Here is a 62345-nt window from a genome sequence, read left to right as displayed (position 1 = left end):
CCGACGATAGATTCACATCGTACTCGAAACGCGAAGCCGAATGTGAATGCCCCCCTTGTTGGTCGTCGTCGGCGAGGGCAAGTAACAAGGTCGCATTTCGATCTTCTTCCTCCTACGAAAATTATACAACTAAGTAAAAATACTAACACAAAAATAAAACACATAGACACATAGATGTTGAAAAATGAAATTATGAATTTAATAAAAATGAATTAACAAAAAATTAAAACATATTATAACTTACTTGAGCTCGAAGAGCGGCTAGCCTTCCCACCTCCTTCGCAACTTGTGCTCTAGAAGGGGCACGTCGACGACGAGTATCACTTTGACTTTGATCTTGGGCAATTCCCTTGCCCCGATCACCACCACGACGAGATGAAGACATGATATAAATATTTATGGAAATTGAAAGTGAAGAATAGAGAGTAGTGTGATTGTGTGAAGATGATAACGTGAACAACGTGAGAGTAAAGTATGAGCGCAAATAACGTAAACAACTTGAGAGAATGAGGATGGAGAATAGAGAAATTGAGATTGAGAGAGAAATTCTTATTAACACAAGGATGAGGTGAGTAGAAACGAAAAGGAGGGGAGTATTTATAGGGGAAAATTGTGATTAAAAAAAAATTAATATTTGAAAAAAACGGCCGAACCGCCGGTTTTCGGTTGGAACCGGCGGTTTTTCGTCAAATTCAAAATTCAAATTTTTAAAAAAGCCGTTGGAACCGCCGGTTTACCGCCGGAACCGGCGGTTTCCGTCAACGGTTTCGGAACCGCCGGTTACGGTTCTTCAAATTCTGCAAACCTGAACCGGCCCGGCGGTTAGGCGGTTCCGGTTCCGGTCCCGGTTCGAACCGCCGCCGACGGTTCCGGTTCCGGGCAGGTTCGTCCGGTTCGGTTCGGTTTGGAGACCTCTACCAAGGATGGCTCCACAAAATATCTTTCGGGGACGACTGGCTGACTATACCACATCTTCATTTTACAATAGGGATGCATTTTCTCCAAGATTAAGCAATTTGAGGGGCAATGTACTTCAAAGTCTACCTTCTACCTCGAACGTTCACCCCTTTGGTGGACTATCACAAAGTGAATATGCTGGGATTAGTGCAAGAATAAGTGGGGATTTGGTTCAGCAGCAACTGCATCCCCACATCAAACACTGGGGCTAATGCTAGCACATCGCCATTTCAATTTACAGAGGTGAGTACTGGGCCATTTTTTTAGTTGAAAACAAGGGTTAGGATGACTCGAAAACATTTTAAGAACATAACGTGCTATTCCAGAAGCACACAATGGTTTTACTCATCTTAATCGATGTTTTTCTATAGCTGTATACCTACTGTCTGTTTTTGAATGTATTATGTTGAGTTTCCAAAGAGTGTAGAAGCTTTACTTACTCTATCAAAATTGATTTATACAGAAAATTCTTGCCTAGATTTGATATTTAAATTTTCTCTTAAGACTTTAACCATTAAGTCATGACTTGAACCTTTTTGTATTGCTTTTTCAGGACTCGTCTCAAAATTCTTAGATGGGTGACTTGGCCTCCCTTTTTAGTAGTAGGATTTACTTGATTTTGTCCACGCAATATTTGCTGACTTATGTAGAATAGATTGTTGCTCACATTTGTTATTTGTATATGGAGCCACGAACAGGCCTTTGTACACCGCGTTATTCATTGACTTGTATTTTTCAACGCATTTTTCCGAATTTATCCAACATTGGAATTGAATGATATTTGGTCCCACGTCCCAACTCCTAATCCTATTTTGGTTTTGCCTTAATTATAAAAATTCAAAACAATAATGTTTAATCAATAAAAACTCTAAAAAGTACTCCATATTTAATAAATTATTATAGGGCTAAAACTGTCGCAATAAATCTTAATTATGGGTTGCCATCTTTTACTAATAAGTCTGAACCTCGTAAAAACAAAAGCAAAATCAATAATAATGCAAATCATCAGATAATAATGCGAGAAGTACATCATCTCCTTCACCAAAGCATGAACCAGAAACCACAAGAAAAATACATGATAAATCTTCAAGACCTACAAACTAACCTCTACATAACATACATTACATTTATTGCTACAAACTTATTTCACTTTCCATTTTCCATGCCAATGCATTTATAGTCGCCACAAATTGGCGGCCCCGTCTTCCAGCCGACTCCAACACAACTGCAGTCGCCTATGACTTAGGAATTATCATCGAACATCACCGACAGCAGCAGCCCTTGGACAAAGTCGCTTCTCTTTGTTTTCTCCTCCTGATCTTTGACCGACATTGGAAGCTTTCTGCGTAACAGTAGAGATTAAGAACCATAGACTCGAACATGCAACAAGATTAAGACGCAGTTGATTTCCCAAGCCCAGAAGTGAGGTAGAGAAGTAAGAGGTGTTGCATAACATGCGAGATATCAATATAAGCTTGATTTTGAACCAAAGTCCAGCAATTTATCCTGTCAATGCCCCATGGGTTTGTAGAAAAACAAGACTATGTTTTTTAAATTTAAGGGCATATAAACAAACAGAAAAGAGCAGCCTCGGGGAATCCAAGTCCTTGTTTTTGATCATCTTTTTCATGAAACTCAATCTTTTACTTCTTGTTTTCCATGCTTCTGACAGGTTACAGTAAAACGGGAACCCTTCCTCTCAATGTATGACTCATGTCTTTAACTTTTCAATGCAAGTTTAATCCAATGATCATTTTGGTCCAGACAAATATATGTTACTGCCACTAATCCGGCACCACTTAGATTCCAGAACAGCCTATAGAATCTCTAGTACTGAAAGCCTAACTTCATTAGTTTTGTCAGAATTTTCTCGTTGCTAATTAGGTTGCTCTGGTTCCTGCATTAAGTACGAGGAGTACTAGGTATAGATTAAGTAATCTATGGCAATCTAATTGCTTGACCCTCTGAGACCCTCCCTCCCTCCAAGACCCCATATGCACTATTTATCTTAATAAATTATCAGTTAGTAACAGAATGGAGACAACGACAGGGAACAAGGAAAAAGTAGAGGTTAGCTTCTCAAACAACGGGGAACAGTTTCTTTGCACAGTTCTAGTTCATGATAGTTTATGATCTCCAAAACAACTAATACAATGTAAACGTTAAGCCATTGTTTAGGTTTCTACAAAACCTCCTAACACTTGAAATATCCGGAGGGCCACAAAATTATAAATAGTGCATCATACAAACTCATATGCTTAACAGGAAGACCCTACAGGGATTTCATATTATCAAACACACTCAATAATCTAGGCTATAGACCTAAAGAACTTGAGAGAAAATATTACTCCTCTAAGGATGAAAACCATGGTCTGACCTTATTTCTAGTAAGAAATCCATCAAAGAATCTTTATATATTCAATCACAGAGATGACTTTGAAAAAAGGATCCGAATCATATTAAAAAATAATCATAACCTTCCCAGAATTTTAGTTTGCAGTAATGTTTAAATAGGCCCATTCTATAGGTAATCAGATTTTCTTGCAAATTCTCAGTCACGGTTTCAAAGTCAGTAGCACCAAAAATACACATATTGATGAGTGTTACTTAATCCTTCTTTTGGGTCCACATACTTTAGCAATAAAATACACTAATGCAATGCAAGTATCAGAAACAAGGGTATAGCCGTATAAGGGATCTTTTGCAATGCTAACCAGAGCAAATACTGCTATGACTTAAAAACAACTAACCTCTCCGAAGTGCTTTCAGTTGTGCTTTTCTTGGCTGTTGTCGTCTCAGCTGAAGAGTGTGATGGCACGCTTTCATAATCTTCAACCATTGGCAAAATAAATGAGGACAAAAGCGGGTCAGGGGCTGCATTGCTTGAAGAAACTATGCAGGAAGATCCTCCAAAAAGGGACTGCAAGTTCCCTTCTCTTAGCTCTCGCCTCAACAAAGAAAGAGTAGAATGTGAACCAGATTTACGGGATTTTCTCTTGCGCTGCATGTAATACATAGTCAAGGAATCCAAAGTAGTTGGTCACTTAAGGAATATAGCATGCAATCATCTGTTATAGGAAGAAATAAAACAGCCATTTGACTATTTTAGCAATAACATCTGCACAATGCTACTTTTATTACTTAAAAATCCAATTTTATGTCTTGCAGCATTAATGTCTAGTATAAAATGTGTGCCTGATTATTAAGAATAAGGAAGGAGATTAGCAGATGTTGGACTAATAAACTGCAAGTAATGGCTTCGCGAGAGAATAAAATAGTTGAAAATGATAACTATTCTGAGAAGGATATCTTAAAAATATTCCCGTGTTGCAGTGTTATATGAGCTACCATATCAACACCTACCCTCATCGAACAAATTGGACATACCTGCAAGAATAGAGTCATTAATAGTTTTTCTAACAGTGAAGAGAAAATGTGAATAGACATCATGAATACACTTTGAAACAAAGAACCTACTAGTATACCAAACTCCTAAGAGAATATAATCAATGATAAATTCTTACTAGTAATAGCCAGGTATTAGATCGATCACGAGGACATAATTAGTGATGTGGAAAGAACTGACATGTTGTATATATAATCTCCTAAGCCATCCGGAGGATACTAAGTCCTGCCAAGATTACTGAATTCAAAATTGACTCATCCCACCAAATGCTATCCCAAAACACATGTAAAGTATCAGTGCTAAATACGTATAATATTGGTGTTCGCAAAAAAACGAATCAAATCATAAGAAAGTCATCAATGAACATTTAGTGAGATAAGCCTCAGCTTAGCAAGTCTCGGAGTTCTTGCAGAGTGGAACCATGCTGTACCAGACACGAGATAGATCCTCCGAATTTTCAAATAATGCCTAAGTTTTTACCCGTAACTGTACAATGATATGATAGGACTCACCCCATTCTTGGCTTCTATAGGATGCTCATCATCAATGTGGCAGCAGAGTCCCACAATATCAAAATAGTCCGAACAGAAAGGGCATGGATATTCCTCTCTTATATCATCATCCATGTCAATCTCCTCAAAGCCCATGAGCATTTCTGCATCAAAGCCATCCCATTTCAATCCTATAGATAATACAAAAGCAACCAGAAACCCCAAAAGTTAAAGAATATAACACACAAATGCAGATGTGAGATTTTTAGCAAGTCATAAAAAAATTCACTTTACAAACACACACATAAATAAAATCATCCATCATTCAACTTTAAATCGAAATCCCAAAGCAACTCATTCCTTGACAAATGCGACACCCACATAGAAAACAAACACAGTCAGCATATGCATCTACAGTCAAATTCATAGCAACAACATCAAATGAAATCTTTGGAGAAATTACAAAGATTAGCCAATTAAACAAACCCTAGATTAAAAACGCAATCTTTGAAATGAAAATCACCCCCACCAACAATGATGAGGCCCATCACAACGCAGAATGTAACGAAGACTACATCATGTAAGCATCTAACAAGAACCCCAGATTAAGATAATAAATAGTAAAGTTTTTTTAAGAAGAAAAAAAAAGGCAAACAAGACATGAAGGATTTACCAGATCGAGATTGAAGAGCAGATTGATAGCGCTTGGAGGCAGAAGACAAACGAGTAGCCCAAGAATTAGCATCCATGGCTTCTTAATTTCTTATCAACCCCAAATTTAAAAAAATCTTATTTGCAAATCCCGAGCTGTCTTCTTCTCAAGAGCCTGTGAAAGCGTGCTCCTGATGAAATAATTGCCCAGAGATTTCCTTAATTTGTTGGGAGAAAGATGATGATGATGATGGCGGTGAGATGAATGGAAGAGAGAGAAATGGATGAGAGTGGGTTGCCTTTGGAAGGTGATATGAAAATCCACCAAAAGGGAGCCGAGAGTTGTCTTCCACACACCTTTTATATTCTTCTTTTTTCTAATTTTATTTCTTTGCGTCCTGACAGCTTGTCGTTGTCTGAATATAATTACTCTGAAATCTATGATCAGTTTTTTAGCATAATTACTTCGGACAGTGTTTGGGTGAAAATTAATGCCGATTACATCCTGTTTTGACAGATGTCAACCGATCAAACATTTTTACCTGCTTTGGTGAATAGCTATTAAATCAATTAAATATTTACTTTTTCTTTCTAAAATTGGTTTATATCCACTTTTTGATAATTTAATTAAGTTGGTTAAGAGTATTTCAATTGATATTACCCACAGTTTGTATGGATTGTTAACTGGCTGTTCCGATTCGAATTATAACCGGCTTATTTTATCCTTTCTAAATTTTAAATTGTGATTTGAATATAAAAATAAACAATAGCAGAATGTGTAAATTAAATTAAGGGTAGATGGGTAATGATAAGAAAGAGAACTTGCAATTATATTAATTTGATTTATTAATGAGAATATTTTACAATTTTGAGTAGAAGATATAAACTTTTTAGTTCTAATAATCTAATCTAATTTATATAGAATAAATAAACTATAAAACTAAAAGTCACAAACTTACAATTTATGGTTTGCAAGTATTTCAAATTTAAAACATTATACTAGTATGGAGTAGTACTTATTTTACAATGAAATAAAATGGTTTAAGTTCAACTTAAATTTTCAACTTAGGCATGTGTCCTCTTATCTTAATCAAGGGTTTGTAGTCATCTAGTATCACTTAATTTTGTTTGAACGTCTAAAATACGCACATACATCTCATAAATCTTCAAAATCAATTATTTAATGTTTGGACATGATATGGAATATACACAGACAGATTAACATTAACAGTTACCTGATAAGATATCCATTAAGATAGGATCAATATATAAATTAAAAATGATCAAATATAGCTATTATTACTAGTATTTTATTCCGTAATTCTGAACTACCTTAGGTTTAATCCTAATCAACAAAATATACGCGCCGTTGCATCTTTTCTTCTCTTCTTCTTCATCCACAATCTGTCTACATTAATGGGGCGGCGTGATTTCTTCACAAATTTACCATCAGATATTACGATCGACATCCTCTCACGACTCCCTCTCGGAAGCATTTCAATCAGCAAATGCGTTTGCAAATCATGGCTCAATCTGCTCAATTCCGACGATTTCAAAATAAAAACCCCACCCGCCCTAGTTTGCTTGGAGTCGGTGGGGACGAACCAAACTCGGTGCACGATTTTTGAAATTTTAGACGAAGAAGAAGCTGATTTGGAGAGCCACGATTTTCACTACATTACGCTCACAGATTTCGATACCCCTCACACAATGAAAGCAACAATAGGTGGCGCTGCTAATGGATTGCTTCTTCTATACCCAAAAGCAGATGATCCTGAAACTTCTGTTTACATATGCAATCCGATCACTCGAGAATATATCAGCCTCTGCCCTCCTAAGAATTACAATTGTTGGTCGTGTTTCCAATTTTGTGCGAGCAAAGTAAGTGGGCAATATAAGGTGGTCTATCTCGGTGGAACCCTTGAATCCGACTCTTTTCAAGTATACACCCTCGAATAGGAATATGGAGGCCCATTGAAACCGGCGCTGCTTCTAGTTTCAAATTCAATTCCGATGAACATGCTGTATGTAATGGCAACCTCCAATGGATAGTAGATGGTTTGGATCAACTCTCTATTCGAATTTGTGGTTTTGATGCTGAAACGGAATGTTTTCGCATCTTCTCTGCCCCTCCAGGCTTTCCTATGGATCTAGATGTGGAATCGAATGTCAAGTTGTCTAATTTTAGGGACTGTCTTTGTGTTTGTTACACACAAAACTACTCTGAAATTGTCATTTGGTTGATGAAAGAATACCATGTTGAGGAATCTTGGACCATAGAATACAAGTTGAGCATTGATTTTGATGTGGATTGGTGGGGTTAATATGTCTGTATATCCTATCAAGGTTTTCAGAGATGGCGGCGTTTTGATGTTAATGAACGGACATCAACTCATCTACTACTCTAACAAGACGAGAACAACTCAACAAGTAGGTATGTTTAGTGATGCGAGTGCATGGTATTACTTTACCTTTGCCATGATTTTCACTCCTAGCCTTTTCCCACTCAAGAGTTTCATATTTGAAAATGTGATCTCCTTCTAACTAATGTTAGTCTACATTTGTGTTTTATTATTATCTGGTTGTGTTCGTGTAGAAGGTTCTTTATTGAGTAGTTTTCGGGGTTAGCCGTATTGTCGCCTCCCCCACACTATCTGCTAGGCCTAGCTAGTATTATATATATATATATATATATATATATATATATATATATATATATATATAGGAGCCTTATTCTCCTATTCATCCCTTAGATCCAATATTCTTCTAAATATGGATCGTTAGATCTGATTCATCAACGATCCGGATGGATGCTTGATTTTTAAACCCGCGTTGCATTATAAGGCAGATTGTGTGTATTATAAGGGTAATTTAGTAAAGAAATGAAAATTGAAACCGCCAGAATATGGAAGGTCCGAAATTTAAGCAAACTGATGAATTCAACCCTTCCATCAACTAATTCTCTCTCATTCAACACGCTCTAACTTCCTCTCCACTCTTCCGCCTTTCCCTCTCCCATCTTCCGATAATCATCAAACCCTAGCCGCCATTTTTATCACACAGTAGCCGTTTTCTCAGTCGGAAGCCGACACAAAATTTGACACCACTCTTCTAGATCCCGTCACCCACCCTCCACCAGTGCAAACATCGAACCCTAACCGCCAACGCCGGTGCTGTGTATTCACTAAGTCGACAAGGTATGTGTGAAAAGGCCGACTAGAAGTCGAATTCATCAATTTTTAGACACGAAAAGCAATGATTTCAACATCGACTAGGTTGCGACTTTTTAATTCAAAAATTAGTAGTCGTTTTGGTTCGGGTTTTATCTATATCCGAAGCGCAGACATTGTTTAGGGTTTAAAATAATGGATTCGGGTATCTTATTTCTTTTTGTTATGACAGATTCACAATGTCTAAACGAGGTCGTCCGTCGCGCTCTCAACCTACACAAGCTGCAGGTATAATTGCGTGTATAATTGCGTCAGTTGATTGAGTGTAAAAAATGAGTGTATAATTACTTCAGTTGTTCAGCATGAATTAGGCTTGCATTGTGCGCATTAGTTAATGGTTGGAAGGGTAATTGCTGGAAGGGTAATTGCATGACAGTTTTGTGCGCATTAGTTAATCTAAAATTTACATTACTGATGTGTTGGGATGCATTATTTGTTAAATATTTTGCATTATGTACCCGGTTACTTGTTGTTGTGGGAAAATTGGTTATTGGAAGATACATATGTGCATTATGTAGCAGTTAGTTGTCATTATTTGCAGTATATTATGCATTATGAGAGGTATTGTGTACATGGGTTAATCAACTCAGTGAAGATTATATATGTGCATTATTTGGTTTAGGTAGTGCATTATGTAGCAGGTAAGTGTCATTATTTGTAGTATATTATGCATTATGAAAGGTATTGTATATATGGGTTAATCAACTCAGTGAAGATTACATATGTGCATTGTTTGGTTTAGGCAGTGCATTATGTAGCAGGTAATTGTCATTATTTGCAGTATATTAGGCATTATGTGAGGTATTGTGTATATTGGTTAATCAACTCAGTGAAGATTCAAAGTGCGCATTTGTTGTTTAAAATGTTCCACTATTGAAGTTTTGGGATGCATTATTTGCCCATTATTTTGCATTATGTGTCTGCTTACTGGAGGTTGTGGGAAAAGTGTTGAATGGAAATTACCTATGTGTATTATTATTTGCCCAGTGCTGTGCATTATATACCAAATAAGTGTCATTATTTGCAATATATTATGCATTATGAGAATTGTTGATTATTAGTATATCAAAAATCTTACATTATTTTGGAAGTATTGTACATTATTTTCCTGCGTGCTGGGTGGTGTGGGAAAATTATTGAATGCAATATAAATATGTGCATTATATGATTTGTCTTGCGAATTATGGGTCAAGTTTTGGTCATTCTTTACAGAATAGTAGTCATTATGAAGAGTATTGTGTATATATGTGAATTAATTCAGTGAACATCAAATGTCGCATTATTTGAATTCATAAGTGCATGCATGCTGTCGTTAGTATTATTCATTATAAAGCTCATATCATGTTGTATTATGTTTTAATGCTAATTTTTTGATGTTTTATGTTGTTGGGTCCATATCAGAGAAACAGCTCCGACTCGACATCGACGAAGCAGTCGACGATGTAATTGTCAAGTATTTTGCATTATGTACCTGGTTACTTGCTGGTGTAGGAAAATAGGTGAATGGAAGATACATATGTGCATTATTTGATTGAGGCTGTGCATTATGTAGCAAGTAATTGTCATTATTTGCAGTATATTATGCAGTATGAGATGTATTGTGCTTATGGGTGAATTAACTCAGTGAAGATTCAAAGTGCGCATTTGTTAATTAAAAAGATACATTATTGAAGTTTTGGGATGCATTATTTGCCAAGTATTTTGCATTATACCTATGTGCATTATTTGCCCGATGTTGTGCATTATATAACAAATAAATGTCATTATTTTGCAAAATATTATGCATTATGAGAATTGTTGTTTATTAGTTTATCAAAAAATTTACATTATTTATGTTCTGTGCTGCATTATTTGCAAGTATTGTGCATTATTTGCCTGCGTGTTGGGTGGTGTGGGAAAATTATTGAATGGAATATAAATATGTGCATTATTTGATTTATGTTGCGCATTATGTATCAAGTTGTTGTCATTATTTGCAGTATAGTATGCATTAAGAAGAGTATTGTGTATATGGGTGAATTAACTCAGTGAAGCTTCAAAGTGCGCATTATTTTAATGAATAAGTGCATGTTGTCATTATTATTATGCATTATAAAGCTCATTTCATGCTTTATTCTGTTTTTAATAATAAATTTCTAATGTTTTATGTGGTGACAGTGCCATGGAGGAACAACGTAGTAACAATGGAGACGGGGGTGTACGTCATGCGCCATATGGAGACGTACTTCGGGGAGAAAGAGAAGGATTAGGATTGCGGGCTGAGCGCAAAAGGGACAAAAAGCTTAGAGATGTTTAGAATCAAGTTTGCAAATTTACTTGTGCGCACAAACCAGTCTAAAGCCACGAGGTATTGGAGAGAGAGACCGGCCAAGGTCAACTTCGAGCAGTGGGTCGTGAATTATGGGCTGGAGTGAGTGAGAGTTTCGGCTTGGGTGATGGAGGTTGATGGGTTAATTAATAGCTGGAGTGATTATTTAAACTGTACGTTTTTGGTAGACACATGATGGAAAGTGAACGCAGCCACCTTGTGGCGTGGTATATTTTTAACAACTTGTTATGTGCGTTTTTCTATAAGAAACTGATTTTGGGACTATGCATTATGAATCAAGTATTTGCCATTATTCTGCAATATAGTATGTGCATTATTTGTTTGAGGCTGTGTATCATGTATAAAGCAGTTGTCATTATTTGCAATATAGTATGCATTATGATAATTATTGTGTATATGTGTGAATTGCTGCTTTTGTCATTATCAGGCGTGTGCGCATTAGTTGATTGCGGTTGTGTATTAAGTATCCAGTAGTTGTCATTACTTGCAATGTATTATGCATTATTAGAATTATTGTGTGTATGGGTGAGTTGTTGTTTTTGTCATTATCAATAGTGTGGTTTTAGTTTTTTAAGTTCTTTTTTACATTAGAAATTAACTCAGTTAAGTATCAATGTGCGCATCAGTCAATTAAAAATTTACATTATTTATGTTCTGGGATGCATTGTTTGTCAAGTATTTTGCATTATTATGTATATACTACACCCTAGCCCCTATACTTGCTAAACCCTTAGGGAAAACAAGAAACGTGCGCCAAACATCGAAACACGACACAACTTAAATTAAACGGGTCAGGATAAATGTTCATTACATATCACAAATAATGCATTACAGAAACTAAACTACTCAATATACTATACAATATGTACATTATGTATATCAGTTAACAAAAAATACCTAGGCGCTTTGCATGTGCAACCCCAGATGAATTACCGCAGCTCGTGTATTTGGACAATGTTTTTTAGACTTAGAACATACTACACCCTAGCTCCTAGGCTTGCTAAACCCTTAGGGAAAACAAGAAACGTGCGCCAAACATCGAAACACGACACAACTTAAATTAAACGGGTCAGGATAAATGTTCATTACATATCACAAATAATGCATTACAGAAACTAAACTACGCATTATACTATACAATATGTACATTATGTATATCAGTTAACAAAAAATACCTACGCGCTATGCATGTGCAACCCCAGATGAATTACATCAGCTCGTGTATTTGGACAACGTTTTTAGACTTTGAACATACTACACCCTAGCCCCTAGGCTTGCTAAACCTTTAGGGAAAACAAGAAACGTGCGCCAAACATCAAAACACGACCAACTTAAATTAAACGGGTCAGGATAAATGTTCATTACATATCACAAATAATGCATTACAGAAACTAAACTATGCATTATACTATACAATATGTACATTATGTATATCAGATAACAAAAAATACCTACGCGCTATGCATGTGCAACCCCAGATGAATTACCGCAGCTCGTGTATTTGGACAACGTTTTTTAGACTTAGAACATACTACACCGTAGCCCCTAGGCTTGCTAAACCCTTAGGGAAAACAAGAAACGTGCGCCAAATATCGAAACATGGCACAACTTAAATTAAACGGGTTAGGATAAATTTTCATTACATATCACAAATAATGCATTACAGAAACTAAACTACGCATTATAATATACAATATGTACATTATGTATATCAGTTAACAAAAAATACCTACGCGCTATGCATGTGCAACCCCAGATGAATTACCGCAGCTCGTGTATTTGGACAACGTTTTTTAGACTTAGAACATACTACACCCTAGCCCCTAGGCTTGCTAAACCCTTAGGGAAAATAAGAAACGTGCGCCAAACATCGAAACACAGCACAACTTAAATTAAATGGGATAGGATAAATTTTCATTACATATCACAAATAATGCATTACAAAAACTAAACTACGCATTATACTATACAAGATGTACATTATGTATATCAGTTTAAAAAAATACCTACGCGTTATGCATGTGCAACCCCAGATGAATTACTGCAGCTCGTGTATTTGGACAACGTTTTTTAGATTTAGAACATACTACACCCTAGCCCCTAGGCTTGCTAAACCCTTAGGGGAAACAAGAAACGTGCGCCAAACATCGAAACACGACCAACTTAAATTAAACGGGTCAGGATAAATGTTCATTACATATCACAAATAATGCATTACAGAAACTAAACTACGCATTATACTATACAATATGTACATTATACTAATTGAAATCAAGATACCATCACATTACTAACATTCCATCAAGCACTAGATTACAAGGCATCTCCACTCTCAAGTGTATCATGAATTATTCTCAAAACAAATGTGAAAGAAAACAAGAGAAAATTCAAGACACCATTTTTATGCTGATCCACATTCAACATTATTATCGGAAAGCAATACTAGTTGAAATTAGTAGCCCAAAAAATTCGATTAACTAACATCATATAACCATCAATAATAAAGTGCACAAATTCCCAAATCTAATAACAAAGGCATATAAACTACTAGTAGCTAATGGTGAAGTCGACTGATAGACATAACAGCGAAGAACGGAAAAAGCTAGGGAAATCCAACATCAGAATACCCAAATCGAAAAATTGATTTTACACGGGGCTGAGGAGCTGAGAGTGGGATGGTTTGGGGTCCGAATTCATGCCGATGATGATGACCAACGGGATGAAGCTGTAGTGAGTGACGACTTTGGCCTTCTCATGGCCCAGGTGCTCCACTCCTTGACGAACTTCCCGGCCGCCGCCACGGACCCCTCCTCCTCGTCCGCTGCCGCAGATTTCCTGACGACCTTTCCCTTCCCGGCCTTCAGAGACACCTTCGAAGCCATCTGCGATCGGTGAGATTTAGGGCTCCGATTTTGACCGACCACGTCGGCGTGGGTTTCACGGGATTGAAAACGTGATCTGAATTGATAATAACCACAGAGATTTAGGGAGAGGAAATCATGAGAGTTTCCATAACAACCACATTTGCATGTACCTAAAATAGCCTTTTTTATTTTTTAATTGATTTAATTTAAAATCAGATGGCATTATTTGGGGCCATTAGATCTTCAAATTGAATGGCCGAGATTGAAAAGAACAAATAGAACAAAAGATGGAAAAAGGAAATAAATACATCTATATATATATACATATATATATAGGGTTCTGTTAGGTTGAAATTTTTTAGGTTAATTGAGAATTGAGATGCATTTTCAGCCACTCATCCACAACATTTTCGAAATGTCAACTGCAAGTATATTATGTCAACTCGGGCTATTACCGTCAATAGCCTCAGCGGCGGATGTAGGTGGGGTCGCATGGGGTCGGCCGACCCTGCTGCTGGCCCCGGCGACCCGCCGTAAAATACCCTCTAGCAGCCACCGGCCCCACGACATCCAAACCTCTGCCCCGTCGCCTACTCTCCACCGCTGGTTCTTCCGATTTTCGCCGCCGATTTCTAAGCTGTAAAAATTTCCGCTCCAGCGTATTAGTATTTGATTTCTTTTAATTTGCTTTGGTGGGGGTGGGTTTAGAAATGGGCCTTTTTATTTGACTTAAAATGGAGTACTTTTTAATTTGCAGTCCATGGATATATACCCTATTTTTAGTAAATGTATGTCAGCATTTGTTCCATTATTTCAATTCCAAACTAAGTTAATGCAATTACGCAAAATCAAATTTTAAGTCTAACAGGCGCCACTAAGTATATGTCATAAGAAATCTAAGAATTGTGATATGTATATCAATTATTATTATTATTATTATTATTATTATTATTATTATTATTATTATTATTATTATTATTATTATTATTATTATTATTATTATTATTATTATTATTATTATTATTATTATTATTAGAGTAAATGCCAAAATTGGTCCTGAACATATGGTCATTTTACATTTTTGGTCATAAACATTATCTTTTGGATTTTTTGGTCCTGAACATATGAAAATTTGATCATTTTGGTCCTGGACTAACTGTTCCGTTAAAAACTAACGATCAACGTAAAATGACCATATGTTCAGGACCTACTTTGGCATTTACTCTTAAATCCTAACTGATTAGTTGAAGTAATGTATATATTTTGGCATAAATGTGGAGTGGAATCTGATGTAAAAGCTTTATTTGGCATCAATGGATTTAGTAATGTTTGAATTTCTTGGCAGTAAGGTATGTATTTTGAATGTGAAGTGAAGTAATGTATGGATTTTTTAACGGAACAATTAGTCTAGGACCAAATTGATCAAATTTTCATATGTTCAGGACAAAAAAAAATCCAAAAGATAATATTTAGGACAAAAAACGTAAAATGACCATATGTTCAGGACCAATTTTGACATTTACTCTGTTTATCATCATCATTATTATTATTATTATTATTATTATTATTATTATTATTATTATTATTATTATTATTATTATTATTATTATTATTATTATTATTATTATTATTATTTTCTGTCATTTTATAGTAAGGATCAAATTTTAAATTTCGTAATTTTGTAATTACTATTTGTCCTAATTTAAATAGATAGGATAATTGAATTTGATTTTTTTATTATTTAAGTGATCTATTTTAAAAATTTTAATGTATTGATTATGTTATATCACTTTTAGATTAATGAAAAAAAAATCCAAAAAACCTCGAGTCTCTACTAGTTCTTTTAATGTTGAATAAGAACCACAATAATTAAAAAATCATGTGATAGTTGATAACAATCCAACCCACATTGATATTGATAAAAGAGAAATTAAGGTCGATAATGAATTACGAAAGTTTATTAATAGTTTTGATGTAAACATTTGAGATCGTATTTGTAGAAAATACTCCCTCCGTCCCATAATAGATGTCACACTTTTTCTTTTTAGTTAGTCCCACAAAAGATGTCACATTTCTTTTTTTTTTGGAAAAAGCTCACCCTCTCATTAATATAAATATACTATTTTTTCTCTCCACCTAACATACAAAACTACATCACCTAAATTCCCTTGCCAATTCTCAAGTGTGCCATCTATTATGGGACGGAGGGAGTATGTATTACAAAATAATTTTGAGTGGTTTTCAAAATATGTACACTCGTAGAAGCCAACTATCTCGCACATATATAAGATATTGATATTTATATTTTATGTATTTTTTGTTGAAAAATTAATTATTTAAATATTACTCCATATTTATTGACTTTGTTCAAATCGACCCCACAATTATAAATTTCTGGATCCGCCATTGAATAGCCTGCACATCAAATGTCAATAGCCTGCATATCAAATGTCAACAACTTATAGTTGACATTATATGTGTATAGTTGACATGAATTGTATATGAAGTTGACATGAATTGTATATGTAGTTGACATGAATTGTACACTTAGTTGACATTATATGTGTGTAGTTAACATGAATTGTATATGTAGTTGACATTATATGTGTGTAGTTGATATGAATTGTATATGTAGTTGACAAAAAAATTTTATTTAAAAAAAATTTAAAAAATTAAAATTTAAAAAGTATTTATTGAGGTGAAATTACCATTCTGCCCTTTCATAATTAATTAATCTAAAAATATTTTCCATGTAGCAATTTCTGGACCACTCATTTAATAAAAATGAGTGGCTGATAATGCATCTCAATTCTCAATTAGGCTAAAAAATCTCAATTGATCACAACCATATATATATATATATATGGATGAGATGTGATATTGTACAAATAATTTCCGTCATTCATCTTATGAGCAATTTATTTCATCTGAGGGGCTATTTAGTCATAATACATTAGGTCAACTGAAATTCTATAAGGTATGTCCGTAAGATTTGGGAGTACATAATCAGGAGTTATTTCTTTTACCCTAATCGACTACTTGCCCATTCACATATTCATCTCTTTCCGCCTTCTTCTCCAACTTCACACCTGGTGGCAGGATTTTCATCCATGGACGATACTTCATCACGAACGTCGTGCGAGTTTCACAATGGCTGTGAAAAGGAATTCTAAATTTCAAGGTTTATTTGATGTCTCAGAAAGGCAAACCGAGATCAAAATCTCCGTCGAATGAACCAGAAACTTGTGGTGAGTTAACCCAAATTTTCGTTTTAAATTTGGGTCCCTATTTTTGTAATTGAGAGGGTTATAATTCTGTTTTTGCTTCATTTGTTTACCATTTTGGTTCTCAGTTTCGGATTTATTCGGGATCTTCAAGATATGAGTTTCGATTTGTTTGATGGTTCAAAATTGGTTCATTTTTGTTGTATACTGTGAATTGATTACAGTATAAGATGAAATCATTGCGTAAAAAGATGAAGAAATTTTGTCAGAAGATGAAGTTATTTGATTTGGACTGTGCAAATTTGGTTCATTTAAACAAAATGTTTTCATTTCTCCGGTGAAGTTATTATATTATAAGATGAAGCAATGTGATAATAAGATGAAGTGATTCCATACTTTAATTTCTAATTTCGATTCATTTTGTAGTGTATTTTGTGGTGAGTTCTGAATTGTTTTTTTTTTCAATTGTAAAGATGGTTCTGTAGTTAGAATTCGGTCTCTGGTGAAGTGTAGAAATGTTTTTGTAATGAAATTATTGAACACAGGTAAAACAACTACTTTTAATGCAAAGGTTGGGGTGGGCAATCTAGTAGGCCACACCGGAGATTGCTGCGCGTGTTTGAGGAAATGAGTAGTTAGATTAATCAATTGCTGGCTTTGGATTGCATTCTAAGATGGTTCAATTGATGTCTACTTTTATTTTATTGTTTTGATTCTGATTTTTGGATTTCATGGAAGCTATTCAAGAGATATGAGTGATTTCAGTATAAGAAGAAATGCCTACGACATAAGACGAAGTTATTACATTAGTAGATGAAGTGTTTTGATTCAAATTTGTTTCGTTTTAAATTTGAATATTTTTTGGGAATGTTCAAATTAAAATATGAAGTTATTTCATTATATGATGAAGTAGTAAAAGTATAAGATGAACTCGTTACATTATAAGATGAAGTGATTTGTTTCATATTTGGTTCATTTCAAATTGTGTTGATTTTTTTGGATAAAATTATAACATTATAAGATGAAGTTATAACATTATAATATGTAGTCCTTTCTTCCATATTTAGGTCATTTTCGGGCTGAATTACGGTAACTTCGTTCCGGCAGAATTATGGTAATTTTGTGTTCCACTACTGTGTGTTCTGGAAATTTTGGTGTGTACACTTCTCTAAAATGAACTATATTATCTATGTAATGAAGCAAGTTTTGTATGCTTTTAATTTTGGTGTGACAGAGTCTAAATGAATTGTGGCGTGTACACACGGTTTACTCTTTAGCTGAACCTAGTTCATCATAGAATGAACTATTTTATTTATCTACTGAAGTAAGCTTTGTATGATGCAAATTAAGTAGGTTTAGGTTTAATTTCGTGTTCCCCTTTTTTAGCTACAATTGAGGTAGAAACTATGAAAACTACAATTGGTGTTGGGAACGGTGATGTTGGAGGAACCAGAGAAGATGTTGGCGGGGGAATATTAAAACATATTGGACCAGGTAGACCAAAAATTGAACTCAGAATTTTCTTAACATTTTATTTACTTTGTGGGATTGTAATGAAGAACTTTAACGATCGAAACGCAGCAAAAACACAAACTGATCTAAAAGCGTGTCTCCTTAACACCGGTCGAAGTATTGAAAGGTTATATTTACATAATGCATTTTCTGTTTTGAATCGTTAAAATATTTGAAATTGTTGGCGAACATCATGCTTTTGTTTTGAAATACAGAGATGATGAAGGCCAGTGCTTCACTTCATTTTTATTCAAATTGGTCCATTCGATGTGAATAAAATTTTCACAAAAATAATAGGTGTCAAAGAGGAAGAAGAAAGAGTTTGTGAGAAGTTGAGGTCGGATAATTATGTAATGATTTTTAGTTTGGATGCCAAGTTTGCCAACGCAAATGAAGAACTATTTTGATGTCTCAATGCACCATTTTAATTTTGTAATGATCTATGTTCATTTTTTTTTATTTGGATGAATCGTATTACTTTAAAAATGAATAAAATGTATAACTTGAATGCCATGTTTTTAATTCTGTAAAATATACCAGCAGCTTGTGTTCATTTGATAAATGGGATGAAATGTATTACTTTAATAGTGAACTGATGCATATATTGGATATCATGTTTGACAATGTGAATGAACTACGACCATAGATGAACTATTTTGTTGTCTCACGACACTATTTTAATTTGTAATGATATTTGTTTATTTTTTAATTGGGATGAACTATTTTCCTTTAAAAATAAACTAAATGTATATATTGAATGCCCTATTTTTAATTATGTGAAATATGACAATAGGTTGTGTTCATGTTGCACGTACAACATGACTTCTCCAAAAGCAGCAGAAGCATACTTAGAGAATCGCAAGCAATGAAATGCAAAGCAAGGAAAATGAATTATATTGCTTCATTAAAAGGAGATAATTGGTTCATCACTAACATTCATTTAGTTCATTATGTAGTTTCATTGTACGCGAGTTAATAAAACACGTTTAACTAGAAATGGATTATTCATATGAATTATTTCATTTTAATAACGAATATAGTTCATTACGTTAGATAATTACTCCACGAGAATTATTCCACACGATTGGTTAATATTGAACTAAATCGTGTACTTGTTGTGATGATAGGGCGTTAGCCTTTAGATGGATGAAGGTCTTGTTGTGATGATTCCGACTCTGAATCAAACAACGATCCAACTGGAGTCTATGTTACTGATATATTATTATTATTCCATGAGATTCGCTTGAAGAGGGCGTGGAAATGGTTAAATCCTCCATTGATGTTCGTCGAGAATCATCGTGGTGGTGGTTAAATTCTCCATTTTTGTTCTATTAAGGGGTGGGGCTGTTTATATCATCCATTGACGTCACGTCATAGGAGAAACATCTATTTCTATTGGGATGGTTGAATCCTCCATGGAGAACGAGCTATGAAATTGAGAATTATAAGCAGATCATTGTATATCACAATGTAATTGAGAAAATTATTTCTGAAATTGATTTGCATAAGAATACCATAAAGATATTATGCTGGATGAAAAAAAAAGATCATGAAGATTGTTTCCATAATTAAGTGGCGTAAATTATGTTAAATTGTTAATATAGTAACTGCTATAACATTGGAATTCCTAATCAACCCTTCTTCCAATTTTAATGAATATAAAAAACGAACTTGGGTATATTAAATATAACCATGAGATTAAAACAATGGGTGGAAGAGATTTGGTCTCTGGTCGGTCCTAAAAATTAGTTCGACGTTGAATACAATCCTATATATATATATATATATATATATATATATGTAGTCCCATTATTCACAAATCCACTCTTAAAGACCGAACCACCGAACTATACTAAATTAGGGTTTTTAGATCTAGTTTTTTATGGATGAGAGACACAAATTTATCAATTATTTTCGCCTTCATCACGAGCCTATTTTAATTCATCCGAAGGTAAATAAGTCATACTAACATGTTACGAAGATTTAACTTCATTCCAGTAGGTTTTTACTTCATTCCAGTAGGTTTTTTACTTCATTCCAGTAGGATTATTACTTCATTACAGTACGTAAATGCGGTTTCGCCGGCGCGTGTCGTTCTTTCTCTCTACAATATCTATCATCACCGTCACAACGCTGATATGGTGTAATAAACACATGGAATGATGTAATAAATTATTGGAATGAAGTATGTGTAGAAGCATTTGAAGTCCTACTGGAAAGAATTAAAACCTTATCCAATGAAGTAATAACGTTTCTGAATGAAGTAATAAACGCACTTGAATAAATTGCATTTTTTAATGTAAATAAAGTAAAAACTCAGGTCAATGAATTCAAATGAAACATATGTTGAATCATTTCAAAACCTACTGGAAGAAAGTAAAAACATGTTGTAGTTTCAAGGTATTACGTACGGAATGAAGTAATAAACCTATACAATGAAGTAAAATGGGCTTGTAATGAAGACTGAAAAATTTACACAACAGCACATCTCATCAAATAAACTAGATCTAAAGGCCCAATGGCCCAGATTTCTTCTTCTTCTTCTCCTTCTCCTTCTCCTTCAACTTTGTGCTGGAATGAAACAAAATTGCAGGCTGAGAGAAATAAAAAACAAGGTGGCATGGTTATGTGTGCGACGATTCTTATTATGTGTTTTGTGATGCTAGCCAGTACTCTTAGTTTTGAAGGACATCATCTTCTAACCTATGATAAAGCTAGGATGATTATGGTTACACTCTCAAGCCAAAGAGTCGGATTTCCAAGTTTTATCTTGTCCAGCGCCGACGCTAAATGTCGGAATAGTTAATAGTAGTACTAGTTTATTTATCCTCCTGCTTTCTTTCTTCCCTGTACAATTTCCGGCATCATGTATAGTCTCGAGGTCGAGGATTTCACTCATTCTTCCTTTTTCTCTTTTTTTGTCTAGGCAGACACGAATGAGCGCCTTTATTTTAGCCCAAATATTACATCTCTTGTAAGGATTCACTCTTCAATTGGGGAATACAAATATTTCACATTCTAAACATTTTGTATTTAGTTTTCTTTTGCCCAAAATCTAGTAGTCAATCTCACTGTATCTAATACATATTTTCGGGGGCTAAACTTTGTCATGTTTTGGTTTATCGATTTATGGCACTTAATTTTTATGGGTTGAATATAAGTCATATTCAACAAGGCTTAACATTATGTGAAACATTTGTAAAAAAGGATCCCAAAAGGTGTGGTGTTGGCCAGTTGTTTGTAAAGGTGTGGTGTGGTGTGGTGCGGTGCTTGGGCCAAAGGTCATAATTTCGAGTCCACTGTGCGCAGCCTTTGAAAGTTTATGTTTATTTGCCAATAAAAAAAGGGAAAAAATATGAACTACTTTTTCCCCTTAAATATGCATTATCTCTGTAAAAAGACCAAAATTCGGAAATACAGACAACAATGATGGAGTATAACTTATGTCTGATTGCAAATGTTACATCATCAATTTCGTTCAGCTAAGTTGCATAAATTTTCCATATAAAAAGGTCCGAAGCTACAAATACACTTGGCAACTTGTGCATGCAGATATTTTGATGTGATTATACGCTAGCTGTACATTGGCTCAATCTAATGGCCAAATATAACAAATCAGAAGAAGTTGGTACCTAATTGTAGAATCTAGGCATTCCCTATCTAAAGGAAGCTTGAATGAGGCCAGATACCGGCAGTTTCAAGTCGTATGTCAGTCGTTGGAGAACCAATGCCAACGAATGTACGTCTGATAGGGCTCTATGAGCTGGCCCGATTGATGGAATGCAGTAGTGCTCACGGAGGGCCTGCAATGAAACCCTTGAGGGAACCTTTGATCCTGATAACAGTAACGATAATACGGTTAGAAAATCACGTTGTACAGGTAGAAACTACATGTAGAGGAAGACAGAAAGAAACGGATCAAGAACCTTTATTCTTCACCACTATACGAGCCAGAGGCAGGGTGTCGGCAAACAACCAATCTGGAGGAATCTCATAAGAGCATCGACTAAATTCACTTTTCAGGAAGGGGACATCAAAACTCTTCCCATTATGAGACACCAAGACCACAACTCCACCAGGCAGCTGACGGCTCCGGACATACTGAAGTAGGACGGGAATAAAGTCCTTCATCCTACACAAGGCTAGCTAGTATAAAGCGTGTGCATATGATATGTTTATTTTCTGAAAGGTTCAATTGGATTTGGATCAAAGTATTTGGGAAATGAATTTCCATAATTCAGGGTCCTAAACTGAGATTCATAGTCTGTTTATGATATAATCAAACTTGCGGAAACATCAACATAGACATTTAAGATCAACTGCAAGGGAGAGAGAGGTTGATGGCAAGCTAATACATACATGCTGTGAGAAGGAAGCAACAGAAGGAAAAAGAAATACCAAAAACAGATGCGATATAATGATTTCACATGTCAAATTAAAGAGATATATCTTCAAACTAGAATAAAATATTATTCAAAATGTAACGATTGTTGTTCATGATCCTTGTCAACCACATTATATATCAAGATATGTTGTCGAGGTCTGAACCTCAATGTCGAATTACCTGGGTATATCGTATCTGTTAACCATATGGGTTGAAATGCCATGAATTTGTTCATTTGGCACATCACGTTCTGGATTGACTAGGCTCTGTAAGGTGCTGTTTTCACCCCCTCGAAGATCTTGGCATGCGACCTCAATGATTCTATCTCTTTCTCTGGAGAAACCAGTGGTTTCAATATCAAAACAAAGAATTGTTGCGAGTTTGGCCAAGTCCGCATAATACTGATCTGTTTCTACCTCTGCTCTTTCTACATTGTATGTATTTACTTCGGTGCTTGCATTTATAGATACAACATTGTTTCTAATACTTAATTTTCTGGTCCTCCGTGCCTTAGTCGTTTCCAATTTACCAGAATCATTGCCTGTTTCAGGAATGATATTATGGCTGATACTCTTATTGCTAGTTAGGCTCTCATTATTTCCTCCGGTTTTTGAATTTATAGTTCGCCTTGTCCACCTCTTGCTGCTATATCCTCCTTCAAGCTCGTAGTTGTTTGAACACAGAATCTTGTTGCTGCAACTGCTTCCACTACTGCTACGAAATTCATACAAACTCTCCCTCCAACAATTAGCTAATGAATGAATTCTGCATCGAGGAAATGGCAAGAGAGAGAAGCACATTGCAATTGATTTCATTCAAACCAAAGGGCCACCAATGCCGAATTCAAAAACTGGTAAAATGTTTTGACCTGCTGAGGACACAAGGGATATATTATCATATAAGACAAACTTCATAAAATGCTCAGTGATGTTTTGAAGTAGACGATATGAAAATGGAAAACACAAGCATAATAAGACAAATGGAGTTGAGAATCCAAAGCCACTTCCATCGATACATGATATCACCATAATAAGATGTAAGGTGCATCACAATACAAGAGGTATCACAGACTAGACAAATCCATGTGTGCTATTAGTTCTGCTACCTTAAATCAAAACGCTAGCCTAAATGGTAAACAGAGTCCTTTCGTTTGTAAATAAACAAGAGTTTCATTACCATGCTTCAAAGCAAAGATTTGGGGTAAAAAATCATGAGTCCTTGATTTCTTAAACATGAACCAAAGGGCAACATACATATACATTGCTATTTCCTTGTTTGACCATCTCAATGCTTTGAGACTAACTGTGACCTTAAGAAACAAGTGAAGGTCAGCTCTTAAGCACAGACAACCATATTTTACTCTCCCATCACATCAAATAAAGTACTGAATTCGTTAAAATTCCCATCGATACTCCCTCATGTCATTTAATCATCACAAAATAATCACAAACAACAATATTTCAGTTACCACAACTATAGCTGAAGGCAGACCTATCAATTGCATAGAGTTAAACACCAGCCCCTTGTGTGTACCGAAAACACAAACCTATAAAAAATAATCAAGCGATAAATCTTCCGTTACAGACTAACACCAAACCAAACAAGAAAATTTCAGACCCCGAATCACAAAGGGAGATATCCACCCAACCAACAAGGTAAAAACTTTGACAGCAAGGGAGCAATCCAGTTAAGCCAATCCATAAATTATGCTCCAAAAACTCAAAAAGGAAATAAAGAATGTCAACCTCGAACCAAATAAAACACACATTAAGATCGGATGACGCAGAAAGTGTAGATACGAATACGATTATAGTATTAAAAAAGGGGGGAAACGAGGCATGCCTGAGGAGAATTAGCGGAAATGCGAATTGTAAAGATCCAAAATTTGAGATGTTAGGATGAATAAACAGAGAGAGGAAAGAGTTGAGTGTGGAGGGTGAAAACAAATAGTAGGAGGAAGGAAGAACATGTGAAATGAAAGAGCCGTAGAGGTGAAGCGAAACAGTAATGAAGAAAGCGCTCTCTACTCTGCTTCAGATATTGTTATTATTATTGTTTTCTATTTTAAGATAAAAAAAATTGTCCTAAATAAATAAATAGAAAAATGGTAGAAAAGCCCACCCGAAATGTGCGGATCGTGGCTCCGATCCATATTTCAAGGCCGCCTATCTTCCTTCAGTTTCCCCTCGCCTATCAGTTTCAGTTTCCCAAATAAACAAAAAAAGACAGTGTATGGAATATGGATCATGGATATTCAGTTACCAACCAAAAAAATAAACACAGTTCTCTCTTTTTCCCCTCTTGGTTTTGCTCCAGACTCACTACCAGCTAGCTAAATTGTTTCAATTTTTTTTGTATGTACCATAAATTTTAAAAAATAATAAGTAGTATCTAACATAAATTATTGATATACGCAAACTATTATTATTATTATTATTATTATTATTATTATTATTATTATTATAGGTAGTGATAAAATGCAAACTCATGTACTGTACAAGCTCCAAATTTTTCAACATAGTGTCAACACAGTATAAAATTTCAATATTTTGGTGTCAATACAATATCAACACGGTGTCAACCGTTGACACTCTATTCATATTTTCTGTTGTTTTGTCATCTGTTGACATTTTTTAACATTCTAGATTATAATTTGGAATTTGTACAGTATTTAGAATTTGCATTTGATCACATTCCTATTATTATATGCATAAGTACTGCTGAAGGAATATAGTCTGCTTTTGCCTTTTTGGAATGAAAATGTATGCAAGTATCCAACAGTTCCTTTTGTAACAGTTATTTCTAAATTGCACACTACTGTTTATTTTTGGTAGATAAAGTACTGATCCATTAATAAACGTTACATAATTTCGTGTAATATTGTTGGTAAGACCCAAATAAATAATGTAACCACTAACCAGAGCACATAGCGCGCATGACCAAGATATGCTGCAGCATACAACAAAAGCATCTCCAGTCATAAAAATACCAAATAAAAACTGCATGTGAGAGAAAATAAGCCCTCTTTTCACAACTAAGCGGCGGATCTAACTAACAAAAACTTGAAATTATACTCGTCGAACGTAATAAATAAAAACATTACACAACGTCTAACAGACAAAATCGAATGTGCCATCTTCTCCCACAAGTCTCCCCGATTATCCAGAACAAGCTTATGCGCTTTTTTTTTACTCATTCCGCCAACTAGTTTGCCCGAGGAGCAGCCCATTCAACTCTTAGGATGAGATTGTCATATCCATACCCATTAAGCTTGTTGATGGCTCTCTCTGCATCTTCTCTGTTGACAAAATTGACAAAACCAAAACCTCTGCTTGTCCCAGTTTTCTGATCAATAGCAACATAAACTCGGCTAACTGAACCAAATGGCCGGAAAAGCTCAAGCAAGTCAGGCTCTCTTGTGTCTTCAGAAAGGTTGGTAACCCTGACTGAGTTCTCCTCATTTCTGCGCCGCATGTCAGTACCACTCCTCTCGGGAACACCTCCTCTCATGCTAGGGGGAACATAAGCTCCCTTTGTAACACCAGCTGCGGGATTAGTTTCAGTTGGCGGCTTATCAACAAAGGTCTCACTTGGTTGAGCAAGATCCTTGTATGGACATCTTGAGGTCCAATGGTCACCCTTCTTCCCGCAAGTTCTACATACCATGAGCACAGCTCCTCCTTTCCCCATTTGAGCTAACGGATCCCCAGCAGACTTAGCTTCATCTGCTTTTGTACCTATTAGCCAATTCATCAATTACATGAGTATGAGTAGACATATGAATAGAACACAACATAAACCTTAAAAGAAAAAACATGCCATACACTGTATAAATGCCACAACAGTCACATTACATAAGAATTGGAAAAACTGTCGTCCACAGAAACAACTGCTTGAGCAATGTCACAATGAAGCACCCTTGTAGATCAATTACATTGCAATTTAAGGTAGTCATCTCTAGTGTCAAACTGAGACACGATTTTTAGTGACAGTCCTAGTATGTCATTTCAAAATAAGATTTGAAAAAGTAATGACGTTGGAAAAGGGAACAATGAAGTCAGATGGAAGCAAACCAATCATCAAAAGTAAGATCACTCTGATGCATAACAGCTTAATATCTCTCTCCATGTTAGTCAACAAATAAGACAGAGATGATTTTATTGTTTGGAGCATCAATCAGAAAAATTCATCTATGAACAATCACATAACATGTGTGAGATAATATGCAATCATGAGTTTAGACATATTTAAACTACTCCAGCAACCAGGCATAAATTTCAAAGAGTAAGCATCATAAGGAAGAATCAGCCATCATTGGATGGTGTAATGACATGAGAGCATTAGTTGTGGCTTGCACATGGGCAGTGAAAACCCAAGAGCCCCTCAACAATAGCATACTCCAAGGGCATGACTCCTCTGGTTAATTATCAAAGAGATTTAAAACAACAAATAGATCACAGTAGAGGACCCTGATTGTCAATAGAAGAACACTTTTTGTTTAAAAATATGGATTAGGATACGAACTTTCAAAATCAACAAAAACCAATTCCATTTGGCCACATCTCAACCTTGCAAACACTACTGTGCTAGTTAGACACACGGAGGTATTGCAGGAAAGCAATTAAGCCTCACAGCAGCTGACTTCTATTTACTATACAATTGATCCTCAAACAAGTATAGGAAAACAAGATGAAAACACATGGAGCTGATATGTCACCAATCCTCTATACATTGGAAGACAAAAACTTAACTACGTGAATTGTGCCAATTCATTTAAGGAAACAGAACAGAATTCCCAAATCTATGGCTACTATCGCCCAGTGGACAATGGCATAGATCTCAAAATTAATCAGTGAATCAAATGAGAAAGAAAATAGAGGCATGTTACTGAAACTGCAATCAGGATCTATGATATCACGACCTTTTCTTCCCCAGATAAAACACCGTACCCCCAACTAGTATGAACAGAAACGTATATGCAGTTTAATAGCATATGAATGATAGAAACGGCAGAGCCAAAATGAAATAGCGATCATATACGGAAAGATGGTAGTACCAGGGGCGCGGGGGCGTTCAAGGAGGATCTCCTCCGTGGACACCATGGTGAGGCGGCTGCCGACGTCCTCGTGCACGGCATCGCCGAACTTGGGCCAAGAGCGGCGCTCAATAGCGCGCTTGCTGAGGCGGGCGTTGGCGAGCTTGCGGATGCGAGTGGTGGTGGTTATTTTGACCTTGTTTCCATCGTCTTTGAACTTGTATTCAATAACCTTCTTAATCCCGCTCTCGTCGGGGCCGATAACCTGCTTCGGCGGCAACAAGAAATCCAAATCCTCGCTGTCGTCCTCGTCCAGCTCGCCCCATCGCAGCTTGTTGGGTTGCTCCTCTCTCACCATTTTCGAGACTAGGGTTTTCGACTTTCGAGTGAGCAATGAATTTGGGTTTGGGGGTAAATGGGTATGCGGATTGATTTTTCTAATTTGCTTCTATAATGAATTTTTTTTGCGCTAATGAGAAAATTACTGACTTTTTGACCGTGCACAGAAAGGTGAATAATTAGGCGATGAGATGAGATACTCTCTTTCTCTCATTAAAGAGCAGTGCTCCGTCCATTAAAAATGAAATATTTTCTTTTTTTATATTATCCTATTAAAAATAAAATATTTTCTAAAATAAAAACATCTTTATCTCTTATTTTTTATCTTTATTCATTAACTCACAAAACAATACTACATAAATGATTTCCAAATGTTACATATTTAATGAGACAAAGTAAGTATGAAATATTTGTTTCTCGACATGGGAGTATGAAATATTTGTTTTTCGACATGAGATTTTATGGAGTAGTAGTTTTATTTTATGTGTTAATAAAAAGAAAACAAAGTAAGAGAGATGAAAATGACATTTTCATTTTAAGAAACATTTCGTCTCTAATGGAACAGATGGAGTATTAACGAGGATAAAAAAATAATTACTATTATTACATTTATCTTATGATAAATAAATATATTGGATTTAAAAAAATTTTATTTTTAGCTAAGATAAATATAAGTTGAGGTCCGAAAAAAAATTAACACCGCTTCCAGACATGCATCAATAGTGCATATATATTAATGTGAGAGAAAGCTAAAAAAATAAATGTAATTTCTTTTATGGGATAAACTAAAAAAGAAAGTGTGATATCTATTAGGGGTTGAAGGAAGTACTATTTATGCGCGAAACTACGAGATAAAGGAAGTAACATTTACGTGCGAAACTGAAAAATTAAGTCCGCAATATACTCTTTTCCAATTTTTATCTTTTTTTTTAAAAAAAGGTGGTGGCAGGGATAATATGAGAAGAGACGTGGGACCTCTGCATGCATGGTGACACGTGGGATGATACCCGCCTTTTCCTTCTCAACACTTATTTGGCGGGGACATTTATCCCAACCTCATTTCAGGCCCTTTTTCGTCATTTCGCTTCTCCAATTAGGGTTCGATTTTTCTCGGTACCCGTGCCTCTCTCTCTTCTTTCTCTCTCTATGATCCCTCTGCTCAGTTCGCCATTTTCCCCCCTTTTGCCTGCCTGCCTGCCTGCTTTTTTCTGGGTTTTCTCCGTCTCTCTTTCTCCCAGAATTAAACTACTTCTCCTCGTGATTAACAAGATCATGTGACCATTCTCTGCGAAACTCTGCTTCCAACATTCATTCATCTTTAGTCGCGAAACAATCTTTTTCCTTTCCCGCTTTGTAAGAGTAAACAGCGATCACAAAAAGGAAGCCATGGAATCTAGCCAAAAGGTAAAAAGGAAGGAGAATTAGTTTATTGAGAGATGGGATCAGTCTTCCGTTGCAATTCACAACTATTTCAAGTGATCGATCGTACAGTCTTTTTACTTATATTTTCAAAATCTCCCCCTTTCGCTGATGTACTTACTTATCTGGTCTTTTAGGAAGAGGGTTTGTCGACGATCGGAGCGGAGATCGAGAAATACTGCTCCGACTGCAGAACCACCACCACGCCGCTGTGGAGGAGCGGCCCTTCAGGCCCTAAGGTCTCAATTTCTCATCAATCGATCCATAAAAAAGTTCAATTTTTCCCAATTCGGATCGGATCTCTTCTTGTGAAGCTAATTCTGTTTGCTGTGTGTGTGTTTTCCCCCTCAGTCTCTGTGTAATGCTTGCGGGATCAGACACAGAAAGAAGCGGGCGGTGGCGGTGGCAAAGAACGATGTGAAGAAGGGGAAAATAGGGAAAACGAGGAACTTAATGCCTCTGGGGAAGGAAGTAGAGGTGGCGGAGGGGCGGAGGTCGACGGCGCCGGCGAAGAGGCTGAGGAGGCCGAAAGAGTGGGGTGAAGTTGAGAGGGCTGCCCTGCTTTTGATGGCTCTGTCTTGTGGTGCTGTCTTTGCCTAGATTGGTGTGAGAAAAGAGTAGCTATTTTGTTCATGGTTTTACAAGGGTTGTAGATTGAAGAAGAAAAGGGGCTAGGAACTTGGGACTTAGGAGTTGGTGGTTTCATTTTCCTTTGTTTTGTTGGGCTTGGGGTGTTTAGAATTGAAAAAAAAGCAAGTGTAAATATCGTATGGAAATCATCAATGAAGTGCTCTTCTTTTCAAGTCTTTATTCTAAGCATTAAATAAATTATTTCCCATAGTTGAGTAGCTAAGCTAGATCGTGCCTACTTTTTGACCTTGTTCAAGGTTGACTAGTGAGGGATTGGTTTAAGTGATAAGTCATTTGTTTATAAAGTTACTCTACATATATGTATGATTCAATAAATAAAGAAAAGTACTCCCATTTAAATAGGAATAACTTTCTTTATGAATTGAACAAGAAATCCTTCTCCATGAGAAAAGCATCACTATTCTGATAGTAAAAGTGATTCTTTCCAAGAATGCAAAGAGGGTGTGGTGTATTTACCACTCCACCAAACCCAAACTTCCATTCTTCGCTATAAGATAGCACTTGCTACTACATAACAGGACAGCCACTACATTTCATACTAAATGAAGATGGTCAATGAGAGCCGAATCTAGCAATACTGTTTGAAAATAGGAAGTGTACCTTTTCACCAAATCTGTTTTCCAATATGCAGCTATATTCCTTTCGTTCCAATTATGGTACAAGACCAGGATATTAAACTCATGGTTTTAGCAACAAACCACCTAATGCTACTGAAGATCATGCTTAACTCTTCATGGAGAAGCTACTCTGTTATTAAAAGAATAGCTTTGCAGCCTAATTAGTAACTGAAGGAGGATAGTTTATACATATGACTCTCACAAGCATCCACGATTGCCTTGTAATGGCCATTGCAAGAGGATATAAATATAAGTGCCTAGAAAAAATAAATAGACGATCTAACATAGTTAATCAGAAATGGAAGCAATCCACGATAAAAGTATGAATCTGGTAGCTAAATACGAAAGTGACCATAAAAGCCGGACAAAACAGCATCAATTTATAAGGCCAAAGAGTCTCATCTATAACTAGTTAAATTAAAACATGGCCGAACTAAGATAGTAAATGATGGAGATGATCATAAGTCATACACATTCCATATATACAAAATTCCAGGAAATTCTTGTGTGAGTGAGTGACCTATAGACTGTAATCAAATAAGAGGTGTTCTCCCAGCAGCTAATAACAAAATGAACACTCATACTCCAGAAAGTTTACCAGAGATACCTTTTTCTTCATCCCTATCAGTTTTGATATCGTTCTTACTGTCCATTTGCTTGGACACCCGCTGGTTAGGAGCAGTTCCAACCTTCCAGTGACTGACTGCTGATAGAAAACACCTCCAACAATAGTCAGGAGCAAACACACCAAACCAAAAGGAGTTGCATGCTTATCCCATATCAACACATTAATAGCAACAGTAAAAAACTTGTTCACAACCCCTGTTACTGTAAATGCAGTAGCGGATATAGCCTTTCTCGCCGCAAAGCCAAAAAAGCTAATGAGCAACCCAAACACACAAGACAAAGACACTGCAGAAAATGCAACGGGTTCAAGCAAATCTGCTCCACTCGAGGGTCCCAGAGCTGCAAAGACATCAGCATACTCCCCTGTCAAAACCCAAAACAGGGGAGCTATCATCAACGACAAAAGATTATTGTACAACACAAATCCCCGAGTGTTCAATCCAAGATTAGTCACAATGTGCTTGATGTAAACCATTTCTGTCGTGATAGTCACCAAATAGGCGAAAGCCCACGAATACGCAGTCAGTGTAAGCCCATCATCGGCCGCTACATACCCAACCGCACCCCCCAAAATGATCACCAGTGAAAGGAAAGTCATTTTAGAAGGACAAGGCTGTCTCCTAAACGCTGTGTCGGTTATCGCCACAAGAAGTGGAGTTAAAGATCTGAAAACTATGAAGCTATCAACATTGGCATGGCGAAGGAGGTTCGTATTCGTGAAAATAGCAAGATAAAACACCAACGCTGCAGGCAGGAACTTCTTTGCTGTCTCTAGATTAAAAGGATCGTAGTGCAAGAACCCAAGTTTACCAAGAATCCAAACACCTGCAGCTGAAGTTAAATACTGGAGAGCAGTGAGTAAACCAGGGTAATTAAACTTGGTAATCGCTAATTTGTTGATCAGAGAGAGCAAGCTGGAGCAGAGAGCATAGCCGATCACCAAGCTGCTAGTTGCGCAGTATTGCTTCTGTGTTAAATGGTATAGACAACATATTTAGAGAAGAAAGCAATGGGAGAAGATTATTGTATTTTGATTGAATGATGAAATGGTACTCAACACCCATATATTTATAGGGATGTTGGTGACTTTTGAGATCCTACAATAAATGTATATTCATGGAACTACACTACTATTGGAACAATGCATGCACATCTTCAATGCTTCTTGGAACTCTATTCTTCTTTAATGCTTATTGATACTTCCCCTTTTCTCAACACTCCCCCTCAAATTGAGTGGTGGGATCTCCAAAACTCAATTTGGAAAGCACATCTTCAAAGCTCCTTGAGTTGACTGCTTTAGTTAGGATGTCGGCAAGTTGATCCTCAGAGCGAACAAAAGGGAGTTCGACAATCCCATTCTCAATGTTTTCTTTGATGAAGTGTCTGTCAACTTCCACATGCTTCGTTCGATCATGTTGTACTGGATTTTGTGAGATGCTTATAGCGGCTTTGTTATCACAATACAACTGGCACTTGCTTGGAGGGAGATTAATCTCTTTCATCAATCTCCTTAACCATAAAATCTCGGTCAACCCACTTTTAATCCCACGAAATTCTGCTTCGGCACTCGAAAGAGCCACCACCTTCTGCTTCTTACTTCTCCATGTTACCAAATTACCTCCAACAAAGGTAAAGTAGCCTGCTGTAGACTTCCTATCGTTTGGGTTCCCTGCCCAGTCAGCATCTGTATAACCATGAATCTCAAGATGCCCATTTTTAGCTAACAACACTCCATGCCCTGGAGTTCCCTTCAAATTCGTGATATATGAGTTTTCTGACTTACGCCCCAACTGCATAGGCAATATCTGGCCTAGTGTGCGAGAGATATATGAGTTTTCTGACTAGTCGCTGATATCGACTACGGTCAGCCAACTTGGCTCCTTCTCTGATTTGTAATCCGTGATTAACCGCCAGAGGAGTGTCTGCTGGTTTACATTCCAGTAGGCCAGTCTCTGCTAGGATGTCCAAGATATACTTCCTTTGTCGCAGAAAAATTCCTTTGGTTGACCTTAGCACTTCAATCCCAAGAAAGTACTTGAGATTCCCCAAGTCCTTCATCTCAAATTCCTGAAAAAGATTTTTCTTTAATTCCTCAATCTCTTCTAGGTCGTCACCTGTAATAATCATGTCATCAACATATATGATTAAACATGTGATCTCATCACCCTACTTCTTAAAAAATAGCGTATGGTCTGAATTGCTCTGTGTATATCCATAGCTAATCATTGCCCCAGCAAACTTCCCAAACCATACTCTTGGAGATTGCTTCAATCCATACAAGGTCTTCCTCAATCGGCACCCTTCACCTGCTTTAAAATCTGTTGCAAAACCTGGGGGTGCTTCCATGTAAACTTCTTCTTCCTTCTTCAACTCTCCATGTAGGAAGGCATTCGTCACATCAAACTGGTGTAATGGCCAGTCCCTATTAGCAGCAATGGATAACAACACCCGAATTGTGTTCATCTTAGCTACTGGAGAGAAGGTCTCAGAATAGTCAACTCCATATGTCTGAGTATAGCCTTTTGCGACAAGTCGTGCCTTGTACCTTTCTATCGAGCCATCAGGTCTTCTTTTGATAGTGAAGACCCATCGACAACCCACTGGTCGCTTCCCTTCTGGTAGAGCACATTTCTCCCATTTGTGGTTTCGAATCAGTGCATCAATCTCTTTCTTCATTGCTTCCCTCCAATGCTTGAATTTCATAGCTTCTTCCCATGTCTGTGGTATTTCTTCTTCCTCATATAGTGCATTCTCGAAAGCCCGAGCCATCTCTGATAAATGGCCTTTGGCTAGGTTCACAACAGAGTACCGCTTTTTCTTGTCAATCCTCTCTGGCGTATACCTTTTGGGTGGAACTCCTCTGTTTGACCTTGGTGGAAGTATGTACCTCCCAGTGTCAGGGTCAACTCCTTCGACCTCGACTTCCTCAATTTCCCTTTCTTCGGCCTCAATTGAATTTTCTTTTGCACTAACAGTGTTAGCCAAACAATTATCTGTATCCACAGGATTACTTACATTGGATAACCTTAACGGAGAAATATTTGAGGCGATGCCACTTTCTACGATGGACTCTACCACATCAGAGACTTGCTCAGCGGAATTGCTTACTGTTTTCTCTGATAGATCCGCATCAGGATTGCTTGGCGTTGGCAGTGGCATTGAGATCCAACTTAGCGGGTCCGTAAGAGTTCCGATGACTTTTGGATAAAAGACAAGTTTCACAGTACATGTCATGCTTAGGAATAATACTAGGAAATAACAATTTTAAGTAACCGATAGATGAATGACCCAAGCGCCGATGCCAAAGCCAAGCTTTCCGGTCAGCTGATCCGTGAGTTAACATGGCAGTCCCTTTTTGAGCTATCTCATCCACATAGTAAAGCCCATCACGTTCAGTGCCACGCCCAATTATCTCTCCGGTTCGGATATCCTGCAACAGACAAAATTGTGGCTGCATTAGTAACGTACAATTCAATTCCTTTGTGACATGACTAATGGATAATAACTTATGAGACATCGAAGGAATATATAGACAATTTGATAACTGCAAAGTTGGGGAAATGTTAACGGTTCCAGCCCCCTCAACCACCGTAAATTCCCCTTTGGTAGTTTGGATATGAGATTTTAGAGGTTTCTGAAGGTTGGTAAGGTCTGAGGCATCATATGTTATGGTATCGGTTGCCCCACAGTCAAAAATCCATTTATCAATTTTCTCATGGCCATTAGATACTGCACACACAACTCCAAGCTTCTCGAGAGGCTGAAATCGATTTTGGCAAGTGGTTTGGGAAATTATGGAATTTTCAGGAGATTTGGGGGCTAATTGTGACTGAGAATTTTGGTGGGGTAAAACCTGCAATTTCCCAAAGATTTGGGGGCTTCCAATAAAAGAGCCCCCTAACCCTAATCTACCTGAATCGGGCGCCGTCTCTCCCCTCATCAATTCTTCACTCCAATCGTGAATTACACTCCCACTTCCGCTGGCAACGAAGTTTGCTGCCCCGGTTGTGTTCGCCGGCTGAGCAGCTTCATTTCTGGTCCTTCCTCCTGGCTGGACAGCACCGGCGGTTTGCGCGACCCCCTGCACGGCGTTGCCTCCGTCGCCTCCAACTGCTGCGGCGGCGTGCCCGCCACGGTTCCAGGGTGTTTGCGGTTGCGGCGGCTTGCCGTGCTTCTCTTCCCACCAATCTGGATATCCAACTAGTTCAAAGCATGAATCTTTTGTGTGTCTTTTCCGTTTGCAGTAGGAACACACCAATTTTGACTTGTCTTCTTCATCACTTCGCCGATTTCTATCATTGTCACTGCCGCGACCACCACTGTTGCTGCCGCGACCACCACCGTTGCTGCCGCGACCACCACCCCGAGAGCCGCCGGTAGGGTTCTGCCACCCTCGGATGGCGAGGCCAGTTCCAATTCCATCCATGGCAGCTGCTCTGCCGGTGTTTGCCTGTTGTAACACTCGGAGTCGTGTCTCCTCCTGCTGAATCAGGTTGTACGCATAGTCGACGGAGGGAAGCGGGTCCATTTTCAGTATCTCCCTCTTAGTTGTTTCATATTTGCTATCAATTGCATAGAGAAACTGACATACTCTCTGATCTTGTATGAATTTGTTATGAATCTCCATATCCTCTGGACATTTCATTGGGTTCGTCTGTTTTTGGTCGATTGAAATCCAGATCTCTCCCAACCGGCTCCATATTTCTTCTAATGAACTGCTTCCTTGTCTCAGTGTGGTTGCTTTGAACTGAAGATCATACACTTGGATTTTATCTCTTCCGCTCCCATATGTGACGGCCAACGCATCCCATATATGCTTTGCCGTCGGATGTTGTGAAACTCGACTGACCAGTCGAGGCTCAATGTTTTGTACTAACCAAGTGATCACACAGTGATCGGCTTGTTCCCATTGTATGAAGGCTGGATCGGTTCGCGGTGGGGAAGGAGGCACTCCGGTGACGTGAGATACCATTCCCCGACCGCTTATTGCCGTCTTCATCAATACGGACCAAAGGGCGTAATTTTCTCCATTCAACTTATTCCCACCAATGTGGAGGGGCTGCGTGTCAATTCTGAATGGCATGACAGCTGTTTCTGGTGGATTTGGTTAGTTCATCGCAAAACTATTGCGCATAAAGTTGGCAAATTGCCGGGCAAATTCATCTGCCATAGATAAATCTGAGGTTTCGGTTACTATATAGTTGTCATTTGACATTTTGGCTTATGGTTATAGGTACAACGGAAAAAGAAAAAACAAAAAAATGGGAAGGGGCCGAGAAAGGTATCAAGGACGATGATGATACCTTATCTGAGTCCAAACCCGCTCTGATACCATGTTAAATGGTATAGACAACATATTTAGAGAAGAAAGCAATGGGAGAAGATTATTGTATTTTGATTGAATGATGAAATGGTACTCAACACCCATATATTTATAGGGATGTTGGTGACTTTTGAGATCCTACAATAAATGTATATTCATGGAACTACACTACTATTGGAACAATGCATGCACATCTTCAATGCTTCTTGGAACTCTATTCTTCTTTAATGCTTATTGATACTTCCCCTTTTCTCAACATTCTGCGCCTCCAACCGTATCAACGCCATCAACGCTGAGCTTTTAAATTGGAGAAATTTATCGAATGGATCGATGTGAATTCATCAGTTCGTTATCAGAATAGAAGATCTGTCCCTGATCAAAAATGGGGTGAAGAGAAACCCTAAAAATGGATGGGGGAAATGAGAAGGAAAAAATTGTGGCAAAATTGACAAGAAATGTGGTTCATGTAAAGCTAAATCAAGGTCAAATAAATGCGTGGAATGGAAAACCATATGATCAAATTCAATGTAGAAAGGAGAAGGAAGCATGGATTGAATCAAATCACCGAAGAAAAAAAATCAATGGAGCTCTGTAAAACTGAGAGCCCGAAAAAAATTGTAAAAGAAATTAAAATGGACAAATTATGAAATTTTATTTTTTTATTGCCAAAGATCATACAACAGAGATCAGACATCGCTGTAATCAGAACTTAACCAAATTTATTTTGAATTAGTATTATCCCTTTTGATTAAATTGGTTTAGATCGGAATATGCTCTTTGTATTTTGGTTTTTTATTTTCTTTTGTTTGCGTGTGTTGGAAAAGAAGACCACATTAATATGCCGCCCATATTCATTATGGAGAGTTCCTAAGTAGTGTAGAGTTCCTAAGTGTTGTAGAGTTCCAATCCCATTTGTACAAATCAAACATAAACCAAAGCCAAAATTCCTACCCGCCGAAGAATCTCGGCGTAAGGTCCAAGCGCACAGCAACAACAACGACTCAGGCAAACAACCGAAGGAGAAACATATCCCTGCCTCCTAACGGAAACCATATCGAATCTGCCCACAAGGACAGACTTCCTAAACCGAAGAAGACGTACGCCGATGCCCTTGTTGATGGCGGAAAAAGGGTATGCGGTGGTTTGACGCCAGTGGTGGTAGCAGCCCCAGTCACCGACACCGGAGAGAACAAAGAGGGATGGATGACTGTTGTAATAGGCGACCACTCTGTAGCTCCACCCGTCACAGAAAGCAGCGTCGGCGGAAGCAGCAACACCGGTCGGCAACAGCATCCGTCAAATTCTGAAGTAGCGGCGGCGGCGACTGAAGGAGCGACGGCGGAGGCTGCTGAAGGAGCTGCGTCGGAGGCTGCTGAAAGAGCTGCAGCGGCGGAAGCTTTGCAGCGGAGAAGAAGAAAGAAACGGAGGATGTGCTGGATTTTGGCAGGCGGTGAGGACCGAACAACCGCCACCGACGAGATGGCAGGAAAAGATTCTGAAATTGCAAAGGGGGAAACAGCTGAGAGGGAGGGGCCGAAAATGGGGTGTTCTAAAGTCTCTACCTCCATTTTGCAAATAAGCCCCTCAAATTTGAGAAAATCCCAAAATAAACCCCACCCCAAAGATCCCTACCAAAATCCCCCAAGTCAATTATGATATTACCAAATTCCCCCCAGTTGACCAAAAAATTACAGAAAAAACCCCCTTTTGTCCGAATTTCCGAGAATACACCCCGAACTTTCGATAAAAATGAAAATACACCCCGACATTTTGAATTTCAGCCTTCCATTACTTGTACAAACAAATTCCAAGCTTTAGCGTACTCATCTTCCTCAAACATAGGACCTAAAGACTACCATTGGATTTTTGACTGTGGGGCAACCGATACCATGTCCTTTGATGCATCGGACTTCCTCGATATTTATCAATCCACAAAAACATTTGTCCAAACGGCCAGTGGGGAATTAGCTCATGTTGAAGGGGCGGGAACTATATCTATATCACCAACCCTTCGCCTCTCAAATTGTCTTTATGTTCCCTCTTTGTCCCACAAATTGTTGTCAGTGAGTCACGTCACGAAAGAACTTAATTGCAAACTCCTAATGCAGCCTCGTTTTTGCATGTTACAGGATATCAAGACGGGGGCGATAGTTGGTCGTGGCACTGAGCGACATGGTCTGTACTACGTAGATGAGATTTCCCAACACAGTACTGCGCTGCTAACTCATGGACTGAATGAAAGACAGATATGGCTCTTACACAGTCGGTTAGGGCACCCATCTATAGGTTATCTCCGTCTACTCTTTCCTAAATTAGTTTCTTCTTCACTTGTTTTGAATTGTGAAACGTGTGTTTTGGCTAAAAGTCATAGACATTCCTTCAAGTTGAACAAAACTAGAGAAAAATCTCCGTTTGCTTTAGTTCACTCTGATGTTTGGGGCCCTGCTCCGGTTACCGGGAGTCAAGGATTTCGGTATTTTTTGCTATTTGTTGATGATTTTTCTCGTATGACTTGGATTTATTTTTTAAAATCAAAATCAGAAGTCTTTGAAAAATTCACTGAGTTCTATAGCCTTGTCCAAACCCAGTACAACACCAAAATCCAAGTCCTTAGATCTGATAATGGGAGAGAATATGTGAACTCTAGAATGAAACCTTCTTCACCGAAAAAGGTCTCCTTCACCAAACGACATGTGCATACACACCTGAACAAAACGGGGTGGCTGAGCGAAAAAACCGGTATATCCTTGAGATCACCCGTGCACTTCTAATAGAATCTCGCATCCCTAAATCTTTCTGGCCTGAAGCCATAGCCACATCTGTTTACCTTCTAAATCGTCTTCCCACAGGAATCCTAAACTTCAAAACCCCTTTAGAAATATTCTCTTCAAAACACTCAATTCCCTCTTCTCTCAATCTTGAACCCAAAGTTTTTGTGTCACGACCGCCCATACTAGGGGTACCACAAACGCGGCGATCGTGACCGACATGCATGGATAACGTTTTTAAAAGAAAATCCTAATTAACTTAAAGGAAGAAAGACATTTTAGTTTAAAGAAGTTTAAGGTTAAAATTTTACTATCACTTAGAAAAGGCTTATAATAAATACTTTTAAAAGAAAAAAAAACGGAGAAAATAACTTAAAGAAAACCAATTAACTTCTAAAGTAGACCATTTAATTTAATTCACGAGAACACCATTTTCAAAAGATAACGTAATTACTTGGTGAAAACCTAACACAACCATACATGTTCAACCACAGTACGAAAAGATTAAAGTCTTGAGACATAGTTTAAAATATAGCAACGGAAAATAAGGTTTAAAGAGAGTCAATGATCACGCCTATGTATGAAGACACAACGCGTCCTAAGGCTAGCTCAACATCCTTCGCAACATCCTGCTCAACCTGCAAAATTTTAAAAGAAATTGCAGGGCTGAGTACTTGTTGTACTCAATGGGCTCATGCCGAAAACATTTTATATAGTTATGTCATCCATATCAGTGATCTCGAGTTTTTATATGAGATTAAGAAATTACCACGAGAACACAAAAACATTTCATAGACTGGCCAGTCAAATAATCTCCCCACTTTCTCAACAATCCATCAATCACAATCATCATTCCATGTGCGACGAAAGTGTGGCCACACTATTCGCCCACGAGACCGGCCGACTAGCAAGGACGGCTCACGATCCCACCAGTGTACACAGCCTGATAGGGTTTGCGGCTGATAAGGCTAATTTCATGCATGGGTCTAGGGATTTAATTCGTGATTTTACTAGGACTAACGCACGTTTTAAGCCAGGTGTGTGAAGGAATTCGCCAGGTCCAGGAAAGAAGACCAAAAAATCACAAGGTCGAGGAACTGGCGATTTAGTGAACGATTATGAAGAGAATTGCTCGACGGAGGAAGCTCCAGAGTTGAAGGGTAGAATAGGGATTTCTACGAAGACTCAAGGGCTATGTCCGCATCTATAAAAGGCAGAAGCATGCAAGCTGGAGGGATCTTCCCGGGGGAGACCTCACCACAGCCTGTTGCTTAGTTCACTTTCCCACACACACACTTGATACTAGTTTTGAGGAGATCTCAGTTCGCACGTTCGGGTTTCATCTTAGCTTCCGATATGGTGTAACACCGCTCTTGTTAGGAGCGAAGAAACAATCTATTTTCCGCTTTCCGCATTTTGCTTACTCTGTCGAGCTTCGTTGTTCGAAGCTCGGTTCGCTGTTTTCACCGAATAGTTTCTGCTTTAAATGCAAGTTTGATTTTCCGTTATGGCGATTGTGTTGATTTCTGGTTTGATCGTTTCGCTTATTGAGATTTTGGAGTTTTTAAATTGTCTGAGTTGGATGCGTTTCGCAGCTGTTTACTGAGTTATTGTAGGTAAATGGTCAGATCTGGGAGATTGGAGTTGGATTGTGGAGGAATTTTGGTTGGATTTGCTGGATTTGTTGGTTGTTGGGTTCGGATGTCTTGGATCCGGAGTGGATCAAGTATTCTGACGTGAATCTGAGTAGTTTCGATCTGATTTTCATGCTTAGTTTACGTGTTTTTCTTTCATTCCGTCTAGTGTACGCAGATCTGATGTGTTTCCGAGTTGCAGCAAGATAACGACGACCAAATCTCTATATTCTGTTCGAATCTCGCTTTTTGCTCTGTTTGTTCATCTGCAAGTTTAATTTGGTTGAGAGGATGCATTTTGCTGCGAGCTAGCGTCAGAGTTTGTTAATCTGCAGTTCTTTCCGTACTTGCCATTTTTTGGAATTATGGTCCCCACTTTCAGTCATATTCTGTTTAGCTAGATTAGGTAGTTGTTTACACTGTCTAGGAAGTGGTTATGTTTCTTGTTGTCGACGTCTGAATTTACAAGTTTAACATGTCCTAGGTCTAGCATTTACATTTTCTGCCTAGGTCTAGAGTTAGTTTAAAATTCTCAACCCTTTTGTTGCGTGGCAGCAGCCATTTGTCTGTCCAAAGTCTCTGAGCACTACTTTGCGAGTCCATCTCTGTGGGATCGACCCCACTTCCCTATACTAATTCATAGTGTTCGGGTTGAGGGATTTATATTTTTTTGAAGGGGAGTCGATGTGTGTCCAACGACCAAGCACTTTATGTTCTCTTAAGTTCCTAGACCTTGTGCTCTAGTGGATTTAAGGAGCGTGGTGTCTTGACCAAGCACTTGCAGTGATCTATTTCTGTGCACACGCGATATATGCAAAAATACCTCTCTTCAAATGGCGCCGTTGCCGGGGATGGATGGCGTACTTTGTGTTAGTGCCTAGAGTTTTTGGTGTGAATAATTTTAATTTACTTTTTCTTTCCGTTTTCTTTGTAGTACATGAGCAGGAGCTTCCACCGGAGTAACTCGTCTGGTTGGAAATACGGTCAGTTCGTTTGGAAGATCAAGGATACAGCCTCCACTGTGACTACCAGATCAGGGTTCACGACGGGAGATCCGTTCCCGACTGAGTTTTTGAGTGACGAATCCTGGGAATCTTCAGGACGAACAGATCCGGAGTCCCCACCAGAATCGGAAACAGAGTCAGAAACAGGGGAGGAAGAGGAAGTTGAGATGGCACACGTAGCGGACCCAGATCCAGAAATAGGGTCACTAACGGCTCATCTCGATGGAGAACCAGCACACGCAATAGTGATGAACCCACGTCAGAGATCTATTGAGATCAAAACGAATGTGTTAGGTGTCTTGCCAACATTTTCTGGGCGAAGGAGTGAATGCCCGTACGAGTTTTTGAACGAGTTTAGCAAGTTATGTGGCATTCAAAGGAGGCCTAATGATGCGACAGAGGAGGACTATCGCTTGCGCGCGATTCCTTTCACTCTAAAGGGGGAGGCAAATACATGGTTGTTGAGATTACCCCCGGATTCTATCCGCACCTGGAGGGACTTTAAATTGGAGTTCCTAGATTACTTCTTTCCATCCAACAAGACGAACGCTCTGAAGAAGGAGATAGTGGAATGCAAGCAGGATTACGACGAGTCATTGAGCCAATACTGGTCAAGGTTCAAGGGATTGCTGGACGCATGCCCGAATCATCGGATGATAGAGGCAGAGACCTACTCTCTGTTTTATGAAGGGGCAACTCCCGAGTCTAAGGATTTGATGAACTCCTCGAGCGGGGGGAATTTTACAAGAAAGAGAGGGAGTGAGGCAAGAGAGATTTTGGGAAGATTAATCGACGCCAAGAAGGCGTATGACAGTACGAGGAATGCTGTGAGAAGAGGCTCTGTGAATGCATTGAGGGAGCAGGAGGATGACAAGGTTGAAGCAAGGATTGATAGGCTGGAGAAAGCCTTGCTGAATGCTATCGAAAAAACTAATACAGCCGCACCAAGGGAAACGGCTAAGTTGTTAGGTCCAGTAGATAATCAACTCCAGCAATATTACGGACCTCAGGAAGGTGATTACCAGGCCCAGGCGAACGCGATGGGAAGTTGGAATCCTGATGGAAGTTGGAACCAAGGAAGACAAAGAGATGCACCCTGGAGGAATCACCCGAACTTTAGATGGTCTGAAAACGAGCAAAGCCAGCCAGCACCCCAACTGAGTATACAGTCCGCACCGCAGCCCGAGAGGCAGGGTAACTGGAGAAATCATGAGGGGCAAGGAAATTGGAACAACCGTAATCAAGGAGATCACTCGACCTGGGGAAACAAGAATCAAAATTATCAAGGGAATTCTTATGTACCACCACATCAAAGGAATTTCCAAGCACCTTACCCAGGTCAAGGAAGTAATTTCAACAACAATCCAGGAGGTCAAGGGCACATTCGCCCAGGCCAAGGAAGTGGAACAAACCAAAACATAGGGCCAGGCCCTAGTCAGCCAAGCTCTAGACCAAGGAACCTTGATGAGATGGTTCACGACCTCGTTAGTTCCCAGCAGCACATTCAGAACAATTTACAGTCAAACAATGATGTGGTCCACAAGCTTCAGGATGCGCAGCAAGAACAGAAGGCGGCAATGGATATGTTGGCCAAACAGTTGTCTCAAATAGCTACTTCCTTGAGTGATATGCGGGGAAACGAGGGCAAGATTCCTGCATCGGTAAGACCACCTGACAAAGCCAATGTTAGCCAGATCACGCTGAGATCTGGGAAGGAGTACGAAGGGCCGGTCATGAGGTACAGAGAGGTCACGACCCCCATTGAGGATAAGGAAGCAGAGGAAAAAACCACTGAATCAAGAAACTCGGTTGAAAGCAACCCTGCAGTTAGAGATGAACTTCAGGCAGGAGATTTAGAGAAACGGCTGCCCAGGACAATCGAACCATTTTTCCTAGATCCAGAACCGGAATTGGTAGAGAAAAAAAGAGTCGATGAATCTTCAGCAGGTGAATGTTCCGGAACCGGGAAACGACCAAAACCTTTCCCAAACCGAGGAGAGGCAAAGAAAAAGAAGGATGAGCCAGTGGATCTTGTGGATATTTTCGGGAAACTGGAGATAAATCTACCCTTCTTACAGGCTTTGAAAATGCCAGTTTTCAGCAAGTTCATCAAAGAGTTTATAGCTGGGAAGGCTAGACCTAGTGGAAAAATCTTGATAGGCGAGAATGTGTCCGCGGTAATTCAGAAGCGGAGGATGCCTTCGAAATGCAATGACCCAGGTATGTTCACCTTGCCTATTTCCATCGGCGATGTAAAAATTGAGCATGCTATGTGTGACTTGGGAGCATCCATAAATGTGTTACCCCTGTCCATATACAAGAGGTTAGTGGGAGTAGGTATGGTGGATACGAAGGTTGTGATCCAATTGGCGGACAGGTCATGCATCTGCCCTGAAGGAGTGCTCGAGAACGTAATAGTCAAGGTACACGACTTCCTGTACCCGGCTGACTTCCATGTGATTAAGATGAGCGATAATGAGTCTGTAGAGTCTGGCGGAGTATTATTGGGGAGACCTTTCCTGCGAACTGCTAAGACTATCATTGATGTCTTTGATGGTACTATCTGTCTCGATTACAATGGGGATAAATATACATTCAGCATAGATGAGGCAATGAAGAAGCCACTTGATGTTGAAAATATGCATTCTGTAGATATCATTAACCCCTTGGTCCAGGAATACCTCGAGGCTGAATTGATGCAGGGACAGATTGAGAACTCAGAGATGAGTCATGCTGTTAATAGGGAGGTGGCCAGTTGGTGCCAAGCAATGAATACGAGCAAGTTGTCAGATGAAGAGCTAGCAGAAGCAATTCTGGAATTTTGCACCAAGCCCGAGCTAGCCAGATCGAGGGAGACACTTTATGGGGCAAGCAAGGAAGATCTTCCTGGATCGACTAAGGGGATGACGACTGGAGCAGCAGAAAAGAACCCCCTGCCCCAGGAAAAAGATGTTCCCAAGAAGGAGTTGAAAACACTTCCGCCAGGCCTAAAGTATGCTTACCTTGAGGCGAATGAGACTTTTCCGGTGATTATCAACAGCAACTTGATCAAGGAACAGGAAGAGGAGCTGCTGAAAGTCATCCGAAGGAACAAGAACGCTATTGGTTGGACACTTTCTGACTTGGTAGGGATTAGCCCTGATCTGTGCATGCATCACATTCGATTAAATGAAGGAGCGAAACCCTGCAGAGACCCTCAACGCAAATTGAATCCCAATATGAGGGAAGAGGTATTGAAGGAGGTATTGAAGTTGTTATCCCTAGGAATCATTTATTCCATACCAGACAGTGAATGGGTTAGCCCAGTACACATGGTACCCAAAAAGTCGGGAATCCAGGTTGTCAAGAACGACAAGAATGAGTTGGTACCGACCAGGCTAGTCACCGGTTGGAGGATGTGCATTGACTACAGAAAATTAAATGAGGCAACCAAGAAAGACCATTTTCCCCTTCCGTTCATTGACCAGATGCTGGAGAGATTAGCAGGCAAGCAATATTTCTGTTTCTTGGACGGATATAGTGGGTATTTCCAAATTTACGTGGACCCCGAGGACCAGGAGAAGACAACTTTCACGTGTCCGTTCGGAACGTATGCATATCGGAGAATGCCGTTTGGCCTTTGCAATGCACCAGGCACTTTTCAACGATGTATGATGAGTATTTTCTCAGACCTGCTGGAAGATTGCATCGAGATCTTTATGGACGACTTCACTGTATATGGGGATTCATTTGATTCATGTCTGGCGAGCTTGGATGTAGTGCTGAGAAGATGTCAAGAGAAGCACTTGGTTTTGAATTTCGAGAAATGCCACTTCATGGTCCCTGAAGGAATTGTCCTGGGGCATGTAGTATCGGAAAGGGGCATACAGGTGGACCAAGCAAAAGTGGACGTGATATCAAAACTGCCCCACCCGACAAATCAAAAGGAAGTGAGGGGATTCCTAGGTCACGCAGGATTCTACAGGAGATTTATAAAGGATTTTGCCAAAATTGCTCAGCCACTCACTCATCTGTTGCATAACGATGTTGAGTTTGTTTTTAATGAGGGGTGCATTAAGGCTTTTCAGCTGCTGAAGGACAGACTAGTATCTGCCCCCATCATCAGAGCACCTGATTGGGGTTTGCCGTTTGAAATCATGTGCGATGCGAGTGACTATGCAGTAGGGGCGGTGCTAGGTCAAAGAGTTGATGGAAAAAGTTACGTGATTTATTATGCGTCAAAAACGCTAAATCAAGCCCAGAAAAATTACGACACCACGGAGAAGGAAATGTTGGCAGTCGTGTACTCTTTTGAAAAATTTCGACCATATCTGCTCGGGTCGAGGGTGATAGTCTTCACAGATCACGCTGCGATAAAGTAGTTACTGGCAAAGAAGGAGTCTAAGCCAAGGTTGATCCGATGGGTGTTACTGTTACAGGAGTTTAACTGGGAAGTCAGAGACAAGAAGGGGACGGAGAACAAGGTGGCTGATCACCTGAGTCGCATTTACCAAGGTGAGACGGATGAAGCAATACCTGATGCGTTCCCGGAAGAACATCTTTATTATTTTAACGATTCTCCTAGACCTATCAATTGGGAAGAAGTAATGGCAGCAACAGGTCCAGGAGATGCTGAAAAAAGGAAATGCCAGGCGAATGCAGAGCCATGGTTCGCTGATCTAGCAAATTACTTGGTCACTAGAGAAGTGCCCAGTTCCGACGAAATTTCCCGGGCCCAGAAGATGAAATTAAAAAGTGAAGCCAAATACTACTTTTGGGACGATCCGTATTTGTGGAAAATGGGAGCTGACCAGGTAATTAGGAGATGCATTCCGGAGTGGGAGCAAAGGGATGTGCTGAATCATTGCCATGCTTTAGCTTGTGGGGGTCACTTTGGACCTAGGAAGACTGCAAGGAAGGTTCTAGACAGTGGTTTCTACTGGCCTACATTACATAAGGATGCATTCGAATTCTGCCAGAATTGCGAAAGGTGTCAGCAGATTGGAGGAATTTCTAGAAGGGACGAAATGCCACAAGTTCCGGTGATTGTTTGTGAGATTTTCGATGTTTGGGGTATGGACTTTATGGGTCCATTTCCATCTTCATATGGGAATACATACATACTTGTGGCGGTGGACTACGTTTCGAAATGGATAGAGGCAAAAGCTACGACCTCCTGCGAAGCTGTGGAAGTAGCCAAATTCCTGCGGTCTAACATTTTCAACAGGTACGGGATCCCTAGGGCTGTCATCTCAGACCAAGGAACCCATTTTAAGAACCGTACAATAGAGGCTCTCATGAAGAAACACGGAGTCCACCATAGGTTGTCTACACCGTATCATCCTCAGTCCAATGGCCAGGCAGAAATATCAAATAGGGAGATAAAGGCCATTCTCGAAAAAACGGTGAACCCGTCTAGGAAGGATTGGAGTAAGAGACTGGATGATGCATTATGGGCTTATAGGACAGCTTATAAGACACCTATTGGTATGTCACCATATAGGTTGGTATTCGGAAAAATGTGCCACTTACCCGTGGGAATCGAACACAGAGCATACTGGGCGGTCAAAGAGATCAACATGAATCCGCAGGCTTGTGAAGAAGAAAGGAAGATGCAGCTCCAGGAACTGGAAGAGTTACGGCTTGAGTCTTATGAATCTGCCATGTGGTATAAGGAAAAAACTAAGCTTTGGCATGATAAAAATCTCCGGGTCAAGGAACTCAGGGTAGGACAGAAAGTCCTTTTGTTTCAATCCAAGCTCAAGTTGATGCCTGGAAAGTTAAAGTCTAAATGGATTGGGCCTTACATCATCATGGGACTTCGAGCAAACGGAGCAGTTGAAATCCAGGGAAGTGCACCAAATTCCATACCTTTTCTCGTCAATGGACATAGGATAAAGGTCTTTAGGGATAGCTCAGAGTTGTGTGTAGTGGACGAAGTGCCACTACGCGCACTCTTTGATATCACCTAACCAGTCTAGGAAGGAAGTGTTTTTAAAATATCTCCTGGGTCTAGTAATTAAAAGTTTGACCATACCCTGATCCAGGAAATTTTGAGAACACTTGACAACAATTTTGTAAATATTTAATTGCTTTCTTTAAATCAAGAAAAATCCAAACAAATAAAAAATTTTATTCTTCCAAAAATATTTTCGAAACACCAGACCCATCGGGAATGTTTTTGATGCTGTCATATCCTAGACCCGGGGAGTTTGGCGTTTCATATTTGTTTTTTTTAGTTTGATGTTTTCTTTTAGTGTGTTTTGGCAGAAGGAATTTACTTGAGCAAGGAATTGTGGGGTAAAAGAGTTTTGGAGGGAGTTGGCACCGGTCCGGATTTCAACGAGCACTTTATGGGGAGGCGTACGGTCGCTAACGTCACCACCTGCACCCGCCTGCAAAAGGAAACTGTCCTCTCCAATGCCTACACTATGATCGGTTTTGGCCTTCTTATTTTCTCATTACTCATTCTCTCTCCAAATATTCTCTCTCCCAAATCAAAAACCCCAAATTTCAATCTCTCTCTAACCCTAATCTGAAAATTTCGCCCAAGTTCTTTTCAAAATTTTCTGCAGAATACCATGGATAACCAACAAGGAACCAGCAGCGCTTCTGGATCCGCCGAGAAGAGTGCGGCGGAGTTCATGAATGAACTATTTCAGAAGTTCGGAGGGGCCGATAATGCGATGCAAGCGTTCGCGATGTTTGCAATGGGACAACCCATGCCAGCCGTTCCAACAACCACCGTGACACAACCGGAGGTTGTCGAGACACCACCCACTGCTGTACAAGAAACCGCGCCGGAGGCTGCTACCATTATTCCAGAAGAAACCACCTCTGCCCAGGACACAGTCCCAGAAACCGCCACCAGGCCGGAGGACGATGCAGTGCCCGACGTTCCAGGATCACCCATTGCGGAGATTGGCGAAGTAGAGACAGATCTGGCCGCGGGACTGACGTTATTGGCCGTAAGTGAACCCAGGTTAGGTTCTGATTCTCAGAAGGAATCCCCTGTTTTAAAGTTTGGAGGTGATGGTGTTTCAGAGGGAGTAAACCTTGATATTTCTGCTGTGAATTTGGTGGAGAGTGTTGTTGGGGGGGTAGATGCTCTTGTTGCGGTAGTTGAGGACACCGCTATTACTGTTAGTAGGGTTGAGGGGGAAACCCCTGTTCTGGAGGCGTCTGTTGAGAGGGATGCCGTTGTTGATGATGATGATGTTCAAGTGGGCGGAGAAGCCCTAAATTCTGAGAAGGATGTAGAAAAGGAAACCCTAGACGTAGTTGGGGGCGATGAAGCCCAATTTACTGAGGAAGATGTTGATGCGGGAAGGACTCCCGAAAAATCTGTGGGCACTGAAGCCCAACCTGAAGGAAATCTTACGGGGTTAGAAACCCCTGTTTATATCACGGGGGCAACCCCATTGTTAGCAGAGGAAAGTGGAGCACTCGATTCTGAGGGTGCTCAAGAAACTGTCGATGCAGGACTCCACATGATAGTGGATTTAACTGAGGTCTCTGAGGAGGCCGATTCGCAGCTTAATCTAAGGGAAACAAGGAGACGGACACGTCGGAGTATTCTTGATGACATTGACGTATCTGCCCAACAAAAGGAAAAGGATACGCTGGACCTAGCGACAGCCGTGTCTGCGCAGGAAAACTCCCCCAGGCCGAGTGGAAGGGAGAGTGACGAAGAGGGGCGCCGCGCGAGGGCTAAGAAGAGGAAAGGGAAACAAATTGCTTCCTCCTCGACCGAGAAGGAGAGGGGGAAATCTACTGAATCTCCACTTCCTCCACCCGCCAAGGTACCATATGCCACAGAGCCCGAGAATCCTGCCAGGTCCAGTGATTCAGAGGAGGAGCAAGACGAGGATGTACTGAACTTTGAGCCGACGGAGATTTGGATTACAAAAGAGCTGCTAGACGATATGAGAAGATTTGACGATCCAAAACGTGTGGCCATATACAAGGAAAAGAGTGCTGAGGGAAAGGTGGCGAAGTCCGAAAAAATGTACCACCCGGCGGAACTCAAACATATTAGCTCTAACGATGAGTTCAGGGGGTATATAGATGCAATCGGTTTTGATTGGTTACTAAAGCACAGCACTTTCGAAGTTCCAGTCGACGCGGCCCGTGAATTCTTTTCCACCTTCCGGTTCAAATCCACCGCCGATTTGGATACGGATTCCATAGCTTTCAGGCTTTTTAATGAAGAACATAGGATGAGTATCCGGGAGTGGACGCTGCGGATGGGCTTGCTAACGAGAACAGAAGATGATGAGGGCCTGTGGAACGACAGAATGGTTGGTCCGCCGAAGTTGACGCCAGGATTTCAGGCACAAGGTGCGTGGGAGTTCTTGACTCACTCAAGAGTGGGTCAATTTAAAACAAGTTTTTCGAAGGCACACCATATAGAAAATCGGGTCCTCCGATTCGCCCAAACTTTTGTTAGCTACAACTTGATGGGCACTGCCAACAACGCCCTGACGACCGCCGACCTATACTTTACGTGGTGCATGGCCACAGGAGTACGAGTTCATTTGGGTTATTGGTTAGCCCAAGCCTGCCATCAAGTCACCTCCAACCCGTCCAGGCATCTTGAAGAGGTACGAGGTGCGTAGGTGTCGTTCAAGTGAGGATATATCCTACTGGCAGGATAAAGATCCTAACTAAGCCTAGACCTCGTCTTCAAAGATTCCTCAACCCACTTCTACTGATCAGTATAGTGGAGGTAAGGGTCGAATCCCACAGAGATGGTGCGTTTAAACTACTGCGGTGATATTTTGGAGGGTTGGTTAGCTACCACGCTCGGGTTGAGTTTCTACCTAGGCGAGTAATTAAAGGGTGGCGTCCTACTGACTAGGATGGGGGAGCAGATCATGGAATGCAACTGTGTACGTGGAAATGAGGGGACATGGTGTAACAGAAATTGTTTGGAAAGGACGGTATTTCTATTTTTGGCTAAACAGAATATTCAGAGTGTAGTGGAGGTAGTGGTGACTAGGCTGACAGATCTGTAGGTACAACCAGAGGTGAAGGACAAAAGAAAGCAAAAGTAAATAAAAGTAAGGTGGTCCCCAATCTGGATGTAGACATCATCTTCTCCAACAACACAAATTAAACTCAGATAACAATTCCAGATCCAACCCGGCAAACGCAGATTAACAACTCGCGAACACAGATCTAAAACTAAGAAATCAAATCTGAAATCAAACGCTGAAACTGGACTTCTACATGCTGGTCAACATGAAAGATTGATTCAGAAAATAAAACGAAGCCTTGCATGCAACGATCTACTTCCAGATCAAATAGTACTTGTTTACCTATCCTAAAGAAATTTGTTACGTAACAGAATTTAGAGATTTAGCACTTAAAACACCGAGAAATCTTAGATCTAAGCTAACTAGACAAGGAAAGAAAAGAACACTACAATGAACGAAACGGAAATCAACTTCATAGCATTAACACGTTCGGATATCCAAAGCAAGCATTTCAAAACAACAAAATCCCAAAATGTAACAGAAATCCAACGTAAAGACGGAGAACTAATTAAACTACGAAAGCAATTTAAAGATTGTTTGCCACTCCGGGCGATAAAATCTCTGACTGGAACTACGATCTAGCTAACTGGAACAGACGATGACTGGAACTCGGGAACATTCTGAACGTCAGGTGATCATGGCTCGGCGAGGCAAGAAGTGGGACACGGCTGAAAGACTGAAATTACCGAGAGAACTCTCTACCTAAAGATGATGGTGAATTGAAGTCTCTCCAAGGCTCATTCTCTCTCCAACTTGGCTACCTTTTATAGGGAGGCGACCCTTGATTTTAGGGTAAATCCTCGCTGCAATTTGACTTCTTTGCCCTTAATTGTGGGTAATCCGTCTTCTTCATCTCAAGCCGTTTTAGCACGTATACGGATCAGTATGAGACCATGCTGGCGCTTTTCTACCCGAACACTCCGGAACTTCCCTACTGGCCAGAACACTTATCCTGCACACTTTGAGCAACTGCTTTGCAAATATAATCATTTAAACCTGTCTTACTGACCAGTAACCGAGGCCTAGAATACGACTTATCAAACTGCTCACACTTACCACATGCTTGCCCTCAAGCGTGAAGAACAAACAAAAAGCAATAAGTCGCATTCTAGCCTGGTTACTTCCCTGCCCGACTCTACCTAAAACTGGACTCTAGACTACAACGACGAAGAAGAAAGAAAACACAAACACAAACACAGAAACACATAAAACACTAACAGATTGGGCTACATTTTCAACCATCCCTTACCTCGGGACCAGGTGCAATCCGGCCTTAGACAGCCTTGAACTTCTGCCGCCCCCCCTTTTCTCTCCCAGTCAGTACATCTGCTTGTCAAGATCGCCCACACTCTCGGTCAACCACTAGGTTCACTCAGTCACTCGCACCTTACCAGGAACGTTAGGACTGAATTCTCTCATCATGCTCAACCACAATTGCTTTGGACTTAGATCTCACGTGCAGCTACTGAAGGACTTTAAGGCTTGTAACGGGGCTGTTGGGTTGTAGTGTTTTGGGTAGATGTTCCTAAGGCTCTAAGGTTCAAAAACTTCTATTTAATTTATGAAGGGGGATTGTGTGCATCAGGCTTCTGATCAGTTGCTTTTCTTAGCTGGTGCTTCTGGCTTGAGTTTCCAACTGGTTAGTAGGCTTCTTGTGGCTTCGCCACCCTTATTCCTTCATTTTTTTGTGTGGTCAAATCTCTGACCATTTTCTTCTTTTCTTTCTTTCTTCCTCTTTTTTTTTCGTGGCTTCGCCACCCTTATCCCTTCTTTTTTGGACCTGGAATGTCTCCCTGGTCGATTTTCTTCTAACTTTCCTGCCCAGCTGGTTTCTGCTTTTTTCACACTTCTTCCTGGCCAGTAAGCTCCATTTGTTTCATGCCTTACACACAGTCCCAGGGGCTAGGGGTGCTTATCCGGGTATAAAAGGTTAAGAAAAAAAGGTTCTAAAGGTGGTGTTTTTTTTTTTTTTTTTTTTTTTTTATGGGGGGGGGTTCCTACTGCCTTCAGTATTTGCTACCCGTGATCACTTCACCCTAGGCAAATTGTGGCAGCCTCTCTTTTCTTTAAGTGTATGTGGAAAGTGGTTCCACTTTAAGGCTTATAACTCACATTTTAGAGGGCTTTCGTGTTTGGCTCTAAGTGTGGGCTTTTCTCTCATACTCACATCATCTATACTGGTCAGGAGGTACTAAGGAGAGTGGTTTCGGTTTTCCAGCTTGTCTTATCTTCCTCAATTCCCCTCACCTCCAGCTCAGGACGGTTGAGTTTTAAGCCCAAATCAGCACACAACATAAAAAAAACTAGACCTAAAAAACAAAACGAGCACAAACACAGAACACACATATATACATCATACTGGCCATTACGTCCCCCCTCCTACTTCACAAGTGTCTGCCCCAGATAAGGCTGTGAAGTGGAAAAAAAAGTACTGGCCAGTATGGTAGACACACAGACAACAAAACATCAAACAAAAATAACAACTCAAACAGAAACTTCTCACACTTAGGCTATGGAATAGGCTAAGTGGGAGAGGTTTGAACACCGGACAAAATCCACTAAACAAAGAAACACGTATATACAAAAGAAACACAGAAAACATGCTACCAAGAAACAAACCCTAACTTCTCACACTTAGACTATGGAATAGGCTAAGTGTTATGAAGTGGGGTTTGCTCGCAAACACAGATTATACTACCTAACCGAATACCACAACATAACAAAAATACGAAAAGTTAAAAAAGCTTAAAAAAAACTAACTTGGTCAGTAGGGGGGGGGGGTCTATCGAAGTCGCCTGCTCCTTCGTGGGGCAGGTGGTGCAGGTTGTTCCTTCGGGTTGTCCTCTTCCGTTCCAGTTTCATTTTCCTTCGCCGGCTCCTCGGCTCTTGCCGGCACCTCGGCGTCCGCTGTCTCTTGCTCATCTGCTACTTCCGGTCTCTTGGATATGTGGTTCATCAGTCCGGCCACCATGGCCACTCGGTCCTGCAGCTTGCTCCTTCCTCAGGTAGGTCATTTCTTCTAAGATGTTATCCATACTGGCTAACATTCTGTTCATTGCTTTTTGCATCTTGGAGTTTTCCTCCCCGAGATCTGATACGATAGCTTCCATGGCCGCCTGCCTCTGATGCATCATATCCTGCTCTGCAGAGCCCTTCAACATCCTTTCCACAACTCCTGCCAGCTTGATCACCTCTGCCTTCAATTGCTGATTCTCCTCTGCCATTTCAGTGATTGTCCTTTCTAGAGCGGCTTGCCTCTGAGTCAGTATTCTCTGCTCCGCAGACTCCTTCAATACCTGTTCCATTGCTGACGCTAAACGAATCATCTCTTCCCTCATCTGTCTATTTTCCTCAGCCATCTTTTCCACAGATTGTTCAATTCTGTCTCGCCTCTGGTCATGTCCTGGTGCTTCCTGAGCTGTTGCTATCCGAGCAGTGGGTATTGCCTCTTCTCCCATCGCATAAAAGTGGGGCACGCCCTGCCTCATGTACACCGTGTTCGTTCGGACGAACAGAGGGGTGTCGAACAATCCTGGGGCGCTCACCATCGTTAGTGGGGTTAGGTCTTCGTCCTCCGAAACGGTGATGTTGTTCCTCATGAAGATTCCCAATATATGGCAGAGGGAAATATTCCGTGCTGGGTGAGTTGCGACGAGGTGACATGTGTATGTAGTCCAGAACCCTAAGTGCAGCTTCTTGCCCTTTTTTGCACACCATATAAGGTACAACTCCGTCATTGATGTCCGGACTGCCGAATTAGACTGCCCCAAAAGATTGTAGTCTAAAAAAAGTTGAACCAGGCGTAAAACGGGGTCGCTAAGGTGGATCGATCGGGAGATCGTGGATTGGAACTGCCCTGCTCCGGGGTGAGTAAGTTCCTCCCAAGCCGACTGGGGCTCAAATTCCACATGCCGGCGGGGAATCCCCCGCTCCCTGTTTCTCCATTCAAGTCCTATTGCCTCCTCCAAACTGCATATACCCAACCTCACAGTCCACTCAATCAGATTCATCCTAATTTCTCCTCCAAATACCCTGAAGCTAACACACTCTATATCCAAATCAGTTGTGACTTCGAATCGAAAAGTTGCGAAAAACTCCTTGGCCAAATCGACCGGGACACTTAACTTCTCATTCCTCAACAACCATTCAAAACCCAACTCATGCAAAAGGGCTAGAAACGATTCACTAATTTGCAATTCATCTAAGGATGGGAGATGAATTACCTTTCCACACTTAACCTTCTTGCCTTTTGCGTTCTTTGTGCGGTAAACTGACTGGAGCTTCTTGTCGTCAAACAACTTCATCTCTTCCACAACGTCATCCGTGAGTTCCACCGTCCAACGCTTATACCGGAGTGGTTCGGCAGGTGGATGCAACAGTTCTCGATGATCGTTGGGGAGTTCCCGCTCCTTGTATTCCTCCTCTTCCATGGTTGTGTCGCTATCTGATTCAGATTCTTCACTGGCCTCGTACTCACTATCACTCTGTGTCTGCCGGTTTGATGGGGTCCTCCGGGCAGTCTCAGTGATCACTATGCCTGTGTCCGGGGTACGCATTCTTTTGGTTTTTGATTTTTCCTCCACAACGGTCTTGCCCTTTCTTTTCCTTTCTACTTGGTATCTAGCTTCCTCTTCCGCCTCGGTTGGTGGCGTCTCCTGGGTAGTGGAGCTACACTCTTTCTTGGCATCTTCCTTCTCCAATTGTTCGGGGCTCACTGACTCGGGTGCGAGGTCCAGTCCCTCAGCCACCCGCTCGGCTTCCACCCCCTGATCCTCTTGCGCCGGACAGGGTTCGTCGTCACTCACGATCTCTAGGGGATCCTCCGCCGTGTTCGGTTTCGCCCTGTTGGGTGCCCACTTACCCAAACAACGTTGCGATTTCCTCTGCGGTTTGGGTGGCTCTGCCTTGGAGCCTGTCTTCACTACCAGTTTCCTTCTGACGGGGATCGGTTTAACTACCGGAGGTGCCACTGGGGTGGATGCCTCTACCTCTGGTTCTGTTGTCTCTGTTCCTGCTTCCTTGGCTTCACTCTGCTTTTCCCTCTCCTCTTCTCCTTCTGACTGGGATGTCTTATCCTTCGGTATGGGTTCTCTAAGAGCTTGTTCATTCTCTCCTACTGATCTTGGTGCGAGGTCCAGACCCTCAGCCACCAAGTCAGTTGTCTCCTCTCTTCGGTTTACCCTGTTCATTATCGAGTCAAACTCCTCGTCCGTCATGAGGCCCTGTTTCCTGGCTGATTCGTTCAGATCTATCTCTGGCCGTCTTACTTCTTGAAATACTGGGTCCTTCTCGGGCGTCATTTTTGCTCCGCCACTCTCTCCCTGGGTTTCCCTTACTTGGCTGGACCTTTTCTTTCGCTCCTCAGAGTCGGAGCTGTAAAACGCGGCGATAGCTTCCAGGTCTGCCGAATCTGGTACCGAGGGTTCCGATGCCGCGGTGGCTGAGGGAGATCCTTCCTCCGACTGTAGTTCTGCGTGTCTGACCTGTGCATGAGGAATTCCACTGGGTGCGGTTCCTATGCCCCCCGTGTGGCCGAAATTGGTCAATGCCGCCGTCCAGTCCCTAGTCGGGTCTTGTTGGCGAAGGAATACCATTACGGCATCCAAAGAAATAGTGGCCGGCGGTTGAGCAGTCGGTGCGGGTGGTTGGTTCGACTGTGGTTGGGCCTCCGGGGTATCTTCTCGCAGCGGCTGCGTATCTTGGGTGTTCGCACGACGGGGCTTGATTTTCCTCGCGATAGCTTTCTTACCCATGACTGTAATTTGTGATTTGACGGTAGAAATTAGGGTTTGGTTTGAGAACGATGGTTCTGTGAGAGGGATAGAGGAGAATTTCTTGAAAGGTATTTTGGAAATGAGGGTTTTTTAGGGAGAAAGGGAGGGTCGGTTGGTTTAGTTCGGATTAGAAATGGCAGTTGCAGGTGGTTTCAACCGGCTATCAGTGGTTACCGGTCATGCCGCTTCATGTGAAAAGTGGTTGGGCGACAGGCGTTGGTTCCTGATTGGCTAGCGTGTGTACTCTCTCTGCTCCACACCATTCCAGCACTGCCACCCTGCAAAAGCTGCACACGCTTAATCAATTTTCGCCCATAACATAATTTCCCTCTATTTTTACCTAATAAGGAAAATAATTCAAAATGGCACTTAAATACAAATTGGAGTGACACTAAATAGGTAATCTCTTGGTCAAAGTGTACCCCAACCTAAATTTAAGGCCCGAAAATATATTTTTGGATTTTTAGAAAATTTTCAAGCATGCAAAAATTAATTACGTATATACAGTATTTACATTCTCCTTAGGTAATTTGGAATCCTACCTGGCCAGTATATGCAGAATATTATCAAAATGAAACTAGCCACGTGGAATTCCAAATTCCTATCTTACTAATCAGTATGTGACCTTACTATGTGGTAGTAGTGGAATTTCATCCACTACCCCCACCTCACTATTATCCCTAAAGATTTTCAACCTATGTCCATTCACAACAAAAGGCTCAGAGTTAGAAAGACTCCCTGAAATCTCCACCGCTCCATTAGCTCGGAGGGCTGTTACGATGTACGGTCCTGTCCACTTAGATTTGAGTTTCCCGGGCATTAACTTCAATCTCGACTGGAAGAGTAGTACTTTCTGGCCAACATGGAGCTCCTTGGTTCTCAGATTTCTATCATGCCATAATTTCGTTCGCTCCTTGTACCACATGGCCGAGTCGAAAGATTCCAATCTAAGTTCCTCAAGCTCCTGTAATTGCAGCTTCCTTTCCTCCTCACAGGCTGTAGCATCCATATTCACTTTCTGTACTGCCCAGTATGCTCGGTGCTCGATCCCTACAGGTAAGTGGCACATTTTTCCAAAAACTATTCGGTAAGGGGACATACCAATGGGGGTCTTGTAGGCTGTTCGATATGCCCAGAGAGCATCCTCTAATCTCACGCTCCAATCCTTCCGAGAAGGATTTACAGTTTTCTCCAAAATCTTCTTTATCTCTCGATTAGAGATCTCGGCTTGGCCGTTAGCTTGCGGGTGGTAGGGGCTTGAAAGTCTATGGTGCACACCGTACTTTTTCATTAAAGCTTCAATTGTACGATTACAAAAGTGTGTACCTTGATCAGAGATGATTGCCCTTGGGACTCCGAAACGGCTGAAAATGTGACTCTTTAAGAATTTGGCCACCTCCTTTGCTTCACACGTACTTGTGGCCGTCGCTTCTACCCATTTGGAGACGTAATCCACCGCGACTAGGATATACAGATTGCCATAGGACGAGGGAAAAGGCCCCATGAAATCCATTCCCCATATGTCGAATAATTCACAAACAATAATCGGTACTTGCGGCATCTCATCTTGGGCAGATATTCCACCGGTCAGTTGGCAACGCTCACAGCTCCGGCAGAACTCGTATGCATCTTTGTTGAGAGTTGGCCAGTAAAAGCCGCTATCCAGAATCTTCCTTGCCGTCTTCTTGGATCCGAAGTGCCCTCCACATGCTAACGAATGGCAGTGGGTCAACACATCCCGCTGTTCCCAGTCAGGAATGCACCTTCTTATCACTTGATCGGATCCTACCCTCCATAGGTAAGGGTCGTCCCAAAAATAAGATTTTGCCTCACTCTTGATCTTCATTCGTTGGGCTTTGGTAACACTTGGTACCTCTGGAAGTTCTCCAGTTACTAGGTAGTTGGCCAGGTCCGCATACCATGGCTCCTGCCCTACCTTCTCTTTTCCTTTTGCTGCATCATTCTGACCAGTAAGTTTGTACACTTCTTCCCAATCAATCTTTCTGGGTGCAAAAATCACCTCACATAAGTGTTCCTCTGGAAACTTGTCGTGCACCTCCTCGCTGTTTCCTTCTTGCACTATTCTGCTCAAATGGTCTGCCACCTTGTTTTCGACTCCTCTCTTATCTTCCACCTCCCAATCAAATTCTTGTAACAAGAGTATCCATCGGATCAAGCGTGGTTTTGATTCTCTCTTGGTAACTAGATACTTAAGGGCTGCATGGTCAGTGTATACTACGACCTTAGATCCCAGCAAATATGGCCGGAACTTCTCGAAAGAAAACACCACTGCCAGCATCTCCTTTTCGGTGGTATCGTAATTCCGCTGGCTTGATTTAGAGTCTTGGACGCATAAAAAATTACGTGCCTCCTCCCATCGATCTTCTGACCCAGCACGGCCCATACCGCAAAGTCGCTGGCGTCGCACATTACTTCGAAAGGATGGTTCCAATCAGGAGCTCGTATGATAGGTGCGGATACTAATTTTTCTTTGAGAAGATCGAAAGCTGCCTTGCATTGCTCATCAAAAACGAACTCCACATCATTTTGAAGCAGTCTGGTAAGGGGTTGGGCGATTTTGGAGAAATCCTTTATAAATCTTCGATAAAATCCAGCATGTCCCAGGAAACCCCTTATTCCCTTCTGATCAGTAGGGAATGGTAATTTGGATATGACATCCACCTTGGCTCGATCCACCTGGATACCTCTTTCTGAGACTACGTGTCCTAGGACTATCCCTTCGGTGACCATAAAATGGCACTTCTCGAAGTTCAAAACCAGACTCTTTGCTTGACACCTTTCCAAAACTATGTCCAAATGATGAAGGCAAGAGTCGAACGAGTCTCCGTAAACCGTGAAGTCATCCATAAATATTTCTATGCACTCCTCAATCAAATCGGAAAATATGCTCATCATGCATCGTTGAAACGTACCTGGAGCGTTGCATAAACCGAAAGGCATGCGACGGTATGCATAGGTTCCAAACGGACAAGTAAAAGTGGTTTTGTCCTGGTCCTCAGGATCCACGTGAATTTGGAAGTACCCGCTGTACCCATCTAGGAAGCAGAAAAAATTTTTTCCAGCTAATCTCTCTAATATCTGGTCGATGAAAGGCAAAGGAAAATGGTCCTTCCTTGTTGCGTTGTTCAGCTTCCGGTAGTCGATGCACATTCGCCAACCCGTGACCAGCCTTGTTGGAATCAGCTCGTTCCTCTCATTCTTGACAACCTGGATCCCGGATTTCTTTGGAACCATGTGGATCGGGCTGACCCACTCACTGTCCGGCACTGAATAGATAATCCCTAGCGACAACAACTTCAAGATTTCCTTTAAAATTTCCTCTCGCATGTTAGGGTTTACCTTCCTTTGAGCATCTCGATGAGCCTTCGCTCCCTCTTCTAGCCTGATGTGGTGCATGCAAACGTCGGGGCTTATCCCTACTAGATCTGTAAGGCTCCATCCGATTGCCTTCTTATTCCTATTCAACACAGTCAGTAGCCGCGCTTCTTGTTCTTTTGTGAGACTGCTGTTGATGATTACGGGATATGAGTTCTCCTCCCCGAGGTAGGCATACTTCAAGTTCGATGGTAACTTTTTTAGCTCGACTTGGGGTGGAAGTGTGTCTTCGGGTAGAGGGTTTTTCTGGGCCTCCCCGTCTTTCTTTAAGTCTTCCCCTGAAGGTTCTTCCGTACTGACTGGAAGCTTAGCCCCTGCGGCTCCAATGAACGCCGACTTTTGACAGAATTCCTTGATCGATCCTTCTATTTCTTCGTCGGTCAACCCCTGGCTACTGATCAAATCACACCACGCAGCAGCTTCTTCGTCGGCCTGATCACAAGCATCTAAAGCCTGGAGTTTTTCCTGTAATAGTTCGGTCTCAAGAAAATCTTGGACTAGAGGGTCAATCACATCAACAAAGCATAGATTTTCAGAATCAATGGGTTTCTTCATGGCATCATTTATATCAAAAGTAAACTTCTCACCATTAAAATCAATGCAAATAGTCCCCTCGGCCATGTCCACTATTGTCTTAGCCGTTCTCAAAAAAGGTCTCCCTAACAAGACTCCACTAGACTCTCTCGCTTCATGCTCACTCATTTTGATCACATAAAAATCAGCAGGGTATGTGAACTCCTGTACTCTAACCCAACACGTTCTCTAAAACTCCCTCAGGGCTTATGCACGACCTATCAGCCAGCTGGATCAACACCCTAGTGTTTGACAGCCTCACTCCTTTCAGTCGGTTATAGATTGATAATGGCATGACATTAATGGAAGCTCCAAGATCACACATCGCATGTTCAACTTTCACATCCCCTATAGTTATGGGTAAAGTGAACATACCTGGATCGGCCCTCTTGGGCGGCAGTTTCTCTTGCACAATTGCGGATGCGATCCCTTCCACCATGATTTGTCCATCTTTTTGAGCTTTCCCGGCTATGAAATCCTTAATGAATTTTCCGAGCGGGGGTAGTTTTCACGGCTTGGAGGAATGGTATGGTGACGTCCAACCTTCCAAAAATCGACAAGTAGTCGACCGGGTTCTCTTTCTTCCTCTTTGTAACAAATCGGAATGGGAATGGTTTCTCCCCTTTTTTCTCTTCTACGGGTTCCTCAGCAACTTTCTTTGGTAGCTCTTGGGTCCGAGCCTCCATTCTGGGATTTTTCTCTTGAGGAGGTTCCTTCCTGGTCAGTAAGGCATCGGGTTACACCTCTTATACTTGGTGTATCATCCAGGAAGAATGGATCCTGCATTCGAGGCATGAAATTCCCTATTTCCTCAGCTGAAATTTTCTCGCCTCCTATCTTCGTTCCATTCGATCCTTCACTCGGCTGTTTCGGTTGAGGTGCATCATAAGTAGTTCCTGACCTCAACGTGACCTTACTCACATTTGCCTTCTCGGGCATTTGGACTGTAGATGGGAGTTTTCCTGCATTTCCCTTCAAATCACCCATCGAACTGGCCAGTTGAGCTAACTGCCTATTCATCATATCCATGTTCGCCTTATGTTCTTTCTGGGCATTTTGCATCCCCTGCACGACCTCATTATGGGCTTGCAATTCTCCTTTGATGTTTCTGTTGTGATGC

At 40.4% G+C, this 62345-nt stretch overlaps 4 protein-coding genes and 1 pseudogene across 8 annotated transcripts; 1 reads left to right on the top strand and 4 right to left on the bottom strand.

Moving 5' to 3' along the window:
• Positions 1-1926: 1926 nt before the first annotated feature.
• Positions 1927-5849, bottom strand: LOC121751633 (protein DEHYDRATION-INDUCED 19 homolog 3-like). Of its 2 annotated transcripts, none has more exons than XM_042146431.1 (5): positions 5528-5849; positions 4876-5045; positions 4267-4344; positions 3708-3964; positions 1927-2299 (listed from the first exon to the last, which is right to left on the bottom strand). In XM_042146431.1, exons 1-5 carry the CDS (start codon positions 5601-5603, stop codon positions 2200-2202), a joined length of 681 nt encoding a protein of 226 aa, XP_042002365.1. In that variant the 5' UTR covers positions 5604-5849; the 3' UTR covers positions 1927-2199. The 2 variants fall into 2 exon arrangements, with proteins under 2 accessions (XP_042002365.1, XP_042002374.1); XM_042146440.1 differs by having other exon boundaries at positions 4876-5018.
• A 16230-nt stretch (positions 5850-22079) lies between these two features.
• On the bottom strand, positions 22080-25095 carry LOC121800299 (exonuclease DPD1, chloroplastic/mitochondrial-like). 4 transcript variants are annotated; one of them, XM_042199885.1, is made up of 4 exons: positions 24891-25095; positions 23229-23919; positions 22591-22796; positions 22080-22499 (listed from the first exon to the last, which is right to left on the bottom strand). In XM_042199885.1, the coding sequence occupies exons 2-4, from the start codon at positions 23861-23863 to the stop codon at positions 22321-22323; spliced, it is 1020 nt and encodes a 339-aa protein (XP_042055819.1). In that variant the 5' UTR covers positions 23864-23919; positions 24891-25095; the 3' UTR covers positions 22080-22320. The 4 variants fall into 4 exon arrangements, with proteins under 4 accessions (XP_042055819.1, XP_042055813.1, XP_042055827.1 ...); XM_042199879.1 differs by having other exon boundaries at positions 23229-23916; XM_042199893.1 differs by lacking the exon at positions 24891-25095 and adding an exon at positions 24540-24571 and having other exon boundaries at positions 23229-23916.
• A 910-nt stretch (positions 25096-26005) lies between these two features.
• On the bottom strand, positions 26006-28583 carry LOC121751618 (eukaryotic translation initiation factor 3 subunit G-like). Its single transcript, XM_042146405.1, has 2 exons — positions 28105-28583; positions 26006-26785 (listed from the first exon to the last, which is right to left on the bottom strand). Exons 1-2 carry the CDS (start codon positions 28439-28441, stop codon positions 26253-26255), a joined length of 870 nt encoding a protein of 289 aa, XP_042002339.1. The 5' UTR covers positions 28442-28583; the 3' UTR covers positions 26006-26252.
• Positions 28584-29151: 568 nt separating this feature from the next.
• On the top strand, positions 29152-30780 carry LOC121751626 (GATA transcription factor 15-like). The gene is made up of 3 exons (XM_042146418.1): positions 29152-29826; positions 29979-30080; positions 30193-30780. Exons 1-3 carry the CDS (start codon positions 29809-29811, stop codon positions 30439-30441), a joined length of 369 nt encoding a protein of 122 aa, XP_042002352.1. The 5' UTR covers positions 29152-29808; the 3' UTR covers positions 30442-30780.
• Positions 30781-31687: 907 nt separating this feature from the next.
• On the bottom strand, positions 31688-37346 carry LOC121804096 (annotated as a pseudogene).
• Positions 37347-62345: the final 24999 nt, after the last annotated feature.

Source organism: Salvia splendens, chromosome 1 (genome assembly GCF_004379255.2).
Source record: "Salvia splendens isolate huo1 chromosome 1, SspV2, whole genome shotgun sequence".
Lineage (NCBI taxonomy): Eukaryota > Viridiplantae > Streptophyta > Magnoliopsida > Lamiales > Lamiaceae > Salvia > Salvia splendens.
Note: the sequence above shows the minus strand (reverse complement) of the source record. Positions and strands in the feature narration are given on the sequence as shown.

Excerpts from the sequence above, each read along its gene's own strand:
- LOC121751633 (XM_042146431.1), bottom strand. The coding sequence starts at position 5,603 with ATGGATGCTAATTCTTGGGCTACTCGTTTGTCTTCTGCCTCCAAGCGC. Across the intron at positions 3,965-4,266 it reads AACACGGGAATATTTTTAAG|ATGCAGCGCAAGAGAAAATC; the intron begins ATATCCTTCTCA and ends ACTATGTATTAC. Across the intron at positions 2,300-3,707 it reads ACTGAAAGCACTTCGGAGAG|AAAGCTTCCAATGTCGGTCA; the intron begins GTTAGTTGTTTT and ends ACTGTTACGCAG.
- LOC121800299 (XM_042199885.1), bottom strand. The coding sequence starts at position 23,863 with ATGAAATCAATTGCAATGTGCTTCTCTCTCTTGCCATTTCCTCGATGC. Across the intron at positions 22,797-23,228 it reads AACAGATACGATATACCCAG|GATGAAGGACTTTATTCCCG; the intron begins GTAATTCGACAT and ends AGCCTTGTGTAG. Across the intron at positions 22,500-22,590 it reads TATAGTGGTGAAGAATAAAG|GATCAAAGGTTCCCTCAAGG; the intron begins GTTCTTGATCCG and ends TACTGTTATCAG.
- LOC121751618 (XM_042146405.1), bottom strand. The coding sequence starts at position 28,441 with ATGGTGAGAGAGGAGCAACCCAACAAGCTGCGATGGGGCGAGCTGGAC. Across the intron at positions 26,786-28,104 it reads TGAACGCCCCCGCGCCCCTG|GTACAAAAGCAGATGAAGCT; the intron begins GTACTACCATCT and ends ATTGGCTAATAG.
- LOC121751626 (XM_042146418.1), top strand. Across the intron at positions 30,081-30,192 it reads GCGGCCCTTCAGGCCCTAAG|TCTCTGTGTAATGCTTGCGG; the intron begins GTCTCAATTTCT and ends TTTCCCCCTCAG.